The sequence below is a fragment of the Triticum urartu genome, chromosome 6A (assembly GCF_056163025.1).
Source record: "Triticum urartu cultivar PI428250 chromosome 6A, HENAU_Tu73, whole genome shotgun sequence".
Classification (NCBI taxonomy): Eukaryota; Viridiplantae; Streptophyta; class Magnoliopsida; order Poales; family Poaceae; genus Triticum; species Triticum urartu.
In genome coordinates this window covers 438,886,768-438,958,856 of record NC_141878.1, presented here as the reverse complement: position 1 = coordinate 438,958,856, position 72,089 = coordinate 438,886,768, and the positions used below count along the sequence as shown (strand labels likewise).

The following is a 72,089-nucleotide window of genomic DNA, read 5'->3' as shown; positions in this document are numbered from 1 at the left end:
GGACTATATCCTCCATATCCATATGGCTCGAGGAGATGATCTCCACGCCATCAAGTATTTACCCCTCAAGCTCAAAGGGCCAGCTCGGCACTGGCTTAAAAGCCTCCCCGAAAGCTCCATTGGAAGCTGGGAAGAGCTCGAAGACGCCTTTCGGGCAAATTTTCAAGGGACATATGTCCGACCACCGGATACAGACGATTTAAGTCATATAACTCAACAGCCCGGAGAGTCAGCCCGAAAGCTTTGGAACAGGTTTCTTACTAAAAAGAACCAAATAGTCGACTGTCCGGACGCTGAAGCCTTGGCACCTTTAAGCACAGCATCCGAGACGAATGGCCTACCAGGCACCTCGGCCAAGAAAAGCCAAGAACAATGGCAGCATTAACAAGCCTCATGACCCACTTTTGCGCGGGCGAGGACAGCTGGTTAGCCCGGTGCAGCACTAGCGACCCAAGTACATCCGAAGTTAGAGATGGAAACGGGAAATCACGACGCAGTAAAAATAATAAGCGCCAGAATAAAGAGGACAGCCCGAAGAGCACGGCGGTAAACGCCGGGTTCAGAAGCTCTCGGCCAGGTCAGCAAAAGCCGCCCTCTAAAGGCGCCAGAGATGAACTGTCCAGCTTAAACAAAATTCTGGAGCAAATATGTCAGATCCATAGCACCCCCGATAAACCTGCAAATCATACCCACAGAGAATGTTGGGTCTTCAAGCAGTCCGTCAAGCTCAACGCCGAACGTAAGGGGCAGGATACACCAAGTGAAGACGAGGATGAGCCTCGCAAGCAAAACACTGGGGAACAGAAGAAATTTCCACCAGAGGTCAAAACAGTAAACGTGTTACACGTGATACAGGGGAGAAGCAAAGCAGCACTCCCAGACAAACATGCCCAAGGGCCTATCACCGCGGAGTTCTGCCACTGGTCGTCTCAACCGATCACCTTCGACCATCAGGATTACTCAGCAAGTATCCGGAATGCAGGGTGGGCTGCCTTGGTATTAGATCCAATAATTGATGGATACCACTTCACACGAGTCCTGATGGATGGCAGCAGCAGCTTAAACCTGATATATCAGGACACAATCTGCAAAATGGGGATAGACCCAACGAAAATTTGCCACAACAACACTACCGTTAGAGGAGTAACGACAGGCCCAGGGGCTCATTGCACGGGCTCCCTGCTACCAGAGGTTATATTCGGCTTCCCCGATAACTTCCGTAGCGAAAATTTAACCTTCCACATTGCTCCGTTCCAAAGTGGCTATCAAGCACTACTTGGACGCGAAGCTTTCGCTCGCTTTAATTCAATACCGCACTACGCTTCCCTCACACTTAAGATGCCCGGTCCACGTGGCATCATTACAGTAAATGGAAATATTGAGCGATCCCTGCGCGCCGAAGAGAGTGCGGCTGCCTTGGCAGCCGCACACTAAAATGGCCTCACCAACTAAAGCATTCGATAGGTCGTCAAGACCACGGACACGGTTAGACGAGTCCGGCGCAGCTATATGAAATTCATATAGGTTTGATGACCACACCCCTGTTACAAATACAAGGGGCTCAACGCGCGCAGACAAGTGGCAATTTTTACTCATCTTGAACTGTAGATGGTTTCTTTAAACCCACCTTTTTGCATGACAACTTTTCACCTAAGTTCCTCTCTTTTACAAATGACAATCGTGCTACACCCGTCCAGGATACGGCACAACGGAGACACAGGCACAGACGTGCAGCAGGGACCCATTCAAAGGATTCTTTTTAGATTAAGACCCTGCGTCAACCTTTTTTACTGTCTCTTGTTGATACACATCCCTCGGATTCTCAGTACAATTGAGAAGGATGCTGACGTCTTGGCATGTGGCCACGTCAGAACAACGCACGTACCCGGACACTAGGGGCTTCTAACAAAGGGCACTGTTTAGGCCCGGTTTACACCATAAAGACCGAATACCTTAGGGAGTGTTCAGCGTCGCGAGTTTGGCCTTATATGCATCAGCTCTGAATCGTGTCTTGGGTCAAATGTTGGGTTTGCCCGGCTCCTGTGTTTTGCTGCCTTATGTTCCACTCTATCGGCTAAGGCGGCACCAGGAGAACTACTGCGATTGTGCCCTGGTTCATCCGGACGAGCACCTCAGTAGAGAAAGCCGAAAACTGACTGTCATGATATAGCGCGAGACTGGTCAACCACTCGATGACCTGTCGGAATCCTAGAATTCCTCCGCCTTAACGAAGGGCCGTTTCCCGGCCGGGCATGTACGCACCCCGAACTCGGGTGAGTGCGGCGCCACCAGGGGCTATATAGTAGCCCCACTGTCAAACTCCTATGGCTAAGTGAAAGTGTTAAAGCATTATAGTCCGGTTGCCTAGTTCGCTGCACTCTCACCTCCTTAGTAGGACCAAGACATTGGATTAAGTGTGAATACGCGTCTTCTGCGAACACCCCCGCTTTATATGCGTGGGGGCTGAAGCCGACGACTGCAATCTTTCAGGTTATATACATGTATACATAAAACGGCCGCACAGGAGGCATCACAATACTTTCGGGCAAAAGTATAAATACAGCCTTGATAAAATTAATAAAACATTGTTTTTACAATGGGAATACATGTCACTCAAACATAATATTCTTCGAGCACTGGGCCTCTATCAAATGAGCACCCTCAAGAACTTCTTCAAAATAGTGCTCGGCAGCCACTCGGCCTATGGCCGAACCCTGCGCCGCAACAGTGGTAGCATCCATTTCCGCCCGGTATGCTTTGACATGGGCAATGGCCATTCGCGAGCCTTCTATGCACGCCGACCTCTTCATCGCATTAATGCGCAGCACCGCACCAAGGAACTGCTGCACTAAGCTGAAATAGCTGTTCGGCTTCGGTTTTTCCGGCCACAAATGATCTACAACAGACCTCATGGCAAGTCCGGACAATCAATTGAGTTTGGCCCATTCGGCAAGCTGATCAGTTTGTGGAAGCGGATGCTCTGGAACGTTAAACTGCGACCAGAATAGATTGTCCACTTCATGATCTGTTTGATCCCGGAAGTATTCGGCCGCATCGACAGCACTCGCCATCAAATCCAGATATGCGTCTGCCGAACTCCACAGCCGATCCAGAGGGGTGTGCCGCGGATCTCCGAACTTCCTCCGCAGCAAAAAGGGCTTCCCAGCCACAATATCACTGGCTTCACGCAGCTCCTCCTTCTTCGCTCTCATGGCAGAGCGGGTGTCTTTGGTCGCCATCGTGGCCTTTTCGAGGTCCATCGCCTTCGTTCAGTTTTCTTCTTCAAGGACCTGACAACGGTCGGCGGTATCTTTTAACTCTATAGCCATCTTGGCCATTTTCTCTTTACTCTCGCAATGCGCGGCCTTCTCGGCTCTTAACTCTTCGGCCACCTTCAAAGCAGCCGCATTACTACTCCTTGCTTGTTCTTTGGCACGGGCAAGTTCCGCCCGAAGGGTCTCCACGGTGGCAGCTCCATCTACAGTCACAACATATTAAAGATACTGGCATCACGCTGCTCTTACTATGTGACATTCTCTAGAAAATATCACTTACCCTGTGCCTCGTCAAGCCGCTTGTTAACAAGCTCGATGTCGGCATCCGCCGCATCCGGTTGCCGCTTTAGTTCGGCAAACTCATGAGTCCGGCTAGCCACCGGAGCTTCCACCACCTGCACATAAAGGCGGTATGGTTATTACCTAGGACTATGATCCTCTATTTGCCACCGTTCTCGGTGACAACCAGAGTCTCAGGGGCTACTATCTACACCGAGCACACCTAAAAATGCGCGGTACCATCACAAAGGTATATCATTTTACGTACCTCAAAGCCCGTTAGTAGACTCATAAAGGCGTCGTGCAACCCGCTTTCGGTGGACGAGATCCTTTCCATCACTGTACCCATTAATGTATGGTGTTCTTCCGAGATGGTCGCTCGCTTCAGCCGATCCCTCAGTGCGTCCGACCGCATACCAGACGGCGCCGGACTCTTTTGTCTGCCCTCTTCAAGAGCTGGATGCTGGGGACTTCGGGGGACTATGGGATTATCTTCTGGCCTCATCGGATCCAGAAAGGCCCTCCGTGACGATACTTCAAGGTCGCCCGCTTCTTGAGCGGGGGAGTCCCGGGGAGGCATTTCGCTCTCCATCATCTCCGGAAGAAGGTCCCCTGAAGACGAGCTCTGTTGAGAAGGGCTAAGATCCGAACTGCATGATAAATGCTTCGGTTATTTTCCTCGGAAGTAAGGTAGAATATCTCTACTATTAAGTAAATTTTGATCACTTACGACCTGTTAGAGGGCTGATCCCCGTACGAACTTTGTGCGGCAAAAGCACCCTCCGAGACGGGATCCTCTGGTGGAGTTTTCTTCTCACGTTTGGAAACCTTAGTTTTCGGATCATCAGAGGTAGTCCTCTTCCTCCCCCGGGGCGAAGGAATATCAGACTCCTTCTCTTGGCTATCCTCCCTCACGGAGGCACTCATTCCCTCGGTTGGAACAGATAGCGGTGGAGGCCTGCTTTGGCCCTCTTTATTCCCCCCTTCATCTTCCTTTGCGGGCACCAGGCAAGGTGCTGGCTCGAGCATCTTTTCCAGAACCAGATTGTCCAAGCCTTCGGGAAGGGGAGCCGAACACAGGATCATCTTCGCCTTTGCTATCCAGTCCTGGTCAAAGAGCGATCCTTTAGAATGATGTCCTGATAAAAGAAAGACAGTGTGTCCGGCCAGAGGGTTACTTACTTGGTCCGCGGTGCGGTTGCTGCTCAGGCCCACATCCTCGGAGGTGTTCGGACACTCTATCTGGGGTCCGAAGAACGACTTGTACATCTCCTCATGCGTCGGGCCGAGGAAATTCTGAATAGCGCGCGGTCCTTTTGGGTTGAATTCCCATAAATGGAAAGGCCAGCGTTTGCAAGGCTGGACTTGACGAACCAGCATGACTTGCACTACCATAACCAAACTAAAATCTCCCTCGAAGAGATCCCGGATGCAGCTCTACAGTATGGGCACATCCTTGGCTGGACCCCAGCTTAGCCCTCTGCTGATCCATGACATCAGTTGTGGTGGAGGGCCCGAGTGAAAGGCGGGGGGAGCTACCCACTTGGCACTTCGGGGAGCGGTGATGTAGAACCACTCCCTTTGCCATAATCCGGACACCTCTGGAAAGGAACCTTTTGGCCATGGAGCTCCAGCAATCTTGCTTATTAATGCACCTCCGCACGCTGCATATTGCCCCTCGACCGTCTTCGGCTTCACATCAAAGGTCTTGAGCCATAGGCCGAAGTGAGGGGTAATATGGAGGAAGGCCTCACATACGACAATAAATGCCGAGATGTGGAGAAAGGAATCTGGGGCTATATCGTGGAAATCAAGCCCGTAATAGAACATCAAACCCCTTACGAAGGGATCCAGAGTGAGGCCTAGTCCTCGGAGGAAGTGGGAGATGAACACGACGTCCTCGTTGGGTTCGGGAGAAGGGACGACCTGCCCTCGGGCGGGCAGCCGATGCGAGACTTCGGCGGTCAAGTATCTTGCCTCCCTCAACTTCTTGATATCCTCTTCCGTGAGGGAGGAGGGCATCCACCGGCCCTGGAGGCTAGATCCGGACATGACTGAAGGTCCGAAGCACCTGACCTGGGCTTTGGGTGTTGGAACTCGAGGCGGGGGAAGGATTCGATTGAGCACGGGAGGAAAAAAGTAAAAACCTTGACCCTTTATAAAGAGGGTGAATATCAAGCGTCCTCCTCGTGGCCGTTTGGGACTTGCCTAAAATCTAGGAGTCCTAGGCACGGTTGGGTTACCCACGCCCATATTGATGAGAATCCCGTAATAAGGGGGACACAATCTCTGCTTTGACAAGACGTGTCAAAAAACTGCCTCGCGTTATGTGCGGGGCTAGTTGAAGGAAACGGTTCAAATAATCACCGGGCCATGGCATAATGTCATGTTACCAAAACAAGTCGGCAGATTAGATTTGTGAAAATATTATTCTCTCTACGGTGGTATGTGGAACTTATTTTGCAAGGTCGGACACTATCCTTGTATTCTAATTTTTCCGTGGTGTATTCGGAGGAGGAACCCGCCTTGCAATACCGAAGACAATACTGCACGCCGGACTCATCGTCATTGAAGCCTGGTTCAGGGGCTACTGAGGGAGTCCTGGATTAGGGGGTCTCCGGACAGCCGGACTATATCCTTTGGCCGGACTGTTAGATTATGAAGATACAAGATTGAAGACTTCGTCTCGTGTCCGGATGGGACTCTACTTGGCGTGGAAGGCAAGCTAGGCAATACGGATATGTATATCTCCTCCTTTGTAACCGACCTTGCGTAACCCTAGCCCTTTCCGGTGTCTATATAAACTGGAGGGTTTTAGTCCGTAGGACAACAGACAATCATACCATAGGCTAGCTTCTAGGGTTTAGCCTCTCCGATCTCGTGGTAGATCAACTCTTGTAATACTCATATCATCAAGAATAAATCAAGAAGGACGTAGGGTTTTACCTCCATCAAGAGGGCCCGAACCTGGGTAAAACATCGTGTCCCCTGCCTCCTGTTACCATCCGCCTTAGATGCACAGTTCGGGACCCCCTACCCGAGATCCGCCGGTTTTGACACCGACAAGGAGGCTTTTAGTCCAAGTTTTGACCCTAGGGCTCAACATATAAATAGAGGGGCAGGGCTAGCACCCAAGACATATCAAGATTCACCAAGCCATGTGCCGGCAACCCCATCCCCTCTAGTTTATCCTCCGTCTTGTTTCTGTAGTGCTTGGCGAAGCCCTGCGGAGATTGTTCTTCATCACCAACCGTCACCACGTCGTCGTGCTGCCAGAACTCATCTACTACTTCGCCCCTCTTGCTGGATCGAGAAGGCGAGGACCTCACCGAGCTGAACGTGTGTTGAATGCGGAGGTACCGTACGCTCGGTACTTGATAGGAACGGATCGTGAAGGTGTACGACTACATCAACCGCGTTGATAAACGCTTCCGCTTAGCGATCTTCAAGGGTATGAAGATGCTCTCCCCCTCTCGTAGCTATGCTTCTCCATGGATAGATCTTGCGTGTGCATAGAATTTTTTTGTTTTCCATGCTATGTTTTCCCAACAGTCGCCGGCTTATCTGACGCGCCAGTCGCCCGTAATCAACACACATATGCCAAGTAACATTCTTCTTTAGAACAAGTACTAGATTGGCCAGCCACTCAGGATGGAATACTTCCATGATGAGCCCGGCAACTAGGAGCCGAGCCACTTCTTCTCCAATAGCCTTTCGTCTCTCCTCGTTAAAATGATGGAGGTATTGCCGGAGTGGTTTCATCTTGGGATCAACATTAAGGTGGTGCTCAGTGAATTCTCTCGTTACACCAGGCATGTCAGATGGTTTTCATGCAAAGATGTCCCGATTCTCAGGGATGAATTCGATGAGCGTGCCTTCCTATTTGAGATCCATGCCTGTCCCAATGGTGAACTACTGAGATGAGTCGCCAGGGATGAATTCAACCTGCTTCATGTCTTCGGCCGCCTTAAACTTGAGAGGCGGGTCAGATTCCGTGGTGGGCTTCTTCAGGGAGGTCATGTCGGCCGGGTCAACGTTGGACGTATAAAACTTCAACTCCTCCCCAACGCATGTCGATTCAGCATAAGCTGCGTCCCCTTCTTCACACTCACGGCCAATTTTACTGTTACCATCAACCATGATGGCGCCCTTGGGCCCAGGCATCTTGAGCTTGAGGGCTCTTGATCTTAACTACCTCAAACGTCAAGAGTTCTGATCTGTGACTGTATTCATCATGAAACGCCACTTCCAGCTTAATCCGCCCAATAGGATAAGCAGAATTCCTAGGAACGATCCCATGGAAGACTATGGAAGATGACGAGAGTTGTTTCTCTGGTAAATTTATGCGTTTGGAAGTGTCATAATATAAGATGTTGATGCTGCTTCCTCCATCCATGAGTACTTTAGTAATCTTATAACCGCCGACTTGTGGCACCACCACCAGAGCTAGGCAACCCGGATTTTCGACCCAGAGGTCATCTTTAATATCAATGGTCATAATTACAACGAGGTATACTACCTAACTGATGGTATATATCCTCATTAGTCAACTCTTGTGCGGACAATACCCAATCCGCAAGGAGATAAGAGACAGAGATTTTCCCAAATGCAAGAGAGTGGTAGGAAGGATGTGGAGCATACTTTTGGTGTGCTTCAATCTTGATGGGGTATCGTTCGATACCCTGCATTGCCATGGAGCACCGAAAAGTTTTGGGAGGTGATGATCACTTGTGTGATCATGCACAACATGATCATGGAGGATGAGCGTGATGACAACATTTACGACTAAGGGTTTGATTTTCAGGGTGAAAATGTTGAGCTTGAGCACCAAGAACCGGCAACGTATGAACAGTTTGTCCAATTTTATCATGAAATGCGTGATTGGCATACTCATATGCAGCTCCAGGATGACTTGGTTAAGCACATGTGGACTCACATTGACAACCTGTAGATGTATTGGTTTACTTATTGTTCATCTATTCAAGACAATTTTGATTGGGTTGTAAAACTATTTGATTGTGTTCTTATTTGGATGTGAAACTATTTGATTGTGTTTTTATTTGCACGTGAAACTATTTGCTTGTAAAACTATTTGGTCAAAGTCAAACTTTATAAAGTTTGACCAACTTTGTTGAAAAAAATATCAAGATCTACTATACTAAAACTATATGGTGTGAAAATTAATTTCATGATGCATCTAACAATATTTGTTTCATGTTATGAGTCCTGATGTTCTTTTCTATAAACTTAGTCAAAGTTGATTAAGTTTCACTTTGACTAAATTTTATATGCAGACTAAAAAGAAACGAAGGAAGTACATACACGCGTATGCCCATCGTTTCCGAAAACTGAAATGTCGTATAATTTTAACACAGTAGTCGTTGGGCAATGCCAAGTTTGATTTCGAAGTTGCGAACTTGTGGCTTGCGTATCATGCAACCGCCTAGCCTCTCGCCTCCTCCCGCTCCGGGAGTGGCGACCACCATACCGGCTTCCCCCACTCCGGGAACGCCGTCCAGCTCTTCTCCTTCGACCGCTATGCAACGCTGGGGCCCGCCCGACGCGGTGGACAGTGTTGCGGCTACGCTCTGGGCCATCCATGGTGAGGCCTCGTCCGCTTCGCTGTGCTCCAGATCCACTGGTCGATCCTCTGGATCGTCGGAGGCTGCATCTGGGGGCGGTGCTGGATCTGAGATTGGGGAATCCAGCGCTACCGGCGCTCTGCGCGGGCATTCACTCGCTGCGCCGGCCTCGACCGCGCGCCTCAGGTCTATCATCTGCGCCCCCCTCCGCTTTCACTTCCTGCGCCGGCCTCGACCCGCCTTCCATCGGTGATCTGCGTGCCACCCAACCTTCTCATTAACTCGCAGGCACCGGCTGGCTGCCAGAGAGTGGGTGGTGAGGGTGCCAACGGGTGGGAGGTCGTTTCTTCCCCGAAATGGCACTTGGTTTCTTCGAGGCGCCGGCGGCGTGCACCGTCCGTACCGGTTCCGGGGCGTCATGGTTATGGTCGCGGCCTCGCCTCCTCGGCGCGCGGGCAGGCCGTAGAGCGCCGCGCTGCCTTCTTAAGGAGGTTTCGGGGCTGCTGCCTGAGATGTCTCGCTCCAAACCACCGTGACCCAAGCCACCGCACCGCTACGTGCAGAGATCCAGTCCGGTGCGCGGACTGCTGGCAGTTCGGTCACCGTGCCTGTGCTCCCTCCTGCAAAGCTGCCCGCCGCTCGCCGCGCCCTCCCCGCTCCGCTCCCACACCGCCCCAGCTCAAAGCTCCGCCATCACCACCCCCTTGTTGCGAGCTACCTCCGCCTCCGCCCCTTCCTCCGCCGCCGCCCTTATCTTCTGCGGCTCTCCACCAACCTCCACCCCCTGCGGCTGACAGATCGATCCAGCAGGCGCATGCCCACCCACCCGCTGTAGTTGCCAGGCCGGTCCGTCGAGCTGTCCGCGCTGCCTCCGGCATGGCCTATCACCCCGGGGAAGCCTCGCAGCGCCCCGGCGCTGGCACCACGTTCACCACCAGCATGCAGGCCATGGAGGATGCGGCGCGCAACCTGCGCACGTCCGCCGTCCTGGTCACCATGTCCGAGGCCAGGCACGACATCAACCCCCAGCTGGTGGCCAAGGCACTTGAGCGCGACCTCAACATCCCTTGGGACCAGATGCACGTCTCCAAGCACTATCCCGAGGACTTCCTCGTGCGATTCGGCCACGCTCGCCACAGGGACACCGCAGTGGACGCCGGTGTGGCCACCTGCAGGGGCGTAGCGCTCACGCTCGCGCCCTGGTCGCCGGCTGCACGTGGGCACCAGCGTGTCGGCCGTTTCTACTGTCGGCTCGCGATCGAAGGCATCCCGGTGCAGGCCTGGCGCAAGGAGGCGGTTCAGGATGCGATTGGCCTCTCCTGCAAGGTGGACCGGCTCGAGCGCCAGACCACGTCCCTCTCAAACACCTCTCTGGCCTATGCATGGGTGTGGGCGTGGTCAGCCGACGACATTCCGACGGCCAATGGCTTCTCCATCATCAACAGGCCGGCGGAGGGGCGCGGTGGCCAAGTGCCGCCGGAGGGCTGTCCGAGAGAGGAGGCCCCGCACGGGCCGCAGTTCCCGGTGCTCATCCACCTCGACGAGACGCTGGACTTCACACCGGTGTCGGAGCGCCCGCCGGGTGCCAATACCGAATGGCCGCTCCGCGATCGGTTCCGCTGGGTCAAGGGCACAGAAGATGGCCGTGCGGGCGACGATCGTCGCCGTTCCGCACCGCATGGGGTTGTGATGCGGCCCCGCCCGAGAGATGACGACGAGGAGCCGGAAGGAGGTGGCCGCAGACATGCCAGGTCACGTTCCACGTGGCGCGGTGGGCTGCTTGGGTGCCGTTCTGACGGAACGGCTCGAGAGGCTCCTCGGCGCCAGTTTGGCAGGGCTGTAGGCCGCTACGGTCGCCGTCGCAGCGCCTCGCCCCGTGACGAGCGATCTGCCAGCAGCGGCAGCCTTTCCCCTGTCGATTCCGGCAGGCGTAGCCGGTCGCGCTCCAGGGAGAGGCTGCATGTGGGGGTGCAGGAATCTGCTCTTCGTTCCCCGCGCTCCTGCCTGCCCCAAGGCGTGGCTCTGGAGGAGCTGCTCTCGCTCCCAGTCCTGCAGGGCGTTCCTGCAGGGCCTGACATCTATCCTCTGGGCGCGCTGCCTGGGATGTCGGTTTTCTCTGCCGAGCCGGACATGGCTCCATTCCAGGACGAGGTGGATGAGGCATGGGCAACGCTCACGCGCGCTGACCCCTTCCTGCTGGAGCTGGAGGCGCTATCGAGCTGGCAGCCATGTCAGGAGCTGGGCCCCTTGCTTCCCGCCGAGGGGGGCTGGCCCGTGCCTGCGCCCTCGGAGGAGATGGAGGTGGGATGGGCCTTGGCCTTGGTCCCGGCCCAGGCTGACCAGGGGTCTCTAGCCCAGGAGGGGCTGGGCCTCAACGAGGGCCTTGCCTTGGTCCCAGCCCAGTCGCAGCCCCTTTCCAAGCCGGGGCTGGATCTGTGTGAGGAGCTGGCGCGCAACCCATGGCCCAGCCTGGGATACCTGGTGCCGGAGCCAACGGAGGAGACGGCCCCGGTAGAATCTCAGGAGCTCCGCTGGCCTACCCCCCAGGCTCATGGCCGGCACGAGCGCCTCATGACGGCGGAGCAGCTGGCCAAGCAACTGCAAGGGATGGAAGTTGATGCCACGACTACGTTCCTCAACAAAGTCTTCAAGATGCTACTGCCCTCCATCATGGGAGCGCCGCCATGCGTGCCGCAGTAGGAAGAGGTCGAGGCACCGCCGGAGCCTCGCATGGTCCCTACCCCGACCTCGCAGCGCAGGGTCAGCGCCAGGATCGCCAAGGCTGCCAGCGGGATGACACAAGAGCAGAAGGCCCAGGCTCGCCTCGCCAAGCAACTCAAGTTCATTGATGAGCCGGGGCAGTTCAACGTTCAGGTCAGGGAACGCTACGTGGATCGCTTCAAGGAGCCGCTTGGCAACCTCACTGCCTCGCTGGCAAAGGCAGCCGGGGTGAGGACCAAAGCGCGAATCAACCTGCCGGATGAAGACCTCCAGGGCCTTGCCGGAGAGGAGTCGGCGAGGCTGGCATAACCGCCTCCACCGTTGTTCGGGACCTAGCTGTTTCTCATGTTAGTTCAGAACAATGCTTGTCCCTGTGTTAGTTGCTACCGCGCCGTCAGTAGACCGCGTCGTATGCCTAGTGTTAGCTTGTTGCGACCTCGCCGGGCGCCTGTGTTGTTCCTCCGGCCTTACCTGTTCGTGAATCGGTGCTGCTCGCGGTTCGAGTATGCTAATGAAGAGGGTCCCGTTATGTGTTTTAATGAGTAGTTTCTCTCTTCTTAACTGGAACGTGCGCGGGCTAAACGACCGTGCGCGGCGATGGGGTGTGCGGAGCTCAGTGGAGCAGACTAGATGCTCCTTTTTATGCCTTCAGGAGACAAAGCGCGAGGTCTTCTCAGCAGACATGCTCATGGAGACCGTTGGGCCTGGGTTGAAGGGATCGGCGCTTTTGCCAGCAGTGGGAACAAGAGGAGGCGCTCTTCTGGCCTGGGACGAGGAGCGTTTCGACGTTCAGCTTATCGACACTTCAGCCTTTGCAATCACAATGCTGATAAAGCCCAAGACCGGGGAAGAGCCGTGGTGGCTATCAATGGTCTATGGGCCAGTGGATGACGCCCTAAAACCAATATTCCTCGTCGATCTAGCTAGAATCCGCGGGATGATAGATGGACCGTGGCTTCTCATTGGAGACTTTAATCTCATATATGAAGCGCGGGACAAAAGCAACAATAACCTGAACCTGAACCTGATGGCGCAATTCAAAGCCGCGCTGAACTCCAGTGATCTGCTTGAGCTGAAGCTATCGGGGCGGCGTTTTACCTGGTCGAACGAGCAGCGGGAGCCGACTCTGGTGCGTCTTGATCGCGCATTCTGCACCCCGGATTGGAACGCGTGGTTTGGTTCTGCTAGGCTGCAGGCGCTGGCAACGGCGATGTCCGACCATTGCCCTCTCCTGATGACTTGCGACGGGGTGGCACCTAGGGGGCGCGATTTCGCTTTGAGGCCTTCTGGCCGCATATGGAAGGATTCCAGGAGACAGTTTCGCACGCTTGGGCGCAGCCCTGCCGTGCCACCGGGGCGGTGGCGAAGATCGATGAGAAGTTAAGAAGAACGGCAAAAGCGCTTCGCTTGTGGCACAAGCATCACATAGGGGATACCAAGCTTCAACTCCTGATGGCGCAGGATACTGTGGCCTTGCTAGATTTAGCGCAGGAGAATCGACAGCTCGAGCCAGACGAGCTTCTGCTGCGGAAGGAACTAAAGTCCAGAATCCTCGGGTTAGTGGTCATTGAACGCATTAAAGCTAAACAAAGGGCTAGGGTTAGATATCTCAGAGCAGGGGATGCGAACACAAAATATTTCCACATCAAGGCGAACTCGAGAAGGAGGAAAAACTTCATTGCTGCGCTCTCGTCGGGTGGGACAATTGCCACGGAGCAGAAGCACAAGGAGGAATTGGCTGCGCTCTTCTTCCAGGGGCTGCTCGGAACCGCAGCGCAAACTGGTCCGTCCTTAAACTGGGACGAACTTGGCCTCCCGCGTGAAGATCTGCACGAGCTGGAGGAGCCCTTCTCCACAGCGGAAATCAGGGCTGCCATCGGCGACTTGCCGGCTGACCGAGCACCTGGCCCGGACGGGTTCTCGGGCGCCTTTTTTAAAGCAGCCCTCAACACAATACTTCCGGATCTGTTCTTGGCGTTTCAGCAGTTACATCGAGTCAACGGGACAGGGTTGCACCTCATGAATGCAGCTCACATCGTCCTGCTACCGAAGAACGCCACACCGACGACAATGTCTGACTATAGGCCCATCAGTCTGCTCCATGGAGTCATGAAGATCTTCGCCAAAGTGCTTGCTTCACGGTTGGCCAGGCGGATTGACAAGCTCATCTCTCCGGTGCAAAGTGCGTTCATCAAGGGTCGATGCATTCAAGACAATTTTCTCTTTGTGCAAGGAATGGCCAGGCATTTCCACCGCACCAACAGACCAATGCTGCTCGTCAAACTGGACATTGCGAAGGCCTTCGATATGGTGTCATGGGCTTACCTGCTGGAGATGTTGAGAGCCCGCGGCTTCGGGCAGAGATGGTGTGACTGGATAGCAATGTTCCTCTCCTCGGCGTCGTCGAGAGTGCTCATTAATGGCATGACGGGGAGGGTGATTCGGCACCGGAGGGGGTTAAGGCAAGGGGATCCTCTGTCCCCCCTCCTGTTTGTGCTTGCAATGGAGCCGCTCCAGCGCCTCATTGACAATGCGGTGAATTCCGGTATCCTCTCCAGGTTAAGTGGTCGTATCCCCGCCTTTCGCACTTCTCTGTACGCAGACGACGCCGCCCTTTTCATCAACCCTGTGCATGAGGAGGTGATGGCGCTCAAGGCAATCCTGGTGAAGTTCGGTGAGGCGACGGGATTGCAGGTCAATTTCCTCAAGAGCTCGGTCATGCCAATTCATGGGGAGAGATTCGACTGCGAGCAGGTCGTTGGGTCTCTAGGGGCTCCGTGCTTGCCGTTCCCCTGCAAATTCCTCGGCCTGCTACTCTCGTTGCGCAAGCTGCGCAAGGTGGACTTTCAGCCCCTGCTAGACAAGCTTCGGGCACGGCTGGCCTTCTGGAAGATCATGATGTTCGCGGCTGCGGGAAGGCTGGTGTTGCTCAACGCGGTCCTGTCGGCGTTTATAGTCTATTGGATGTCGATCCACGCCCTGCCTGCATGGGTGCGCAAGCAGATTGATAAGATCAGGAGGGCATGGCTATGGCGCGGACAGGAAGACTGCCATGGGGGGCATTGCAAGATTGCATGGAGTAACATCTGTCGGCCTAAAGACTTGGGTGGCCTAGGTATCCTCGACCTGGAGCGCTTTGGCGTGGCTCTCCGCCTTCGCTGGCTATGGCTACAGCGGACGGCGCTCGACAGGCCGTGGATCGGGTTGTCGGTGCCCTGTGGCCCGACGGACCACGCGATGTTCGCCGCGGCGACCAAGGTGCGCCTGGGGGATGGGAACCTCACGTCATTTTGGTTTGATAGTTGGATGAATGGCGAGGCGCCATGCTCGGTTGCTCCGGAGATCCTTCTGCTCTCACGGCGTAAATCGAGGACCGTCAGATCGGCGCTCCTCCGAAACTCCTGGGTTCGGGACGTGCAGGGCCGCATCCCGGCGAGGTTGCTGCCAGTGTTCGTTACGCTCTGGACCAAGGTAGCAGCGGCCAGCCAGCTCAGTTCGGGCCAAGATGAGTTCACATGGAAGCTAACGGAGTCTGGGGCATTCACAACGGCGTTCGCGTATCAGTTGCAGTTTCTGGGATCCACGTGCTCACCGATTATGGAGACGGTTTGGAGGGCTTGGGCTCCGGCCAAGATCAAGTTCTTCGCTTGGCTCATGTCCTACAACCGGCTGCTCACTGCGGACCGGCTCATGGCCAGGCAATGGCCGAACTCCTACTTCTGCCAGTTGTGTCGTCGTAACCTCGAGACAACTGGCCATCTCTTCGTGGAATGCCCTTGGGCGCGAGCCCTCTGGGAGGCGGCAGCAGATCGTTTCGCGCTGCCATCGCTCCAACCCTCTCTCTGGCGACAAGAGGGCAACCTGGCGGATTGGCTTTCAGGCCTCGGAGGGTCACCGCCGCATGCAAAGTGTGCAAGATCGATCGCTCTGTTGGTGGCCTGGGCCATCTGGCTCGAGCGAAATCGTAGAGTTTTCAGAGATATTGACAGATCGGTGCGGCAAACCCTTGATCTTCTTAGCGAGGAGCTGCTTGTTTGGCAGCTAGCCGGCGGGAGACACCTCATGTCGCGAGAGTAGTCTGGTTTCTGCCTTTCCCTTTTATTTCCTTTTATTTTTATTTTTCTTTTGCGAGCTCGCTCGTGTTTGTACAGTTGGCGCTCTTCCGCCGTTTTCCTCTCATAATGCAATCGCAGCTCACCTGCGTTTCGTCATAGTGCAGTGCTCCACTGTGAAAAAGCAGAAATCCATGGACAGTAGTACGTAGCAGAATCTGCATTAATCCAGGGGCCGGCCCTCGGGTGCGCAGTAAATCCATCGACAGCGCAGTAAACCAGTAGTAATGGGCAACAAGTAGGATAGGATCTGGCTAGTGGGTTCACAGTGCCATGTGGCCGCACAACGGCATGTAAATGTACTGTACTTACCTTTTGCAGCGCAGTAAGCAAGCACGTCCGCTGAAAGTCGAATTCCCATTGGCCGTTGCTCTTGTCTGCTCCACAACTTGGACATCTCCCTTTGGGATTTCATACAGTACCATAAGCGCACTTGCCCTGGGATCCCATTGGAAATGCTTTGTTAATGAAATAGGCCATTACACTACACGAGGAAAAGGTCCCGCCACTTGGTGCCGGTTCGCCGGTAGGACGCCACGCTCCGTGCATCCGATCTAGTAGTAGTGCGTGCGTGCCCACTGCTGACAGATGGAAATACCTGTCGAAAAATTAAGGGACCTCCCTCGCTGCACCTCTCAACAGTCCAATCAGGAATTCGAGAATGTTTTCTTAATTGTTTGTGAAAAACACACCTGCCGATAAATGCAGGGGAGGAGGAGGAGTAGTGCATGACGATAGGAGTGCGCAGGACTGCACAGAAGCGTCACACATCTCAAAGCGGCCTGAGCCTTTCTTTACGCGCAATGATTAGTGGAGCCCCACTCAACTGACAGCTCGCGTATATAACAACGGACTCCAGTGCCCGTTCTTTGACCCGGCCCCTCTCGCGCGCGCAGGCATCTCCCGAGCGCGGCCAGAGAGAAAAATACGCACTCCCACCTAGCAACAATAGCGACGGGAAGAGAGCCTTCTCGATCTATTCCAGTAGCTAGCTATCTCCATCAACGACGCTCCTCGGGCACGCACGGTGTGTGTGTGGTGTGTTGCCGCGGCGCGCGGAATGTTGCCCGGGTGCGGGCTGTTGGATTGCCTCCGCCGCGGCGAGCGCGACACGCATGACGCCGGCCGGACGGACTCCCGCGTCTCGGCCGACCCGGGTGGCGGGTCGGCGTCGTCGGCCGGGAAGAGCGGGCGGGCGAGGCGGCTCGAGTGGGCCGAGGTCGAGTCGGTCACGGGCGGCTTCTCGTCCCGCGTGATCGGCCAGGGCGGCTTCAGCACCGTGTACCTGGCGTCGCTCACCTCCTCCCGCCTCGGCGCCGTCAAGGTGCAGCGGAGCAGCGAGCGCCTCCACCGCGTCTTCCGCCAGGAGCTCGACGTGCTCCTGTCCGTGCGCCATCCCCACATCGTCCGCCTCCTCGGCTACTGCGACGAACGAGGTACACACCCACCACGATCGGTGTCCGTTTCTTGGTCAACCCATCCACATTTCTACGAACGAGGCAATGGAGTTCTGGCTGGAGCGCTGATCTTGATTCTTTCCCGCGTGCAGAGGAGGGCGTCTTGGTGTTCGAGTACGCCCCCAACGGCGACCTGCACGAGAGGCTCCACCGGAGCGGCCAGAAGCGGGCGGCGCTGCCGTGGGCGCGGCGGATGGCCGCCGCGTTCCAGGTGGCGATGGCGCTGGAGTACCTCCACGAGAGCCAGGACCCCGCGGTCATCCACGGCGACGTCAAGGCGTCCAACGTCCTGCTCGACGCCAACATGGACGTCAAGCTCTGCGACTTCGGCTTCGCGCACGTCGGCTTCTCCGCCGCGGTCCTCCCGGCCGCGGCCAGGGCGTCAGCGCGCCACGTCATGGGCTCCCCGGGGTACGTGGACCCGCACTTCCTCCGCTCCGGCGTGGCCACCAAGAAGAGCGACGTGTACAGCTTCGGGGTGCTGCTGCTGGAGCTGGTGACCGGGCGGGAGGCCATCTGCGCGGACACGGGGTGCCGGCTCACGGTCGCCGTGGCGCCCGTGGTCAGCGAGGGGAAGGTGGCCGACGTGGTGGACAGGAGGTTGGGAGACGCGTACGATCGCGAGGAGGCCGTGACCGTGGCGGCGCTCGCGCTGCAGTGCATCAACGTCAGCTCCGGGCTCCGGCCGTCCATGACGGACGTGGTGCGCGTTCTCCAGGAGAAGACGTCGGCGTTGATCTCCGCCGTTGGACCTAAGCCGGCCAGCAAGATGGTGGTTTCGTAAAGGTTTAGTACGTACGTAGGGTGTAAATGCTTAGGTAGGGCACACAACCTTTTCTCACTTTGTTATTTATTGTATAAGTGGATCAGTTAGTAGTTGAACAATCGAGTCCCGTACAATTTTTGTGATGTCATGGATGGGGTTGCAGGCAGGTAGTGGCTCGTTAATCTAATCCGCCTGTAGATCTTACGCAGTTGTTTTTGAGATAATATACATGGAGTACGCGCTTAAGCTAATACAAACACGCATGTGATCTTCCGGGTACTTTGAGACGAGTTTACTGCTGAGGAAATCAAAGCCGATCTTCAACGGATCCCGCCATTCGCTGCGCTTAGCGAATGCATGTGATCCACCATGGTCAGAAATGTTGTTTACTCATCTTTGGAGCTTTGGATGCACGTCCATGCATGCACTCCCCTCGTCCCCCGCTGATCTAAGAGCATCTACGGCCACGATGGTCAAATCCAGTCCCTCAAACGCCTGCAGACGCGTCTGGGTGCGTCTGTGGACATTGATTGGGCACGCCTTATTTGTTGGCTTGTACACCCGCGTCCTTCATATCTGAAACTTCAAAATCATACAAAGCATGCAACACTAGGAAAAAAAGATCATCACATGCAATCCATTAGATCACCATTTCATCGCAGGACAAAAGGAGCATAGTTAGTTGGAGCTCAATGGCGAACAATGCAAATTCATACTAAAAACTAATTAAAATATAAGCACAAGGGTGAAGGGTGGAGGAAATCACCATTTCCAAGCCGAAATCTTCCCCTTCCGGTCATTGGCGCGGCTGTGCCCCTCCTTCACGTTGGCGTCGGTGTGAGGAGGCACGTTTTCGTCGAAGCTGGAGGTGGAGCCGTCCATTATATCCGAGTCGGGGCTGCACCTCATGCCCTACAGCCTGCGGAGCAGGCAGTCCTGCTCCTTCGCATGGCGGGCCGCCTTCGCCTTCGTCGCCGCCTCCTTGGTTGCCTCGCGCTCCGACAACTCGATGGCGAGTCGGAGCGCCTTGTCATTTTTACGGCGGAGGCGCCACGCATCCGTCTCCACCATCGTGAGAGAGCGGCGGAGGACAGACACGAGGAGCGCTGCCTCGGGATCGACTAGCGCGCTCGCGCGTGGACATCGACTCGGACGCCGCTGCCCTCTGCCTAGCCCGCCGCCGCTCGCGCCGGGCTGTTGTGCCTCCGACTCGGGCATCCGAGTGTGCACCGGCCCCGGCGCAGGTATGAGGACCCGGCGGTGGCCGGGTACCACCTCTGGAGCAGAGGGTGGTGGTGGTGGTGGACGGCGTACCTGGAGGGTGTAGCAGAGTGGCCGGAGCTACGTGTTGTGCGGGATGGGCCGGAGACGTCGCCGACGCTGTGTCGACGGGCGTCAGGCAGAAACGAAGTGGATCCGCCGCTGCCAGATCTGCCTTGGACGACGATCGAACACCTCAATGTGATGCGGAGGGCGACCTTCTCCACTTCGTTGGGCTCCGCTTCACACAGAAGGCTAGCCCAGTCGTCGTCGGAGCCGGAGTCCCCACCGGAGGCAGCGCTCCTTCGGCCGCCAACCATCAGATGCGTTTGGAGGCACAACACAACAAATTTCCCTCACATCTCTTTGTTTTTTTTCTTGTTGCTCATGAACCTTGAACTTGTGGTTGATGGTATGCTTTATAATATAAAATGAAGGAAAACCCTTCTTCGTTAATCGGATGCGTTTGGAGGGGATCGAAAGTGGAGCGGACGGAGATGAGAGGGAAGTGGAGTTCGGGTTGACTGCGGTCTAGGGTTTTCCTGATGGGGATATTTGTGGGGCAGGCGTGGGGTAGGCTGGGCCAAGCCGACGTGACGAGCACGCCCGGGCGTCCCATATCCACCTCATATTTGGGCTAGATATAAGTGGTGTCGGACTGACGTTTAAGACCCGTTTGAGGCTCTCGGATGGGTTAATTTTTTGTGACCGGTCAGTCCGTCCGGATGTTTGAGACGGATTTAGAACGCCCGATTGTATATGCTCTAATGACATGTATCATCTCGCTGTTTGACGCCATGTCACCACTTCATTCGTCGTGACCAAGTGGTCAACTTGGTAAGCTATCAACAAAAATATTGCAATCACTTCATTCGTCGTGGCAGCAGAGTCATTTCGTGTTTCTCCACGGTGGTTCAGTTTATTATTTCTTGTGTCTGAAGGTGGAGGGGCCCCCGAGTATGTATTTTGTTGCACTAGGCCTATTTTTTGTGTCTGAAGTAAAAAAAGATCTGGTGCGGCTGGCCCATCGTTAAGTAGTTGCGGCTATCGATGGAGCGCCAGATTACGATCGCCATAACTCACGCATCGACTGTGGGGATCCAGGAACCTACGCATGCAGCACCATCACGCACGCAGCAGCGATTGCCTTCCCCCCCCCTCACGCCCAGATCATCATGGCAGATGAACCAGGAGAGCTCCCTCAAGGATCGGACGAGGCTCGGATCTAACGAACGCGGTGCGCGCCGGATCGGAGATCAGCGGCGGACCGGTGCTGTTGTTTGTAGTTTATAGAGGTGAGTATTGCCGGCCGGTCTACATCTAACACTGTTGGTATAATTAATCTTTCTGGTTCTGCAGTTTAATATTGATATTCATGTGGTGGTATAGATCTTAAAGGATCAAGCGAAGAACAAGGTTCTGGATGCTGGCGGTTGATTTATATATGAACTGAGCAATGACGGCACAATTGGGTAATTAACTCTTAATTTAGTCATTTGCACAAGCCGCTAGGTGGGAGTAACTTAATTTGCACTATCTCGCAACACTATAGATTTAATTTTTAAGGATATGAAGGTATTTAATTTGTGAAGATATGAAGGAATATTTTCTATATCACTCGTATGAATTTTCCTCATCTATCAAATTTCTCAGATACTCCTATTTGTAGTAATAGTCTTACCATATAGTCATTTTAAGAAGTCAAATTGTGAACCCAACTATGCATTTTGGATGCAAATTGTTTTAAGATTTTTCGTACAATAGTATACTCCTGCGGTGGTTGTATAGTTCAAGCATGACATTAAACAAGACATTGCAACACACATTGTTGTCTACTTTCTCCATAGCGCATTATTTCGATGCTTATGTTAAGGGCCTCCAGTTTTTATTTCGCCCCGGGCCTCCTGAAATGTCAGGACCGGCCCTGTCTGCTTGGATGATTTCAAGCAGGAGTGTGAGCAAATGAGCAACGCAGGCGCACGAGTGTGCGCGCGGCTCTCATGCCGTGGATGTGTGGATTATAAAAGGGAAGAGGCGTGTAAAGCGCCGAGGCACGAAAATGACCAAGTCACACGAAAATTCGTGGATCGGTTGCTGCGGTTGACGGACACCCTAACCGACAGCCTAATGACGGCCTGGATCGGAATTAACAACGGTTGCACAAGTTATCCACGATTGAAGCCTTCGATCGAGAACAACTACGGGAAGGCGTACTAAATGTGCCGTGCGTAACAGTTCACAAACTGCCCTGGTCGATCGGTCACCTGCTGGAGAGGCGAGTTAGGTCGCATTCATACTTAAAGTGCTGGTTGCAACGCATGATGGAGATGCGTATGCGTTGCATCAACTTTGGTGAGGAGTTCAATGTGAGGGTATGTGCAACTAACTCTTGGCTAATCAGCTTGCTTTTGCGATACGAAAGATCAATTCCGCCGTTTGTTTTCACGTGCTAATCAGTTTGTGATTTTATAATTCGAAGCACGAGAAATATACCGAGTGAAGCGAACGTGTGGCTGGTGTGTTCTGCACCCTACGATTCACAGCGGGAGCGCTGCTAATGCTGATGCGTCCATGCATTCACACAGACGCCACGCTCTAGCCGTCGTCGCGCACTGTTGAGTATTATGTTGAGTATTATGTTTAGTTAGAAAATACTACCTTCGTGCTGGTTTTTTTCAAAAAGAAGGAATACCTCCGGCCTTTGCACCTCTGGATGTACACGGCCATCTTCATTCTGATTTATTGATCCTCATTATATTGTGTGCTAAATTTTAATCATAAATTTAATTAACAAAATATTAATATATGTCATAAAAAATCATTCATGTATCATTGAAAACTATGTTCAAATATCAATCCAACGATTGCATCGACCCACGCTCCACCGTCCATCAAGGCATAGCGACATGGCTCGCGGTCCCCACCGTCGCTTTGAGGTCTTCCCATTGTCGCCCCGATCCACCAGCTGCCGCCGCGTCGCCCCTTCGGGCCATAGCGTCGTGGCCAGTGATCCACTCCGCCATCCCAGCGTGTCGACTTTACGTGGTATGAGCTGCGCCGCATGTCCACCCCCTTCGTCTTCGTTCAGTGCCAACTTGTCGCCAGCGTCGCCGTTATCTTTCCCGACCACTTCGTCTACTCCGACCACCGTTCGCGACATCTGCCCCTCGCCGCTTGGCACCAAAACCATCGTTGAGTTCTTCTCTGCTAGCCCCTCCGACTCCTTGACATGGCGTACAGTTCGTGCAGGTCCCTCGTCTACGCATGCTCGGTGCTGGCAACACCGACGCGTGCTTTCGTGCACGACATGTCCCCGGGCCTGGCAAGCCTGGAGCGGCGCTTCGTCAACTTCGTCTTCGTCTGTCTACGCATGTCTGGTGCTGACAACACCTATGCGTGCCTTCGTCCATGATGTGTCCTCGGGCTTAACAAACCCAGTGTGACGCGTCGTCAACAACGTCTTCTTCCCGACGCACTACTACTTCGACATCACTACGCCCATGACTAACTCGGCACCTCCTTACGTCCGCGGCTCCACGGCGACTTCCTCGACACCGGCTACCCGACTCGACATCGACCACGGCGTACTACACGCGACTACCTCGACCACGGCTACACCACCCACGCTCTCAGCTACCTCGACAAATGTCATAAAGGGCTACCGCCTTGCTTGAGCAGCCACGTCGGTTTCCACCACAGCCACGCCTTCGGCGATGCATCGACCGTTATAACTGTGGGGGGTGTCCGTCGGCTTGCCTTCGAATTCTTCTCCAGTCTCACCGTCTGTGTTGCTACCGTTGTGACCGCGGGGGATGTTGAGTATTATGTTTCGTTAGGAAATACAAGATAGACTAGGATTTGTTTTGACTTGTCTTGTACTCCAAATTGATCATTGTAGTCCTATATATATACACAAGGCTCAAGCAGTAAACATCAATCACACCAACGCTGGTCGCGCCTGGTAGCGGTTTTTTAATAAGAGAGAGAAAGGTCTTCAAGAAATTAATTTATGGTTTGCCTAAACTGAAAGAGTCTTGGACATTATACAGCGCAGCAGTTGGGCATACCGTGACACGGACATGTGCCGTCTAGTACACCGCGTGGCGCGTTTGTACATCCTGCCTTCTGCGAGGCCAGCCAGACCGGAACTTGTAGTATAGGGTACTCGACGACAGCTGGGTTTCTGAACGGCAAAGCGGTTGAAATTCAGCATATTTCTCGCTCACAAGTCGCAAAACCACATGCAGATCAGATCGCTTCGCGCACAAAAGTCTCCCTTCTCGCTGTTCGTCCGTGCCGAGTTAGCGCGAAAACAAATGCTCGCAACGTGATCTGGGAGCAGGCATTATGCCTGGCGCTAGTAGCAGCATTTGGGCTAGCTGTTGTTGCTTGGTGCGGCCTGAAACCCTCATTTTTCTACGGTTGGCCCCTGGACATGGCGCATGTGAGATTTGGGAGCTATCGATCACTTGTGTTCTTGGTCAGTTTAAGGAGCAGCTGCTAGCGTGCTGCATTATTGGAAATATTGTTGAATGCTCAAGGGGCCGGGCTGCCCGGATCCAGTCTCAACTTGTTTATTTGTACCCATAAGAAATGGTAGATCAAAACTCTGCTGTTAAACGTGGTTTAGCCGGCATCGGTATTGTGGCGGTGGCATATGTCATAGTTCTGGAGGACGTTTTCGCGAATCAAAATTTTCCAGTAGCTATATGGAGTATTATTTGACATCAAATCATTGAGTAATCTTAACTCAACATAATTGAGCAACAGCAAACTGGGCCTTACTTAGTAAGAAGTTCTAGTTTAGTTTCAAAGGTTTCTCGTTCTTCTAGGCAAACACCTAAGGGTGTTCTCCTGAATCGTAGTATTAAATTGTCAAATCTTCGAGGAATCACAACACTCAACGGAAAACAGGTTACACACTCACACAATCCAATTTTGCAATCGAACACAAATATATAGGGTACGTAGCATTTATGTGGTTTGCAGTCCATTTGCTTTTGTTCATCTAGCGCAGCTTCTCTTGGCTATTTGCTCGTGGTCTCTTTCTCCGAGTTGTTTCTTCCATCATCTCCTCAGGCCGAGCAGTCCAAGGAGTAGAAGTATGTAGTTCGTGTTGAAAACATGTCTCAACATCCTGATTTTACTGTCGTCCCATGGCGGGTATCTGAACATGAACTCGATTAGGAAGCTTCTCTTGAACACTGCCTTTTTGTTACTGAAAAGCTCAAAGCTGTATTTGCCATGGTACTGTCCGAACCCGCTTTGCCCAACGCCACCGAACGGGAGGCCTTCTACTGCGTACTGCAACAACATACTAGTCAAGATTAGGTCAATCTCAACAGTAAAAAGAATGAGAACACTTCAAAGATTTATGCTGCGAAAACGCGTGTAGTTTGGAGGAATGAGGTGGATAAGTTTGCATGCCTGCACAATTGCGTCGTTGAATGTGATACTTCCAGATGATGTTTCATCTATAATCCGGTGTTTTAGCTTCTCGTTTTTGGTGAAAGCATAGATTGCCAATGGTTTTGGCATTGATGTGACAAACTTAATAGTATCTTCGATCTTCTTTACCTGAAAGCCCACATGTACATACACCATCAACTTAGTATTCCCTTCGTTCACTTTTGTAAGACCTTTTAGACATTTAAGACATCATCTAAAACAGTTCAATTTCAGCTGTCCTAAACGACTTACAAAAGTGAACAGAGGGAGTATTATAATCTGTCACATAATATTTGTCCATTCGGCATACCGTGATGATAGGGAGCAGTGGGCCGAATATCTCCTCAGTCATGATGTCAGAATCGAGTGGAGGGTTTAACAGTATGGTGGGTTCAATTGTCCTGCGCCATAGGCATAGTGGCATGAGGCACCAATTTTATCCATTTATTTTGTACATGATATATCCATAAGAAGGATGTGGACAAATGGAGGTGAACTTACAAGGTCTTTTCGTTTACTGATCCCCCGTGCACCACTGAACATGCCACCCTATCATCATCCAAAAAGTTGCTTAACCTCCGGAAGTGCCTTGCGTTCAAGATCCTGGCCATGCACTCTGGTGTAGTGGTAAATCTCTTGACCGTTGATTTCAGTAGCTCAATCTTCAAAGAGACAAAAATTACTGCATGCTCAAGAAGCAGTCGGAAGATATATGTAGTGTATATGCCATGAGCTTGTATAGTATTGTAGTTAACTGGATATTAGAGTGGACCATACCAGAATAGGAGCAAATTTCTCCTCTACCAGGATGTAGTCAATGGCAACACATGCTTGGCCGGCACATACTGACCATTTCGCTCCCGCTATTCGATTCACTGCAATCTGTATAACCCGCACATGGGGTATATAGTTAGTTCGTCATTCATTGTGACTTGTTGCAATTAAAAACATGACAAATCCCTAAGAATTACCTGCCTATCTCTCTTACTATCGAGCTGATCAACAATGCACGGACATTTCGACCCAAGTTCAAGCGCAACAGGGGTCAAGTGCTTTGCTGCTTTCGTCAAAATAAGACGCCCTACATTGGCGCTTCCTGAATAACACAAAGATCATATACATACACGTAAGAACAATAATTTGGTGGGATCTTGTCTATAATGACTGCTTTTGTGAAGAAGCAAGGTGAATTTTCAAGTTTGTTGTTACCGGTGAAAAGAACTTTGTCCCATCTGTGTTCCATGAGTTGTTCTCCAACTTCCGGTCCACCTAAGATGACCTTCACAGCCTTAGGATCGAGGTACCTTGGTATATTGGCAGCAAGGAATGCGGCGGTGGACGGAGCAAGCTCGGAGGGCTTTACAACCACAACATTGCCAGCTGCTAGTGCGCCAGAGATTGGCTCCAAAGCCAAACCTGCATTACAACACAACAACATACTCACATTATGTAACTATCCCTTTGCTCAAAATGGAGACAAGGTAAGGACTAATTGTGCAAAGCATGTACCCAAGAGTGTGACATACACGCTTCAAGTTTCAACCATGATCGTTAACATCACATGAATATAGTTAGATTCTCCATGAGTAAACATCAATGCGGTGTTATATTTCGGGCAGATTCTTGATGACATGGACTTGAATTCCGCATACATTCCAACGGAGAAACTATTTTGCTTCCCACAACTATTGTTAGTAAAAATAATCGACATCTCTTTGATTTAATGAATACCGGGAACACATCACCACTTAAAGCATTCATAAAAACAATGAAAGGAAAAAAAATGCATGTTGTCGTGACTACTCAAGTCATATATGACTGGATTTATGCCCAATTGAGTTTGATTACACCATGGAAAAATGGATCATTTCCAAAAAAAATGTGTGGAAGGAGTATTTCCTTTGTGATAAGGACATCGACACTACGGTTACACCCACTTTCCTATAACTATGCTTGCTAGAGTACCTAAATACAAAAACCACATAAGAGAAATTGCACACCACAACTCATGTACCAAGTACTTCCGTTTCTAGGAATTATTCATATTTTTCATGAATTGGTGTTATGACAACATGTATGCCATATCCTTATGTTTGGCACTATCGTACATTCCTTAGGAGTACTAATGGCTTACTAAAGAGTTTCATAATCTCCAGGATCCCGCCAACCGCGAAGACGCACCGTCGGCTGTGGATACAAGCTTGCAGCATGAGCCGTGTCAGGCAGGAGAACAACGGGAACCCGGCGGTGAAGAACCCGTCCCTGGTTGTGCAGATGCAGGTGCGTGGTGTCAGCGGGCCCATTAACCCATAACCCCCCGCGTCGCCCCCGCTCGGGCGACTCGGGCGGGACGCAACCCTAGCCGCCGGGGCTCCCCGTCCTTCTTCCCCTTCCTCCGCCGCCGCCGGCCTATGGCCCGGGGGCTGACGGCAGTGGCGGGGGCCTTCCCTCTCTCCGGCGCCATGGGGGCGGTGCGGAGCCCTGCGGTGTGTGGAGGCACGGCCGATCTGGCCTTGGTGGCGCGGCGAGCCTGCCTTCCGGCGGCGGCGCGGTGGCCGCCTCGGCCTAGGGCGGATGGTGGCGGGTGCGGCGGCTGGCCCTACTTCGGGCAGCGGCGGCGGCCGGGTCGGCGGCAATGGACCATCCAACCTCGGTTCGGCAGTGGCGGCATGAAGGGCCTGGTAGTTGGGTCAGCGCCATGTGTGGTTTGCCCTCCGGACAAATCTGATCTGGCCGGTGCGATCTGCTCAATGTGCGGCGGCTCAGATCGGCGGCGACCCGTGCACACGATGCTTGATGGAGGTTCCTTGAGCGGATCCGGGTGAAAACCTAGTTCTCGGCTTGATGCCAAGACCGGCGTTGGCGGCACTCTTTTGTGTCATTACCTTCTTGAAGGCATCGCCGTGGAGAAGCTTCAGACTTCTATCCGCTACCTCCGGGGGAAACCCTAAATCAGTAGATCAGATGACGGCGGCGCGTTGGTGTCGTTTCCTCCTTGGGGGCGACATTCTTGGAGGCGTACATGGGTTCGAGGGACCAGTGGGCAGCTTGGTGGAGCGGTGCTTCATCCTGCACATTGATGACGGCGGATCTCGGCGGCGTGGTGCAGTGGAGACTTGGCGCCCGATGCGCGGTGCTGGACTCGCGCAGGAGGGGGTTGCTGTCTGGCGTCATGGTGGCGTCGATGGCAGAGTGGCCTGACAAGGTAGAAGCCTCAATATCTGCTCTGAAGACGGACCGGTGGAAGATGGCGGCGACGACACATGTGAGTGTGTCTGACCAGTTCATGCCCCAGACCCAGTATGTGGCTCGGTTGGGGCTTCTGGCTTTTGATGATAGGCTTAGGTGAGTGGACTGGGTATTTGGCCCAGCTAGCGCCCCTTCATCATATGGATAGGAATAGTGGCATATGATGCCAAGATGGCGGATTCAGGCATATTGTTGTAATACTTTGTAAGGTCCTCGAGAATAATCAATAAAGTGGCCGCATGCATCTCCCGGATGCAGAGGCCGGGGGTCATCTTCCTTTTCTTAAAAAAAAATAACTTTTCGTTGTATTTGAGTAGTTCCATTGCCATATTAATGTAAGTTTTAATTTCTCTAGAAAAATGCGACTTTCAGGTTAGATGCAATGTTGTGTTAAAAAATGGTTAAATGCAATGCATGGTGTGAGGTCTGGACTGAGGATCAATAGACATCTTGAGTAGTAGTCAGGTTGTGAAATAAATTACCATGATGGCTCTAGTTAAAGAGGAAACCACAAAATACATTGTAACGCATGTTTACATTTTTCATACACATTGTACAATTTTCATATACATCAAGAGCATTTTGTTATACACTTTAAACATTTTTAAATATATGTTGATGCCTATTTTTTCATACATTTTCGGTACACATAAAACATTTTTATAGATGTTTAACATTTTTCCAAATATCTTTTTTTGAAAAAATCAATTCCTTGTTAAACATTTTTCACATATATGTTGAACTATTTTTCAAATGATACAAAACATTTTTTAAACTATGTGAACATTTCTCACATTGTATAAATTTGTTTAAATGGCTGAAAAATATTTTTGAAAAGCGTGAATATTTTTCAAAATGTATCATACAATATTTTGAATGGCAAAAAACATTTTTCCTGAATTACACGAACAATTATTTTACAGTATACAATTTTGTCTAAAAATATCACATACATTATTTTAGAGACATGAACATTCTTTAAATGCCACTAACATTTATTTTATTGCTATCAATATTTTTGAGATTTACGCTAACAAAAAATTACACTGTGTTAACATTTTTTCAGATTCACAGTGAACATTTCTATAAAGTTTAAGTACATTAAGAGTTTTGAAATATATGTATTTTTTTCCAAAGTAGAAAAAAATAGAAAGCAAAAAAACTCAATGAAGAAAGCACACAGAAACTACGTGTACGTACATGATTATGGACTGGCCCATATAGAGCGTCCTTGAGGAGAGACTAGCTTATGTCTTGCTGCGGACGAGACACAACCGTGCCCTGCTATGATGATCCTCCATTTCTTAGAGGGGGGCGCAGCCTATCCAACTATGCACCGACATGCTACACGGTACTTCAACTTTATTTCTTTTATTGGTCTATATATATACATATAGTAGTAATCCAATGGTATTTTTTATTTGCACCAGTATAGCCTAAATTGAAATGAACATAAATGAGATTCGTACTCAGTCAGAGAATGCTACCCATGTTGATGTAGCTACTTAGATGTGTATTGCAGTAAAGTCCCCAACTTTGGGTTTAACGACTAATATCCGTAGTGCACTTCCCCGCAAAAAATAAATATAGTCATGGTGCACACGTCGCAATTAGGAAACGAGAAAGAAAAGACAGCGCTTGTGTGGCTAGAGCAAAGAAGTCGGCGTCACCTAGTGGCAAATTCCAGCAGGAGAAGACGAGCACGACGCCGAGCGGCTCGGGCACCACCAGCGCGGTCGCCGGGAAAGAAACCAGCGGCGCCTGGGTCTACAATCAAAACAACAAGTCATGGCCTCTACAATCAAAACCAGCAGCCTGCTTACTTACTGATCAGGTTTTTCAGCGGCACCATGTGACACATGTGATAAGTAATCCAAACTTTTTTTAAAAAAATCAGCGGCTGTGGCGGGAGCTTGCCTTCTCGGGGGCCGCCCATCCCTCGAGGTTTCTTAGCGTGTGATTGACGGACTTGACAAGAGCCCCGATCTGAAGACGGTGAAAGACAGAGGAAATTTACCAAATGGACGCAAGACAACCAACTTCACACAGACGCACTGAAACTGAAACTGAAACTCATGGCCAGCATGCCATGGATACAGACAGATTGCACCTGTACGGCTGTACGTACCTCGTCCCTGTAGGATTCGGCGCGGTGCTTGCCGAGGTCGTCGTGGAGCGCGTCGAAGATGTCCTCCTCCTTCTCCTCCAGGAGCCGGAGGAGCCCCTTGAGCTGCGCCCGCCTCCAGGCGAGGTCCTTGGTCCGGCCGCTCTCGTACGCCTCCTGCAGGCCGTTCAGCAGGCCGCCGAAGCCATGCTGGGGATTCTCGTGCAGGCTTCCCATGGAGACGAGAGGCGGGTGAGGTATATGGCTCACGAAGTGCACGCTCGCCGGTTGATGGCCGCGGTGTCGAGATGCTCTTAGGTTGTGGAATGAAGCGCGCCCCGGACGTTGTGTTAAATAGCGTGGAGTAAGCCCCAACTAAATAGAAAACGAAAAATGCCTGTACGCCTGACCGTGTGGTTGAAATGTGGCGGGCCGTTCATCAATGCGGTGGTTTATTGTCACCGTAGGCACAGTTGGATTTGCGGGGGCTGTGCGTGACAAGGTGGCCGTTAGCTTGCCTGTCCAAATTAGACATAACGTGTGCATTACTGCTGTACTAAATTGTTGTGGTGATCGTTGGTTTACTGACGTCCACCGTAGTCTGTAGCACAACTTCAATATGGTTGAAGCTCCTTTGCCCCAACCTCCACCATTGGCATGCCTCAGTTGTCAAGAGGGCCAAAGGTAAGCCTCACTCGCATTTTCTCCTTGCATGCATTTCTTCCTGCAAATCGTGATCTCACGGGGGCTCCTTCCTTTGGCCATTTCCAGCGCTAAGTTCGTATGGCATTATGGCTGCAGTGTATGGTGTTTGGCTTGGCTAGCCGCTTTTGTCTAATTTAGTCAGTCAACTTTGATCAATCTTTTTTTTCTCGGTCGAACTATTGCAATTTAATTCTACTTTTGATCCAATCACGAACGAAAGTTGGACAGTCAACTTTCAATACAGTTTTTTTTTTCTTCCACAACCTCAGGCTAAGCACGATGACCGCTTGATGACCTAGTGGTGGATTCTACAACTAGTGGCGGAGCGTCGAGCAAAATCAAGGGCGGGCCAAACGGGATCACAAACAAGATATAGCCACGGAGATTAGCGGGAATCGAAAGAGACATTCCGAGACCACTGAACGACCACTGTCGACGTTCAAACTTATCGGACAGCCTATTGGGAGGTTTGTGCTAGCCCCGCGTCGTCCCCGTCTCAGGCGACTCGGGCGGCTCTTCAAACCCTAGCCGCCAGGGTCACCACCACCTCCCTCCCTTCCTTCCGCCGCCGTCGGAGGACGCCGCTGGGCTAAGCCCGGGGGCCGACGGCGGTGGCGGAGGCTCTCTTCCCTGGATCGCGTTGGAGGGGGTGGGGCGGGACCTCCACGCGCGTGACGGCGGCGCGGTTGCTTGGTGGCGAGCCGGCGGCGGCAGCGTGAAGAGGGCGCCGTGGAGGTCCGGGCTGGCCAGATCAGGATCCTGGGGCGGCGGCCCTAGACGGCGGCGGCGGGTGAAGCTCGGGCTTCCCGCGGCGGCATGCATGGCGTGGTGCAGTCCATATCCACGGCGGATCTGCGTCGGTGATCTCGTGGTTTTGTCACGGATTGGTTCCAATCAGAGAAGGTGATGAGCGTGCGGGATCCATCTCGGCGGCTCTCGCGGTTTGGCGAGGTGGGGTGGGAGTCCTCCTCCCAGGCTCCAGTGGTGGCACATTCAGGCAGTGGCCGGTGTGCCAGGGCTCCTACGGTGGCACTGCTGTTGCGGGTGGTCGCCGGATCTAGGCGGCTAGATCTGGGGCTTTGAAGGCGGTCGAGACAGTGCACAGGTTGTCGGGTGCATTTCTTGGGACGGATCCGAGTGAAAACTTGGTCTTCCATCGTTGGCCGGAGCCGGTGATGACGATGCCCTTATCATCGTTTCCTTCATGAAGGCATCATCGAGGTACAAAATCTCAAACCCACCCAATACCTCCGGGGGAAACCCTATATCAGTTGATCGGATGACGGCGGCATTCATGTGTCGTTACTCTCTTGGGGGCGGCATTCTTGAGATGCACTCGGGCTCGAGGGACCAGCGGATGGCTTCCTCGGTGGAGCGGTGTTTCTTTCTACATATTCATGGCCGCGGCTCTTGGCGGCATGGAGCAGCGGAAGCTTGGCGTCAGATGTGTGGTGATGGACGCTGCCTGGCGTCATGGTGGCGTCGGCGGCAGCTAGACCGGGCAAGGTAGATGCAGCAGTACAGCTCTGAAGATGGATTGGTGGCAGGTGGCTGCGGTGGCCTCATACTCGGCAGGCGTCCTGGTTGAGGAGCACACCGGACTGGTGGGTGTCCATACCCGGCAGGTGTCTTGGTTGGGACCTCAGGTCTTAGATGTTAGGTTTGGCTGCGATGTCTGTTTGGTATTAGGCCTAAACTATCAGCGCCCCTTCATCAACTGGATAGGAGTAGTGACAGATGTTGCTTAGATGGTGGCTTTGATCTTAATGTTGTATGACTTTATACGGTCTTGTGTTAATAATTAATAAAATGGATGTATGCATCGTCCAGATACAGAGGCCGGGGTAATTCCTTTTTTTCTAAAAAAAGTCAAACGACCACTATCACTGTCGAAACGAGCCGCTCTCACCGATTCCCTACCTGAGCCAGCTCGACCTTATAAATGACAAACTATAAGTCTTTGTACACGTGCCTTTAAGGATCAACGTCATGAAGCAACAGTCGTCGTCGTTGAATCCTTGCATATATCTGAAGCACCTAGCATCAAATCTCGTTACATGACGAGAATTTCAAACCTGACCGCCCTATAGAGACGATAGGAATTTGCGCCGGAAGGTGGCTTGACAAAATAGGACGAGATGACAAGGACATGACTTTCGAGTTCCTACGCCCCTCACGTGTACGAGAGAGTAGCTCGTTCTAGCGTTGCTCTTACTTAGTTACCGTGCCCATTCCGTTGGTGGCCTTTTAAAGCTGCAACATGGCTAGGACGAGCAACAATTTATCACCTGCAACGCGCGAAAGCCCGACGGAGCAATGTATCTTCTCGTTCTGATGGTTCTGTGCCATGTACATACGACAATAATCTTGGACAGAAGAATACGACGACATGCAAGGTTGTTCCTTCACGCATGCACATCCATAAGCAGACCATAATCGTGGTTCAAATGAACTCAACCCAACGCTAATGTGTCGGTTCTAGCATGGGCCGTATTACATCGCAGACACGTCGTACTAGCATCGATTGACCGTTTTCCATCCATCTGCCATGCATTAAACCAACTGTTATGATGTTGCGCTACTTAATTTGGATGGTACGAGTAATTGCTAGCCACTCGTTCAAAAATTTAGATGTTAGTTGTTACGTATTTTTGTTTGTTGCGATGAGATGTGTAGGTTGCTTCCTTTTTTCATGAAAAACATGCAAGTTCTTTTCAATGTCGGCATGCCCTGTCCCTAACACTTATTCAGTGCTGAGATCGAAGTATGCAACGAGGACTTCTAAAGACTAGTAAACATGTACGTCAATGCACGTCTTGACTAATATAAATGACTTAAAATATTGTGTGATCTTAAACCAATTTTCATCGGTAGATTATGCAATAGTATTGAAATTCGGCTTATCACATAAACAGAAGTATCTATACTCATTTCATAATGCAATGAACTTGTGTTACAAAAAAAAGGAAAGACCTTTACCCTAAAAAGATAATCCAGAAGACTTGTTGAATAATCTCAAAATCAAGACAAACAAATGAATGAATAGATCCTCTAATTTAGGCTTAGGTAATTTAGGCTCATACTGATTCTTAAATCGTTTGACAGCAACATGAATTGTTGGCACAGAACACATTATATGAAATTGATGCTAAAAGGGGTGCTTATTTTTTTTAATAAATAAAACTAAATGCTACATAAGTTGTTATGCACTGATGATAAACTACGTGCATGAGGCTATTATTTAATTATAAGCATAAACCGGGCTTTTGAAACTTCAGAAGAAACATGAATCATGGGTTCAGGTGTCCATCCAAATAAAATTCTTAGCATTAAGAGTATTGCAGTTAGCAAGAGCACAACAAATACCATTGGTTGTGATAACAGTGAGTTTCTTTACTCATTTTCCATTCAAAGTTCCGCATCCTTCATAGAATGCCGCTCTCTTTAAGCGGGCACAAATTTGATGATGCTCTGCTAAAGGAGTCTATGGAAAGCAAGAGCTAGATTAGCATATATATGACATATGAATTGAAGAGCGTAAAACAGAAAATCTCATCTAAGTCGATTATAAATCCTATCACTACTTTTAGTGAATTCTCTAAGCACTAATTGAAGGTCAATTCCATTTTATCTAAAATATGTAAATTTGCTAAGCTGGATACTATATAGAAATATTGTAGGACAAACTTTGATGCTCCTAAAATCGTTTATGACCAACCATAGTGACCCTGAAATATGGGGTTCAGAGCTGTCCAGACCTACCGCAATGATGTAAACATTTGGAAATATAATTGCCATTTATTAAAAAAGTACCATTTCTTCTTTATGGAGTGGACACACATAGTAGTTCAAAGTTCATACTTCAGAACCTTCAAACTTGACTGATATAATGTAACTGGAAATCAACAAGCTTATCAAACAACTAACGATTGGTAGGATAACATCCAGAGAAACATATATTGACTTAATCTCATAGAAATTCAGAGAAGCATGTACTTAATTAAGCCTCACGGGAAAGGATGCCGCTTGGTGGCGAAGGCCTCAAAGTGGCGGCGACAGCGGCGAGTGAATTATGATTATGAGTAGAATAAATCAACATAAACCATATGGTAGGAACTTATGGAGCAAATGAGTAATGGGATAGAATGAACGTGGAAATCTCTATGATAACAAGTTCACCCAATGCGGCATGTATCTGTTTCAAGAATTTTTGCTTGTGTCTCCCTGCCCGTCTCCCTCCCGCGAGATCCAATCTCCCTCCCGGGTCGCTCCTCCCCCGAGCGGCTCCGGAGGCACTCCGCCCTAGAACTTTCCCCTCCCCTATCTTGGCTCCTCCGGCCACCGCTACTGCCGGCACTGGCGGCGCCCAACCCATCGAAGACAGAGGGCTGGAGAGGCGCCGCGATCAGCGCTCCATGGGCGGAGGTGGGGCGCTTGCTGGTGGTGCAGGGCGGCGCGACAGTTATGGCCATGGCCTGAGGTCTTCCGGCAGAGTGGCGTCGTGGAGGTGCTGGTGTGTCATCGGCGGACGTGGTGCTCCAATCTGATCTGGGTCTCATGGCCTGATCTTGGCCTCCCGGCCGATCGAGGCCAATGCAGACGCGCGGGGCTGCCTCTTCTCGACGGCCAGTCCGGCAGGGAGTTGACCGGCGGCGTGGGGGCTTGCTGGTCTTGCATCTACAGGCGGTTTGGACTTGCTGATATTCAAGCGCCAAGTCGTTGATCTGCTTCATGTCGGCCTCCCCAGTCTAGACGTCGACGAGTTCCGGCCTTCCCCTCGGAGCATGGCGCCACTGGATATCTAGATTGGATTTTCCGGTCGTGCGCGCCCTTATCTTCGCCAATGAGGCTTCATGAGGGCGTGGCACGAAGCTTCGCATTCTTTTGGTGCCATAGGACATGTCTAAATACAGATTTCTATGGTATTGATAGAGGTGGAGAAAGTCACGGCGGCTGCGTCAGAGGTTTGAAATGGCGGAGAGGTGTTTTGGTTGCGATGAAGACCGATGGCACATGTTCTTCCTGTGTAGGTGTTTGGTGACTTGCAGCTGCAACCTTGGCAAGAGGGGTGGCAACACTGGTGGACTACATTTTTGATGGTGCTCCTCGAGTGTCGAGGCTTGATTTTCAGGGTGAAAACTCAAGGTCTGACCTTAACATAGGGTGACACAGAACTAGCTTCAATTCATCAATATAATGTAGGCATGTATTCCGAATATAGTCATACATGCTTATGGAAAAGAACTTGCATGACATCTTTTGTCCTATTGGAAACTAAGGGATATTAAGGCCTCCTTTTAATAGAGTACCAGACCAAAGCATTAGCACTTAGTGAATACATGAACTCCTCAAACTACGGTCATCACCGGGAAGTGTCCTGACTTTTGTCACTCCGGGGTTGCCGGATCATAACACGTAGTAGGTGACTATAACTTGCAATATCGGACCAAGAACATAAATATATTCATGAAAACATAATAGGTTCAGATCAGAAATAATGGCACTCGGGCCCTAGTGACAAGCATTAGGCATAGCAAAGTCATAGCAACTTCAATCTTAGAACATAGTGGATACTAGGGATCAAACCCTAACAAAACTAACTCGATTACATGGTAAATCTCATCCAATCCATCACGGTCCAGCAAGCCTACGATGGGATTACTCACGCACGGCGGTGAGCATCATGAAATTGGTGATGGAGGATGGTTGATGATGACAATGGCAACAGATTCCCCTCTCCGGAGCCCTGAACGGACTCCAGATCTGCCCTCCCGAGGAAGATCAGGGCTTGGCGGCGGCTTCGTATCGTAAAACGCAATGAATCCTTCTCTCTGATTTTTTTCTCCCCGAACGTGAATATATGGAGTTGGAGTTGAGGTCGATGGAGGTCCAGGGGCCCCACAAGGTTAGAGGGCCCACCCCACGCCCCCACCCTCATGGCCAGGGTGTGGGCCCCCTTCGGTTGATTCTTTCACCAATATTTTTTATTAATTCCAAAAATCATCTCCGTGAAGGTTCAGGTCATTCCGAGAACTTCTATTTCTGCACAAAAATAACGCCATGGCAATTCTTTTGAAAACAGCGTCAGTCCGGGTTTGTTCCATTCAAATCATGCAAGTTAGAGTCCAAAACAAGGGCAAAAAAGTTTGGAAAAGTAGATACGATGGAGACGTATCAGTGACTAGTAGTGTTGATTGCATCTTGTAGTTGATTACTATATGGTTTATTTGGTGGAAGATTATATGTTCAGATCCAATATTCTATTTAATGACCCTCTGATCTTGAGCATGATTATCATTTGGGAGTAGTTACTTTTGTTCTTGAGGTCACGGGAGAAATCGTTACAAGTAATCTTGTGAATTTTATAAGTGTTGGATATTTTGATGGTATGTATATTGTGATTCCCTTAGTGGTGTCATGTGAACGTTGACTACATGACACTTCACCATATTTGGGTCTAAGGGAATGCATTGTGGAGTAGTTATTAGATGATGGGTTGCGAGAGTGACAGAAGCTTAAACCCTAGTTTATGCGCTATTCCGTAAGGGACTGATTTGGATCCAATAGTTTAATGCTATCGTTAGAATTTATTCTTAATACTTTTCTTGTAGTTGCGGATGCTTGCGAGGGGGTTAATCATAAGTAGGAGGTTTGCTCAAGTATGAACAGCACCTAAGCACCGGTCCACCCACATATCAAATTATCAAAGTAGCGAAAACAAATCAAACCAACATGATGAAAGTGACTAGATGAAATTCCCGTGTATCCTCAAGAACGTTTTGCTTAACATAAGAGACCATTTTGGCCTGTCCTTTGTCTCAAAAGGATTGGGCTACCTTGCTGCACCTTTTGTTACTACTATCGTTACTTGCTCGTTACAAATTATCTTGCTATCAAACTACTTCTTACTTATAATTTCAGTGCTTGCAGAGAATACCTTGCTGAAAACCACTTGTCATTTCCTTCTTCTCCTCGTTGGGTTCGGCACTCTTACTTATCGAAAGGACTATGATTGATCCCCTATACTTGTGGGTCATCATCTTCGCGTGTAAATATATGCCTAATATTATCTTCCTTCCATGCGTGGGTCTCCGGGTCGATGAGGTCAGCTACCCAACGGATTCGGGAGCTTGTCGGATTTGTGCTTATTTTCATGTTTCCCCTCGGGAGTTGGGATCCAATTGTCTCTCCAAATACGGACACTATTGCTATCGTAGATGCGCTAGATACATCCTTTTTTAAGGAGTTCCAAACCATGCATGATGCCCTGCCAACCCGGCGACGCATTGTGAATAAACGTTGTGTCTAGCAGATCAACCCCATGGTAGTATTTCGCCTTGAGTACTCTCGCGCACAAGCCGTCGGGATGTGCAATAAGTCGCCAAGCTTGCCTAGCAAGGAGATCCTGGTTAAAAACTCTAAGGTCTTTGAATCCCATACCTCATTGGCTTTTTTGGTTTGTAAGTTTCTCCCAGCTCGACCAGTGAATATGTCGGTGATCTTTATCATCTCCCCACCAAAAGTCTCTGGTCATGTGCATAAGCTCCTTCACAGAGGGTTGCTGAGAACTTGAAAATGCTCATTGCAAAGGTGGGTATCGCTTGAACCACTGATTTAATTAGTGTCTCCTTGGATCCACTAGAAGAATATTGTTCAGTCCAATCATTCATTCTTTTCCTCACTTTATCTTTTGTTGCTTGAATTTCCCTTTTACCATATGTCCTTCTGGAACAGGCAAACCCAGGTATTTCTCCTCAAAGCTCACTGTCTCTACCTTCAGGATATTTATTACTTCATGTCCACCTTCTTGTGAACATTTGTTTCCAAGGAGCAGGGAGCATTTAGATGGACTTATTAGCTCTGTCCAGTGGCTCTCTCATAATTGTTCAGAATGTTCTTCACCTTATTGGCTTGATCATTGTTTTCTTTAAAAAATAACAGGTTGTCATTCGCGAATAAAGGTGTGAAATACCAGGGCTTTGTCAACAATTTTTCAGCTCATGTATTTCACCAGCTTCCACCTTACTATGTATTAGACGTGAGAGCCCACCAGCAACAAAGAGAAAAATATAAGGGGAAAGTGGATCTCCTTGTTTCAAATAACATGTAGGAGTGAAGCTCTGCAACAGGTTCCCGTTGAAGCGAACGGAATATTTCACTATTTTGACACAAGTCATGATCCATTGTATCCATTTATCAGCAAAACCCAATCCTCTTGTCGCCCCTTTGAGGTATTTCCAGTCAACTCTGTCATAGGCCTTTACGAGGTCTAATTTGTATGCACAATATTTTCCTTTTGCGTCAGAACTTTTTTGGATGCTATGGATACATTCAAATGCAATCAGAGCGTTATCCGTAATCATTCGCCCTGGGATGAAGGTACTTTGCGTTGGGGCTATGAAATCATGGAGCAGAGGTCTCAATCTATTATCCAAACATTTTGAAACAATTTTGTACACTAAATTGCATAGGCTGATAGATCTATAGTCTTTTAGGGAGCTCGGGTTTTCCTTCTTCGACATTAACACTATAATTGTATTATTAAATCCTTCTGGCATGACGCCCGTACTAAAGAACTCTTTTACTGCCTTGACGACCTCATTTTTCAGAGTACCCCAATGCCTTTGATAAAACCTAGCAGGGAACCCATCCGCACCTGGAGCCTTCGCAGGACCTATTTGGAACAGTGCATTACTGATCTCCTCATCGGAAAATTCAGTACACAACATTTCATTTACCATTTATGTGATTAACGACTCGATTTTATCTAAAATAATTTCAGGTTGTACTCCCTAATTGTCTGTGTATAAATTCTGAAAAAGGATGTAGCAAGCGCCTCCATCTCCTGAATGTTATCCGTCATTGTAGCATCATCCTTCTCAAGTTGACTAATTTTATTTTTATTTTTCCTCCAGGACGCCTTGCGCTAAAAAAGTCTGTATTTCTATCACCATCACGAAGATAATCCATCCTTGATCTTTGTTTCTAGAATAGCTCTTCCTTCTCTATCAGACTATCTAGCTCCTTTTCTAGCCTTTTTATATATTATCTAGTGATTCACCTTCCCGGCGACATGGATGACCTTCATCCACGCGATATGGATGGTCTTCCATTTGAGGGATCGTTCGAGGGAGGCTTGTGGGATCGTCATCAATGGTTCGAGGGACTCCAAATACAATCTACACCGACTCGTCTACTTCCGCTGCACTCCGATGTCAGTAGCAATTGTTGGTCCAAACACTATATGCATCTTCATATTGTTTCTGGCTGTTCGTAGGGCATTTTTTTGTTTTCTACTAAGTTTCTCAACACATTGTACTCAGTACGCCCCATTTAGCCAATACAATAAGACCAGTAGTAGGGTTCTGATACGTCTCCAACGTATCTATAATTCTTTATTGTTCCATGCTATTATATTATCAATCTTGGATGTTTTATATGCATTATTATACTATTTTATATCATTTTTTGGAACTAACCTAATAACCTAGTGCCAATTGTCAGTTGCTGTTTTTTTCTTGTTTTTGCCTTTACAGAAAATCAATACCAAACGGACTCCAAATGGAACGAAACTTTTTGACGATTTTTTTGGACCACAAGACACCCTAGAAACTTCGGGAGGAGGCCAGAGGGGCCACGAGATGGCCATAAGCTCGTAGAGTGCACCCCCGGGCTTGTGGGCCCCTCGTAGCCCCTCTAACCCTAATTTTTCATCTATAAATACCCAAATAGTCCCCATAGACCAGAGGGGACACCAAAAAAACTTTTCCGCCACCGCAAGTTTCTGTTCTCGCGAGATCCCATCTGGAGGCCTTTTTTCAGTGCTATGCCGAAGGGGGATTCGACCACGGAGGGCCTCTACATCAACCTTGCTGCCCTTCCAATGATGTGTGAGTAGTTTACTACAGACCTACGGGTCCATAGCTACTAGCCATATGGCTTCTTCTCTCTCTCTTTGATCTTCAATACAATCTTCTCCTCAATGTTTTTGGAGATCTATTAGATGTAAGCTTCTTTTGTGGTGCGTTTGTTGAGATCCGATGAATTGTGGGTTTATGATCAGATTATTTATGAATATTATTTGAGTCTTCTCTGAACTCTTTTATGCATGATTAAGATAGCTTTGTATTTCTCTCCGATCTATTGATTTGGTTTGGCCAACTAGATTGATTTTTCTTACAATGGGAGAGGTGCTTTATAATGGGTTCAATCTTGCGGTGCTTATTCCCAGTGACATCTAGGAACATGACATGTATTTGTATTGTTGCCATTAAGGATTAAAAGATGGGTTTTGTTCATATTGATTGGATCTATCCCTCTACATCATGTCATCTTGCTTAAGGCGTTATTCCGTTCTTGTTAACTTAATACACTAGATGCATGCTGGATAGCAGTCGATATGGAGTAATAGTAGTAGACGCAGGCAGGAATCGGTCTACTTGTCACAGACGTGATGCCTATATTCATGATCATTGCCTTAGATATCGTCATAACTATGCACTTTTCTATCAATTGCTCAACAGTAATTTGTTTACCCACCGTATGCTTTCTTTCAAGAGAGAACCCTCTAGTGAAAACTATGGCCATTGGGTTTATTTTTATCATATTATTTTCAGATCTATAAGATCAAAAACACAAAAATACCTTGCTACAATTTATTTAGCTTTATCTTATTTTACACTTTTACTTATCTTTCATATCTATCACCATAGATCTTATCCTTGCAAGTAACTATGAAGGGATTGGCAACCCCTTTATCGCGTTGGGTGCAAGTATTTGTTTGTTTATGTAGGTGCAACCATTGGTGACTTGTGTGTTCCTCCATTGGATTGATACCTTGGTTCTCAACTGAGGGAAATACTTATCTCTACTTTGTTGCATCACCTTTTCCTCTTTAATGGAAAACCCAATGCAAATTTAAGAAGTAGCAGGTTCTACCTGTGGAGCGAGGGCCTAAACCTGGGTACTCTTGCTTCGTGTTTAGCCTCTGAACTTTCTAGCTAGTCGCGGTACCCTATTGAAGGGTCCGCTGAAATCCACACTAACATATCCTATACCATTAAATAGGTGATCCTCATGATCTTACTTGAATGGCTACAATGTTTTGGTGGCTATAGTACATGGTTGTCCATGATGGGTCGGCCCAGCAGGTAGTGCGCCTGTGCGATGCGTGGTCTGTTTGATGCAACGCGCGTCACATAGTGACAATGTCCCGGGTAAGAGGCCTCTCACCACGTCGACTTCTGATCTTGTGGGCTGGCTGAGGTCCCCTTAGCAGTTTCGTCCTGAGCCACTTTGGCATCCCATGGTGTATACACGAAGATCCAGAAGACTCGATGTACACGACAAGACGTTGGATTCGTGGAGAGGAATCGACCACCAGTGTGTAGCCGACCAGGATCTTGTACCCTAGGACCCCCGATATCTTATATAAACTGAGGGGTCAGAGTCGTAGATATAACATACAATGTCCTAGTAGTTTACCCACACTTCAACACAATAAACACAAGCATGACGTAAGGTATTATCTCTTCGCCCCGAATAAACCCTGTATCTTTGTTATCATTGCTCCTAGACGCCTAGGTTGGAATCCCCTACCACGAGGTTGAAGGAAATATGCCCTAGAGGGAATAATAAAGTTATTATTTATATTTCCTTACATCATGATAAATGTTTATTATTCATGCTAGAATTGTATTAACCAGAAACTTGATACATGTGTGAATACATAGACAATCATAGTGTCCCTAGTATGCCTCTACTTGACTAGCTCGTTAATCAAAGATGGTTAAGTTTCCTAGCCATAGACATGTGTTGTCATTTCATGAACGGGATCACATCATTAGAGAATGATGTGATGGACAAGACCCATCTGTTAGCTTAGCACACTATGATCGTTTAGTTTGTTGCTATTACTTTCTTCATGACTTATACATGTTCCTATGACTATGATATTATGCAACTCCCGAATACCGGAGGAACACTTAGTGTGATATCAAACGTCACAACGTAACTGGGTGATTATAAAGATTCTCTACATGTTTCTCTGATGATGTTTGTTGAGTTTGCATAGATCGAGATTAGGATTTGTCACTCCGTGTATCGGAGAGGTATCTCTGGGCCCTCTCGGTAATGCACATCACTATAAGCCTTGCAAGCAATGTGACTAATGAGTTAGTTGCGGGATGATGCATTACAGAACGAGTAAAGAGACTTTCCGGTAACGAGATTGAACTAGGTATTGAGATATCACGATCGAATCTCGGGCAAGTAACATACCAATGACAAAGGGAACACCGTATGTTGTTATGCGGTTTGACCGATAAAGATCTTCGTAGAATATGTAGGAACCAATATGAGCATCCAGGTTCCGCTATTGGTTATTGACCGAAGATGAGTCTCGGTCATGTCTACATAGTTCTCGAACCCGTAGGGTCTGCACGCTTAACATTCGATGACGATCAGTATTATGAGTTTATGTGTTTTGATATACCGAAGGTAGTTAGGAGTCCCGAATGTGATCACAGACATGACGAGGAGTCTCTAAATGGTTGAGACGTAAAGATTTATATATTGGACGATGTTATTCGGACACCGGATGAGTTTCGGGGTCACCGGATAAATATCGGAGTGTCGGGGGGGTTATCGGAAACCCCGGAGGAACTAATGGGCCAACATGGGCCTTGTGAGAGAGAGAGGAGAGGGCCCTAGGGATGCCCCCCTTGAGGAGTCCGAATTGGACTAGGAGGGGGCGGCGCCCCCTCCCTTTCCTTCTCCCTCTCTCCCTCTCCTTCCTTTCCCCTCTCTTCCCTTGTTGGAAACCTACTAGGAATAGGATTCCTGTTCCTAGTAGGAACCCTACTTGAGGCGCGCCCCATGAGGGCCGGCCGGCCTCCCCCTTGCTCCTTTATATACGGGGGCAGGGGGCACCCTAGAACACACAAGTTGACAGTTGTCTTAGCCGTGTGCGGTGCCCCCCTCCACAAATTTCCACCTCGTTCATATCGTTGTAGTGCTTAGGCGAAGCCCTGTGTCCGTAACTTCATCATCACTGTCATGACGCCGTCGTGCTGACGAAGCTCTCCCTCGGCCTTAACTGGATCAAGAGTACGAGGGATGTCATCGAGCTAAACATGTGCAGATCGCGAAGGTGCCTGATATCTACTACATAACCTTCTTCTTGTAGACGTTGTTGGGCCTCCAAGTGCAGAGGTTTGTAGGACAGTAGCAAATTTCCCTCAAGTGGATGACCTAAGGTTTATCAATCCGTGGGAGGCGTAGGACGAACATGGTCTCTCTCAAGCAACCCTGCAACCAAATAACAAAGAGTCTCTTGTGTCCCCAACACACCCAATACAATGGTAAATTGTATAGGTGCACTAGTTCGGCGAAGAGATGGTGATACAAGTGGTATATGGATAGTAGATAATGGTTTTTGTAATTTGAAAATATAAAAAAAGCAAGATAACTAATGATAAAAGTGAGCATAAACGGTATTGCAATGCTAGGAAACAAGGCCTAGGGTTCATACTTTCACTAGTGCAAGTTCTCTCAACAATAATAACATAATTGGATCACATAACTATCCCTCAACATGCAACAAAGAGTCACTCCAAAGCCACTAATAGCGGAGAACAAACGAAGAGATTATGGTAGGGTACGAAACCACCTCAAAGTTATTCTTTCCAATCAATCTGTTGGGCTATTCCTATAAGTGCCACAAACAGCCCTAGAGTTCGTACTAGAATAACACCTTAAGACACAAATAAACCAAAACCCTAATGTCACCTATATACTCCAATGTCACCTCAAGTATCCATGGGTATGATTATATGATATGCATCACACAATCTTAGATTCATCTATTCAACCAACACAAAGAACTTCAAAGAGTGCCCCAAAGTTTCTACCGGAGAGTCAAGACGAAAACATGTGCCAACCCCTATGCATAGGTTCATGGGCGGAACCCGCAAGTTTATCACCAAAACATACATCAAGTGGATCAATAGAATACCCCATTGTCACCACAGGTATCCCACGCAAGACATACATCAAGTGTTCTCAAATCCTTAAAGACTCAATCCGATAAATAACTTTAAAGGGAAAACTCAATCCATTACAAGAGAGTAGAGGGGGGGGGGGAGAAAACATCATAAGATCCAACTATAATAGCAAAGCTCGCGATACATCAAGATCGTACCACCTCAAGAACACGAGAGAGAGAGAGATCAAACACATAGCTACTGGTACATACCCTCAGCCCTGAGGGAGAACTACTCCCCCCTCGTCATGGAGAGCACCGGGATGATGAACATAGCCACCGGAGAGGGATTCCCCCTCTGGTAGGGTGCCGGAACGGGTCTAGATTGGTTTTCGGTGGCTACAGAGGCTTCTGGCGGCGGAACTCCCGATCTATTGCGCTCCCCAAAGTTTTTAGGGTATATGGGTATATATGGGAGGAAGAAGTACGTCGGTGGACCTCCGGGCTGTCCACGAGGCAGGGGGCGCGCCCAGGGGGGTGGGCGCGCCCTCCACCCTCGTGGGCAGCCTGAGACTCTCCTGGTCCAACTCCAATACTCCGTGGGCTTCTTCTGGTCCAAAAATAAGTTCCGTGAAGTTTCAGGTCAATTGGACTCCGTTTGATTTTCCTTTTCTGCGATACTCTAAAACAAGGCAAAAACAGAAACTGGCACTGGGCTCTGGCCTCTAGGTTAATAGGTTAGTCCCATAAAATAATATAAAAGTGTCTAATAAAGCCCATAAACATCCAAAACAGATAATATAATAGCATGGAACAATCAAAAATTATAGATACGTTGGAGATGTATCAACATCCCCAAGCTTAATTCCTGCTCGTCCTCGAGTAGGTAAATGATAAAATAGAATTTTTGATGTGGAATGCTACCTAACATATTTCTCTAAGTAATTCTCTTCATTTTGGCATGAATGTTCAGATCCATAAGATTCAAGACAAAAGTTTAATATTGACATAAAAATAATAATACTTCAAGCATACTAACTAAGCAGTTATGTCTCTTCAAAACAACATGGCCAAAGAAAGTTATCCCTACAAAATCATATAGTCTGGCTATGCTCCATCTTCACCACACAACGTATTTAAATCATGCACAACCCCGATGACAAGCCAAGCAATTGTTTCATACTTTTGATGTTCTCAAACTTTTTCAATCTTCACGCAATACATGAGCGTGAGCCATGGACATAGCACTATAGGTGGAATAGAATGGTGGTTGTGGAGAAGACAAAAAGGAGAAGATAGTCTCACATCAACTAGGCGTATCAACGGGCTATGGAGATGCCCATCAATAGATATCAATGTGAGTGAGTAGGGATTGCCATGCAACGGATGCACTAGAGCTATAAATGTATGAAAGCTCAACAAAAGAAACTAGTGGGTGTGTGTAACGCCCGGATAATTAAGCTACAGTGATCCTCTGCTAGTGATGCCACGTGACCTCGTTTATAGTTGCTAATCTCCAGTTAGTTCGAAACCGATTCAAATCCAAATTCAAAATTAGGCAAACAACAAAAGTGAAAATACAAAAGAGAAAAACTAAAACCTAAAGCTAACAGAAAAAAATGTGGAAGACCCCCCTCCCTGGGCCGTGGCCCAACTGGACCAGCCCACTGGCCCAGACCGGCCCCCACTCCCCCATAACCCCACTAAACCGAAACCCTAACCCCCCACTCGCTCCACTCCCTCCCCCGATTCCCCTGGATCGGGATCGATCCCCACTCTCCCCTCACCCTCGCTCCTCTCGCTCCCCCCGAACCAGATCGGGACGCAACGCCCCCCCCTTTGCTAGACCCCGCCGCCCCTGGCGCCCGTCGCCACCACCGCTCCGCCATCGCCAAGCCGCCTCCTTGCCGGAGAGGGGACGGATCCCGGGGGCCCTGCCGCGGATCCGGCCTCCCTCGCCACCCGTCCACGACCACGCTGACGCGGGACCCTGCTCGGAGCTACCTCGCCCCCGCCGCACGAGGACCGCGTCGCCGGTCTGCTTCCTCGACGCCGTCGTCTCCGCCCTCTTCCTCATCCCCCACTGCCTAGCCCCTACGCGCCCCTCCCTGTGAGCACCTCTCCTCCTCCTCCTCCCCGCGCTGTGCCTGAACGGCGCTCCGGCACGCGCCTAGCTCCGACCCAGCCCGGTGTGTCAACGGGCGCGCTCGCGCCCGCCCCCGTCCGCACACACGCCCCGTTCCGGCCATGGACTCGCGGTGACCACCGCACCCGTGGCGCTCTTGCCTGCGTCGACGAGCCCCTGCTCGGGTCGTCCTAGTCCGGCCGCACCGCCCACGGCCTCGGCAAGCCCCGGCCCTCCTCTTGCCGTGCTGCCGCGGCTCTGCCGCCCCCCCAACCGTGCTGCTGGCCCACGCCGCGGCCAACCCCTCTCCGTCGACGCTCCGGCCGCCGCGGCCGACGACTCCCCTGGCCAGTGCCCTGCTGCGTTGGGTTAGGGGCTCGGCCCGCTAACGGGCGCCCCGTAGCCTCCTGCACCCGCGCGCCCATGCGCCCACACCCGTTAAGGCCCCCTGGGGCCACTGACATGGGGGCCCCAGCCCCAGAACGTTTTGTTAAAAAAAATAGGAATTAAAAATAATATGTAAAATAAATAAAATAAATAATTAGATAATAATAATTTAATTAATTAATTAATTAAGGAATTAATTAATTTAATTAATCATAATTAGATTAACCTAACTAACTAATTAGTTTAATTACACAGTAGTTAGTTTAGTTAAACACTTATTAGGCTAAACAGTCAATGACCAGTGGGTCCCACACATCAGTTGACCAGTCAACACCTCTGTTGACTGCTGACGTCATGATGACGTCAGCAAGCACTGTTCTGGATAATGTTGTATTAAAATAATTAAATAAATCCTGAAAATGATTTAAATCTTTTAAAATTAATAGAAAATAAACCGCAGCTCAGATGGAAAAACTTTGTACATAAAAGTTGCTCAGAACGACGAGACGAATTTGAATACGCAGCCCGTTTATCCGCCACGCATCCCTAGCATAGCGAACATGCAACTTTCCCCCTCTGTTTCATCTGTGCGAAAACGCGAAACACCGGGGATACTTTCCCGGATGTTTCCCCCCTTCACCGGTATCACCTCATACCGCGATAGGGCACCCCTAGCACTGCTACTTGTCATGTCATGCATCGCTATGCATCTGTTTGCTTAAATATTTATTGTTTCTCCCCCCTCTTCTCTCGCTAGACACCGAGACCGACGCCGCTGCTACCTAGTACGACTACGGAGTTGACGATCCCTCTCTCTTGCCAGAGCAACCAGGCAAGCCCCCCCTTTGATCACCAGATATCGCCTACTCTTCTCTATACTGCTTGCATTAGAGTAGGGTAGCATGTTACTGCTTCCCGTTAATCCTATACTGATGCATAGCTTGTCCTTGCTACTACTGTTGTTACCTTTACCTGCAATCCTAATGCTTAGTATAGGATGCTAGTTTATCATCAGTGGCCCTACATCCTTGTCCATCTGCCATGCTATACTATCGGACCGTGATCACTCGGGAGTTGATCACGGGTATATACTATATACTTTATACATGATACATGTGGTGACTAAAGACGGGTCGGCTTGAGGAGCACCCGCGAGTGGATCTTTGAGGCAGAGCGACAGGGCAGGTTCCGACCACCTAGGAGAGAGGTGGGCCTGGCCCTGGTCGACGTTCGCGGATACTTAACACGCTTAACGAGATCTAGATATTTAATCTGAGTCTGGCCATTTGGTCTATACGCACTAACCATCTACGCGGGAGTAGTTATGGGTATCCCGGTGTCGTGGTATCAGCCGAAGCCTTCGTGACGTCAGCGACTGAGTGGCGCGCGCCGGATTGGACTGGAACGCCACTAGGCTAGGTCTGCTTTCGGCCGCGTACGCAACATGCAGGTGTGCTAAGGGCGATGGGCCCAGACCCCTGTGCGCATAGGTTTAGACCGGCGTGCTGACCTCTCTGTTGTGCCTAGGTGGGGCTGCGACGTGTTGATCTTTCGCGGCCGGGCATGACCCCGAAAAGTGTGTCCGGCCAAATGGGATCGAGCGTGTTGGGGTATGTGGTGCACCCCTGCAGGGAAGTTAATCTATTCGAATAGCCGTGATCTTCGGTTACAGGACGACTTGGAGTTGTACCTTGACCTTATGACAACTAGAACCGGATACTTAATAAAACACACCCTTCCAAGTGCCAGATACAACCGGTGATCGCTCTCTCACAGGGCGACGAGGGGAGGATCATCGGTTAGGATTATGCTATGCGATGATACTTGGAGGACTTCAGTCTACTCTCTTCTGCATGCTGCAAGATGGAGGTGTCCAGAAGCGTAGTCTTCGACAGGATTAGCTATCCCCCCCTCTTATTCTGGCTTTCTGCAGTTCAGTCCACCGACATGGCCCTTTTCACATTTACCCCTGCATATGTAGTGTAGCTCCTTGCTTGCGAGTACTTTGGATGAGTACTCACGGTTGCTTTCTCCCTCTTTTCCCCTATCCCTTCTACCTGGTTGTCGCAACCAGATGTTGGAGCCCAGGAGCCAGACGCCACCATCAACGACGACTCCTACTACACCGGAGGTGCCTACTACTACGTGCTGCCCGCTGACGACGACCAGGAGTAGTTAGGAGGATCCCAGGCAGGAGGCCTGCACCTCTTTCGATCTGTATCCCAGTTTGTGCTAGCCTTCTTAAGGCAAACTTGTTTAACTTATGTCTGTACTCAGATATTGTTGCTTCCGCTGACTCGTCTATGATCGAGCTCTTGTATTCGAGCCCTCGAGGCCCCTGGCTTGTAATATGATGCTTGTATGACTTATTTTGTTTGTAGAGTTGTGTTGTGATATCTTCCCATGAGTCCCTGATCTTGATCGTACACGTTTGCGTGTATGTTTAGTGTATGATTAAATCGGGGGCGTCACAAGTTGGTATCAGAGCCGACTGCCTGTAGGAATTCCCCTTCCACACTCCTTGGCCGAAGTCGAGTCTAGACATTGCAAAAACTTTTACTAACTTGGCTGTGTGCCTTACGGGCCCACGTCGCCATCGGGTGATACTAGGATCTTTTACTCCTCGACCTTTACTCTGGGACTCTGAACTCTCTTCTACTTGGGTTAAACGAATTTACCAACTCTGACACTAGGATCCCGTTACGACATTCACCCCAAAGTTGGATAAGCCCTAGTTATTCTTTAGAGTAGTATCTGAACATTATCCACATTGTCATTTGACTCCTGTGAAAACATCTTTGTTTTCAGATGGAACCCACGAGGCAGGTCGTGCGTCACACGACGGCCATTGGTGCCTCGGGATCACCTGCCGTGCTAGCTGAGATGATGACCTATCTGGGTTATCGCTGGCACCCCGAGTACACCGTCTCCGAGGAGTATCAGGACTTTAACCAGGAGCAGTACCGTGCCGTCGTCCACCTCTACTCTCGGGAGTATGACTCCGCTACTGTGCTGCACACCGCTTATGGTGTTGGTGTGACCATCGATATGGCAGTTCACGATGCTGCCTATGCTTCTCTAACATGCCTTCGTAGGGAGTACCGGGAGTTGAACACCTCCCCCTTCAGGCACATTGCTATCGCATCCGATGTTGGTGCGGAGGGTTACTACACTGCTGCCTACTCCACTGTTACCCGAGAGCCCTTCTACCATCAGAACCTGGTTCTGCATGCTGATGGGCTGGACCGAGCTAACCGAGCTCTTCGCCACGAGTTGTACACCACTCGTCAGCACCTCTACCGTGCTCTGACGATGATGCACCCCTTCGTCGGATCTGGGGAGCTGTCGCGTTCTGCTATCTACCCAGCCAGGACCGTGATGCCCCAGGGTGTCGGTTGGCCAGAGGTGGGAGGCTACTCTCCCACACTTGGTCCTCTTCTGCCACTTGAGCGTCAGGTTCTGCACCAGAGTACCCGCGGACCCCAGGTTGCCGACGTGGTGTACCCGATGCCACACTACTAGCTTTCAGGCTACAGCTACCTCCGCAGTACCGCGTGGGACTGATGTAGACTTGCTTGTTAGTGTTAGATGCATTCGCCGCGAGCCTGCGTGCCGCCTATGATGTCTTAGTCTATGTACCAAACTCTGTGTAACGAACTCCATGCATGATCTCTTTTGTAAGATATGCCGACTACTTTGTAGTATCTATCGTGCTGCTTTCATTGTGCATGTTTCATCATGAATGATTCTCGTCTTTGCACATTTCTCAATACTGAACTACCCCTGTTATATATTAGCAGGATGTTTAGACCAGGTGGTCGTGGTCGTGGTCGTGGTGGCAACGCCCCACCACCGCCTGAGTACATGACTGGTATGATCCAACAGCTTGAGATGAATCGCCAGTTCATGGAGAATATGATGGCTCAGTTTCCTCGCCCCAATATGAACCAGCAGCCAACCCCAGTAACTCTGCAGGATTTCATGCGCCTGAACCCAACTGTGTACCGCAGCTCAACTCAGCCTCTGGATGCTGATGACTGGCTCCGTGACATCACCTATGAGATGGAGTCTGCTGATGTAGCCCCTGCCAGCTATGTCACCTTTGCTTCCTTCTTCCTGAAAGGACCCGCAGCTCAATGGTGGGATAGCCACAGGCGTACTCTGCCAGCTGGAACAATCATCACCTGGCCAGACTTCCAAGCTGCCTTCCGTGCTCGCTTCATTCCTCAGGGAGTTATGGACCGGAAGAAGCGTGAGTTCCGCAACCTCTCCCAAGGCAACAAAACTGTGGAAGCTTATCAACGGGAGTTTCTGGACTTGTCCCGCTATGCTGAAGAGGACATTGCAACTGATGCACGCAGACAGGAGAAGTTCCGGGATGGCCTTCAAGCTGACATCAAACTCGCACTTCTAGTGCATGACTTTGCTGATTTCGCCACTCTGGTGAACAAAGCCATCAATGTCGAAACTGGTCTGCAGGAATACCAGAGCTCTCACAAGCGCAGCCGTGACACGGGCTCATCTTCGGGCCCGTCCTCGCAGAAGCGCAAGATATGGATTCCCAACAGCATGTACCAGCCGAATGCACCTGCCCCAAGGCAGTCCTATGCTGCACCTTGTCTGCCTACGACTCCAACTAGGCAGCCAAGGCTTCCAGCTCCACCACCCCAAGCTCCTGTTCCTACTCCTGAGAATGGTTTGTGCTTCAGGTGTGGACAACCAGGGCACCGTGCTAGGGAATGCAACCAGAAACAGAATCAACTGGCCCTTCCAGCAACTGGCCGTGGAAACAACCAGCCCCGCAACAACAATGCCAAGACTTATGGTCACATTCATGCCAACCATGTTGATCTGAACGAAGCCCAAGACCAGCCTGCTACCGTGATGGGTACACTCCTCGTAAACTCAGTACCTGCATCTGTTTTATTCGATTCAGGGGCATCGCATTCATTCATGTCAGAAGATTTTGCATACAAGCATGACGTTAAATGTGAGGAGATGAACACTTCGGTATTGGTAAAAACCCCCGTGGGACAATGTCAAACCTCACTGGTTGGCATCGATGTCCCCGTGGAAATCGAAGGGCTGGAATTCTATGCCTCTCCCATTATCCTGAAGTCGTCTAACATCGACCTCATTCTGGGAATGGATTGGTTGAAAGCGCATACTGCTTCTGTAGTTTGCGCCACTAAGGTCGTCCATCTGCTACACCCTTCTGACGAAATAATAGCTTACCAAGCTCATCTAGTTCAGAACGCCGAGGCACGACTTTATGCCTTGAATGCGTTGAACGCTGCACCACTCGAGGGCATTGAAAACATTCCCGTCGTTCGTGAATTCCAAGATGTCTTCCCAGAAGAACTTCCAGGGATTCCCCCTGCTAGAGCTGTCAAATTCATCATCGACTTGAAACCCGGCACCACCCCTATAGCTAAACGACCCTATAAGATGCCGCCGCATGAACTCATTGAGCTTAAGGAGGAAATCGACAAATCTCTTGTCAAAGGTTTCATTCGCCCAAGTTGCTCTCCTTGGGGAGCACCTTCTCTCTTTGTTAAGAAAAGGGATGGGACAAACCGATTAGTCCAAGACTACCGTCCTATAAACCAAGCTACCATTCAGAATAAATATCCTCTTCCTCGAATCAATGATCTTTATGATCAACTGGCTGGCTCATCAGTGTTCTCCAAACTCGACTTGAGGTTGGGTTACCACCAGATCTGTGTTCGTGAAGAGGACATCCCAAAAACCGCCTTCGTGACTCGGTATGGATCATACGAGTACACCGTCATGTCATTCGGCTTAACGAATGCTCCAGCCACCTTCTCTCGTCTGATGAATTATATATTCATGGATTACCTCGACAAGTTCGTCGTGGTTTATTTGGACGATATCCTTGTATTTTCCAAGAACAAGGAGGAACATGCTGAACATCTTCGTCTTGTGCTGGAGAAGCTTCGAGAACATCAACTGTATGCTAAGTATTCCAAGTGTGAATTCTGGCTCCCCGAAGTAACCTATCTTGGGCATGTCATCTCCAAGGATGGTATTGCCGTCAACCCTGAACGAGTTCAGGCTATTCTCGATTGGACTCCTCCGAAGAACGTCAAGCAAGTCTGAAGTTTTCTCAGTCTCGCCAGCTATTGCCGTCGATTCGTCGAGAACTTCTCCAAGATTGCCAGGCCCCTAACTAATCTGTTGCATAAGGGTGTCAAGTTCGACTGGACAGACAAGTGTCAGGAAAGTTTCCAGGCGCTCAAAGACAAGTTGACTTCTGCCCCCGTACTTGCTCCACCTGATACTAAGAAGGACTTCGTCATTTACTACGACGCTTCCCGTCAAGGATTAGGCTGTGTCCTAATGCAAGAGCACAGAGTGATTGCTTATGCCTCTCGTCAACTGCGCCCTCACGAAGAAAACTACCCGGTTCACGACCTCGAGCTTGCTGCTGTCATTCATGCACTGAAGCAGTGGCGACATTACCTTCTCGGTAATCGTTGCGAGATCTTCACCGACCATCAAAGTCTGAAGTATCTGTTTACTCAGCCAGATTTGAACCTACGCCAGCAAAGATGGATGGAGACTGTTGCAGACTTTGACGTGGGTATATCCTATACCCCCGGCAAGGCTAATGTAATGGCTGATGCCTTGAGCCGCAAGTCTTACTGCAACCACCTCCAGGTCCACAAAGTTCAGCCCTCGCTTGCCGAAGAATTTAGAAGGCTGAACCTCCATATTGTTCCTCCGGGATCACTCGCTCCCCCTCCCGAAGATTTCCCCAAACGGAACCTCCATGTTGTTTCCAAGGGTTCTCTCAATACCCTGGTTGCGAAACCAGATCTTGTGGACACCATCAAATGGATACAGAAATGTGACGATGAAGTCCTCAAGATTAAGCGCGACCTAAAAAAAGGAAAGCCCTCATTCTTCACGATCGCCGACGATGGCGCCTTGTATTTCAAAGGCCGCCTAGTGGTACCATGTTCGAAGAAAAACCTGGATAAGACTAAAAGGGTTATGCAAGAAGCCCATGATACGCCTCTGTCCATCCATCCTGGTAGTACAAAGATGTACCAGGATATTCGTCAAAGATTCTGGTGGTCTAATATGAAGCAGGACATTGCTCGTTATGTTGCTGAGTGTGATGTTTGTCGCCGAATCAAAGCAGAGCATCAAAGGCCTGCTGGAACTCTACAACCTATCTCTATTCCTGAATGGAAATGGGACCATGTTGAGATGGACTTCGTCACTGGATTTCCCAAATCGCAGAAAGGTAATGATGCTATTCTTGTCGTCATTGACCGGCTTTCCAAAGTTGCCCATTTCCTGGCGGTCAAAGAGACAATCACTGCTAGTCAGCTTGCTACTCTCTACATGGCCAGAATTGTTTCACTTCACGGTATCCCACTGGTTATCAGTTCAGACCGTGGCAGCATATTCACTTCAAGGTTTTGGGCGAGTTTCCAAGAAGCTATGGGGACTCATCTGTTGTTCAGTACTGCGTTCCATCCTCAGTCGCAAGGACAGGTTGAACGTGTCAACCAAGTTCTCGAAGACATGCTTCGAGCTTGTGTAATCTCATTCGGCAAGAAATGGGAGGAATCTCTTCCATATGTCGAGTTCTCTTATAATAATAGCTATCAAGCTAGTCTGAAGATGTCCCCCTTCGAAGTGCTATATGGACGAAAGTGTCGAACCCCTCTGAACTGGTCAGAAACTGGGGAGCGTCCACTCTTCGGTCCGGATATTATCCAACAGGCCGAAGAACAAGTTCGCATTATTCGCGAGAATCTCAAGACTGCTCAGTCACGTCAGAAAAGTCAGTATGACCGTCATCACCAAGACATGGTCTATCAACCTGGCGAAAAGGCTTATCTTCGAGTTACACCAATGAAGGGTGCTCACCGCTTCGGGATCAAGGGCAAGCTAGCTCCTCGCTATATCGGTCCCTTCACTATTCTCGAAAGGCGTGGAAAAGTGGCATATCAACTGGAGCTTCCGCCGAACCTTTCTCAGGTTCACGATGTGTTCCATGTGTCACAACTCCGCCGTTGCTTCAAGGATCCAATCCGAGCGGTGGATCATGAAGTGCTCGAATTGCAACAGGACCTCTCTTATAAAGAGCATCCGGTCCACATTCTTGACCAAGCTGAACGCCGCACACGTCAGAAGGCGATCAAATTCCTCAAAGTCCAGTGGTCGAATCACTCTGAGGACGAAGCCACCTGGGAACGCGAGGATCGTCTTCGCGATGAATACCCTGCACTGTTTCCTCCTACCTCCTAAATCTCGGGACGAGATTTCTTGTAGTGGAGGAGAATTGTAACGCCCGGATAATTAAGCTACAGTGATCCTCTGCTAGTGATGCCACGTGACCTCGTTTATAGTTGCTAATCTCCAGTTAGTTCGAAACCGATTCAAATCCAAATTCAAAATTAGGCAAACAACAAAAGTGAAAATACAAAAGAGAAAAACTAAAACCTAAAGCTAACAGAAAAAAAAGTGGAAGACCCCCCTCCCTGGGCCGTGGCCCAACTGGACCAGCCCACTGGCCCAGACCGCCCCCCACTCCCCCATAACCCCACTAAACCGAAACCCTAACCCCCCACTCGCTCCACTCCCTCCCACGATTCCCCTGGATCGGGATCGATCCCCACTCTCCCCTCACCCTCGCTCCTCTCGCTCCCCCCCGAACCAGATCGGGACGCAACGCCCCCCCTTTGCTAGACCCCGCCGCCCCTGGCGCCCGTCGCCACCACCGCTCCGCCATCGCCAAGCTGCCTCCTTGCCGGAGAGGGGACGGATCCCGGGGGCCCTGCCGCGGATCCGGCCTCCCTCGCCACCCGTCCACGACCACGCTGACGTGGGACCCTGCTCGGAGCTACCTCGCCCCCGCCGCACGAGGACCGCGTCGCCGGACTGCTTCCTCGACGCTGTCGTCTCCGCCCTCTTCCTCATCCCCCACTGCCTAGCCCCTACGCGCCCCTCCCCGTGAGCACCTCTCCTCTTCCTCCACGCGCTGTGCCTGAACGGCGCCCCGGCACGCGCCTAGCTCCGACCCAGCCCGGTGTGTCAACGGGCGCGCTCGCGCCCGCCCCCGTCCGCAGACACGCCCCATTCCGGCCATGGACTCGCGGTGACCACCGCACCCGTGGCGCTCTTGCCTGCGTCGACGAGCCCCTGCTCGGGTCGTCCTGGTCCGGCCGCACCGCCCACGGCCTCGGCAAGCCCCGGCCCTCCTCTTGCCGTGCTGCCGCGGCTCTGCCGCCCCCCAACCGCGCTGCTGGCCCGCGCCACGGCCAACCCCTCTCCGTCAACGCCCCGGCTCTGGCTGCTCCGGCCGTCGCGGCCGACGACTCCCCTGGCCAGTGCCCTGCTGCGTTGGGTCAGGGGCTCGGCCCGCTAACGGGCGCCCCGTAGCCTCCTGCACCCGCGCGCCCATGCGCCCACACCCGTTAAGGCCCCCTGGGGCCACTGACATGGGGGCCCCAGCCCCAGAACGTTTTGTTAAAAAATAGGAATTAAAAATAATATGTAAAATAAATAAAATAAATAAATAGATAATAATAATTTAATTAATTAATTAATTAAGGAATTAATTAAGTTAATTAATCGTAATTAGATTAACCTAACTAACTAATTAGTTTAATTAAATAGTAGTTAGTTTAGTTAAACACTTATTAGGCTAAACAGTCAATGACCAGTGGGTCCCACACGTCAGTTGACCAGTCAACACCTCTGTTGACTGCTGACGTCATGCTGACGTCAGCAAGCACTGTTCTGGATAATGTTGTATTAAAATAATTAAATAAATCCTGAAAATGATTTAAATCTTTTAAAATTAATAGAAAATAAACCGCAGCTCAGATGGAAAAACTTTGTACATGAAAGTTGCTCAGAACGACGAGACGAATTTGAATACGCAGCCCGTTTATCCGCCACGCATCCCTAGCATAGCGAACACGCAACTTTCCCCCTCTGTTTCATTTGTGCGAAAACGCGAAACACCGGGGATACTTTCCCGGATGTTTCCCCCCTTCACCGGTATCACCTCATACCGCGATAGGGCACCCCTAGCACCGCTACTTGTCATGTCATGCATCGCTATGCATCTGTTTGCTTAAATATTTATTGTTTCTCCCCCCTCTTCTCTCGCTAGACACCGAGACCGACGCCGCTGCTACCCAGTATGACTACGGAGTTGACGATCCCTCTCTCTTGCCAGAGCAACCAGGCAAGCCCCCCCTTTGATCACCAGATATCGCCTACTCTTCTCTATACTGCTTGCATTAGAGTAGGGTAGCATGTTACTGCTTCCCGTTAATCCTATACTGATGCATAGCCTGTCCTTGCTACTACTGTTGTTACCTTTACCTGCAATCCTAATGCTTAGTATAGGATGCTAGTTTATCATCAGTGGCCCTACATCCTTGTCCGTCTGCCATGCTATACTATCGGACCGTGATCACTCGGGAGTTGATCACGGGTATATACTATATACTTTATACATGATACATGTGGTGACTAAAGATGGGTCGGCTTGAGGAGCACCCGCGAGTGGATCTTTGAGGCGGAGCGACAGGGCAGGTTCCGACCACCTAGGAGAGAGGTGGGCCTGGCCCTGGTCGACGTTCGCGGATACTTAACATGCTTAACGAGATCTGGATATTTAATCTGAGTCTGGCCATTTGGTCTATACGCACTAACCATCTACGCGGGAGTAGTTATGGGTATCCCGGCGTCGTGGTATCAGCCGAAGCCTTCGTGACGTCAGCGACTGAGTGGCGCGCGCCGGATTGGACTGGAACGCCACTAGGCTAGGTCTGCTTTCGGCCGCGTACGCAACGTGCAGGTGTGCTAAGGGCGATGGGCCCAGACCCCTGTGCGCATAGGTTTAGACCGGCGTGCTGACCTCTCTGTTGTGCCTAGGTGGGGCTGCGACGTGTTGATCTTTCGCAGCCGGGCATGACCCCGAAAAGTGTGTCCGGCCAAATGGGATCGAGCGTGTTGGGGTATGTGGTGCACCCCTGCAGGGAAGTTAATCTATTCGAATAGCCGTGATCTTCGGTAACAGGACGACTTGGAGTTGTACCTTGACCTTATGACAACTAGAACCGGATACTTAATAAAACACACCCTTCCAAGTGCCAGATACAACCGGTGATCGCTCTCTCACAGGGCGACGAGGGGAGGATCATCGGTTAGGATTATGCTATGCGATGATACTTGGAGGACTTCAGTCTACTCTCTTCTGCATGCTGCAAGATGGAGGTGTCTAGAAGCGTAGTCTTCGACATGATTAGCTATCCCCCCCTCTTATTCTGGCTTTCTGCAGTTCAGTCCACCGATATGGCCCTTTTCACATTTACCCCTGCATATGTAGTGTAGCTCCTTGCTTGCGAGTACTTTGGATGAGTACTCACGGTTGCTTTCTCCCTCTTTTCCCCTATCCCTTCTACCTGGTTGTCGCAACTAGATGTTGGAGCCCAGGAGCCAGACGCCACCATCAACGACGACTCCTACTACACCGGAGGTGCCTACTACTACGTGCTGCCCGCTGACGACGACCAGGAGTAGTTAGGAGGATCCCAGGCAGGAGGCCTGCACCTCTTTCGATCTGTATCCTAGTTTGTGCTAGCCTTCTTAAGGTAAACTTGTTTAACTTATGTCTGTACTCAGATATTGTTGCTTCCGCTGACTCGTCTATGATCGAGCTCTTGTATTCGAGCCCTCGAGGCCCCTGGCTTGTAATATGATGCTTGTATGACTTATTTTGTTTGTAGAGTTGTGTTGTGATATCTTCCCGTGAGTTCCTGATCTTGATCGTGCACGTTTGCGTGTATGTTTAGTGTACGATTAAATCGGGGGCGTCACAGTGTGCATCCAACTCGCTTGCTCACGAAGACCTAGGGCATTTTGAGGAAGCCCATTATTGGAATATACAAGCCAAGTTCTATAATGAAAGATTCCCACTAGTATATGAAAGTGACAACATAGGAGACTCTCTATCATGAAGATCATGGTGCTACTTTGAAGCACAAGTGTGGTAAAAGGATAGTAGCATTGTCCCTTCTCTCTTTTTCTCTCTTTTTTTATTTTTTTATTTGGGCCTTTTCTCTTTTTTATGGCCTCTTTTTTTTATTTGGGCTTCTTTGTCCTCTTTTATTTATTTATTTATTTTTTTCGTCCGGTGTCTCATCCCGACTTATGGGGGAATCATAGTCTCCATCATCCTTTCCTCACTGGGACAATGCTCTAATAATGATGATCATCACACTTTTATTTACTTACAACTCAAGAATTACAACTCAATACTTAGAACAAGATATGACTCTATATGAACGCCTCCGGCGGTGTACCGGGATGTGCAATGACTCATGAGTGACATGTATGAAAGAATTATGAATGGTGGCTTTGCCACAAATATAGTGTCAACTACATGATCATGCAAAGCAATATGACAATGATGGAGCGTGTCATAGTAAACGGAACGGTGGAAAGTTGCATGGCAATATGTCTCGGAATGGCTATGGAAATGCCATGATAGGTAGGTATGGTGGCTGTTTTGAGGAAGGTATATGGTGGGTATATAGTACGGGCGAAAGTTGCGCGTTACTAGAGAGGCTAGCAATGGTGGAAGGGTGAGAGTGCGTATAATCCATGGACTCAACATTAGTCATAAAGAACTCACATACTTATTGCAAAAATCTATTAGTTATTGAAACAAAGTACTACGCGCATGCTCCTAGGGGGATAGATTGGTAGGAAAAGACCATCGCTCGTCCCCGACTGCCACTCATAAGGAAGACAATCAATAAATAAATCATGTTCCGACTTCGTCACATAACGGTTCACCATACGTGCATGCTACGGGAATCACAAACTTCAACACAAGTATTTCTCAAATTCACAACTACTCAACTAGCATGACTCTAATATCACCATCTCCTTATCTCAAAACAATTATCAAGTATCAAACTTCTCTTAGTATTCAATGCACTCTGTATGAAAGTTTTTATTATATCCCTCTTGGATGCCCATCATATTAGGACTAGTTTCATAACCAAAGCAAACTACCATGCTGTTCTAAAGACTCTCAAAATAATATAATTGAAGCACAAGAGTTCATCTATTTCTTCAAAATAAAACCACCACCGTGCTCTAAAAGATATAAGTGAAGCACTAGAGAAAATGACAAACTACTCCGAAAGATATAAGTGAAGATCAATGAGTAGTCGAATAATAATGCAACTATGTGAAGACTCTCTAACACTTAAGAATTTCAGATCCTGGTATTTTATTAAAACATCAAGCAAAACAAAAGAAAATAAAATGACACTCCAAGCAAAACACATATCATGTGGTGAATAAAAATATAGCTCCAAGTAAAGTTACCGATAGACGAAGATGAAAGAGGGGATGCCTTCCGGGGAATCCCCAAGCTTAGGCTCTTAGTTGTCCTTGAATATTACCTTGGGGTTACTTGTTCATTACCAAGCTTAGACTCTTGCCACTCCTTATTCCATAGTCCATCGAATCTTTACCCAAAACTTGAAAACTTCACAACACAAAACTTAACAGAAAACTCGTAAGCTCCGTTAGCGAAAGAAAACAAAACACCACTTCAAGGTACTGTAATGAACTCATTATTTATTTATATTGGTGTTAGACCTACTTTATTCCAACTTCTCTATGGTTTATAAACTCTTTTACTAGCCATAGATTCATTAAAATAAGCAAACAACACACGAAAAACAGAATCTGTCAAAAACAGAACAGTCTGTAGTAATCTGTAACTAACGGAAACTTCTGGAACCCCAAAAATTCTAAAATAACTTTCTGGACGTGAGGAATTTTGTCTATTAATCATCTGCAAAAATAATTAACTAAATAGCACTCTCCAATAAAAAATGGCAGCAATTCTCGTGAGCGCTAAAGTTTCTATTTTTTTACAGCAAGATCAACAAGACTTTCCCCAAGTCGCCCCAACGGTTCTACTTGGCACAAACACTAATTAAAAGCATAAAACCACATCTAAACAGAGGCTATATGAATTATTTATTACTAAACAGGAACAAAAAGCAAGGAACAAAAATAAAATTGGGTTGCCTCCCAACAAGCGCTATCGTTTAACGCCCCTAGCTAGGCATGATGATTTGAATGATGCTCACATAAAGGATAAGACTTGAAACATAAAGAGAGCATCATGAAGAATATGACTAACACATTTAAGTCTAACCCACTTCCTATGCATAGGGATTTTGTGAGCAAACAACTTATGGGAACGATAATCAACTAGCATAGGAAGGCAAAACAAGCATAACTTTGAAACTTTAAGCACATAGAGAGGAAACTTGATATTATTGCAATTCCTACAAGCATATATTCCTCCCTCATAATAATTTTCAGTAGCATCATGAATGAATTCAACAATATAATGATCACATAAAGCTTTCTTTTCATGATCTACAAGCATAGAAAATTTACTACTCTCCACATAAGCAAAATTCTTCTCATGAATAGTAGTGGGAGCAAACTCAACAAAATAATTATCATGAGAGGCATAATTCAATTGAAAACTAAAATCATGATGACAAGTTTCATGGATTTCATTATTCTTTATATCATACAAGTCATCACAATAATCATCATAGTTAGCAACTTTGTTCTCATAATCAATTGGAACCTCTTCCGGAATAGTGGATTCATCACAAAATAGAGTCATGACCTCTCCAAATACACTTTAATCAATATAATCATCATAAATAGGAGGCATGCTTTCATCATAATAAATTTGCTCATCAAAACTTGGGGGACAAAAAATATCATCTTCATCAAACATAGCTTCCCCAAGCTTGTGGCTTTGCATATCATTAGCATCATGGATATTCAAGGAATTCATACTAACAACATTGCAATCATGCTCATCATTCAAATATTTAGTGCCAAACATTCTAATGCATTCTTCTTCTAGCACTCGAGCACAATTATCGAAATCCTTATTTTCATGATAGATATTAAAAAGATGAAGCATATGTGGTACCCTTAATTCAATATTTTTTTGTAGTTTTATTTTATAAAATAAACTAGTGCTAAAACAAGAAACAAAAAGATTCGATTGCAAGATCTAAAGATATACCTTCAAGCGCTAACCTCCCTGGCAACAGCGCCAGAAAAGAGCTTGATGTCTACTGCACAACCTTCTTCTTGTAGACGTTGTTGGGCCTCCAAGTGCAGAGGTTTGTAGGACAGTAGCAAATTTCCCTCAAGTGGATGACCTAAGGTTTATCAATCCATGGGAGGCGTAGGATGAAGATGGTCTCTCTCAAGCTACTCTACAACCAAATAACGAAGAGTCTCTTGTGTCCCCAACACACCCAATACAATGGTAAATTGTATAGGTGCACTTTTCGGCGAAGAGATGGTGATACAAGTGGTATATGGATAGTAGATAATGGTTTTTGTAATATGAAAATATAAAAACAGCAAGGTAACTACTAATAAAAGTGAGCATAAACGGTATTGCAATGCTAGGAAACAAGGCCTAGGGTTCATACTTTCACTAGTGCAAGTTCTCTCAACAATAATAACATAATTGGATCACATAACTATCCCTCAACATGCAACAAAGAGTCACTCCAAAGTCACTAATAGCGGAGAACAAACGAAGAGATTATGGTAGGGTACGAAACCACCTCAAATTTATTCTTTCCAATCAATCCGTTGGGCTATTCCTATAAGTGTCACAAACAGCCCTAGAGTTCGTACTAGAATAACACCTTAAGACACAAATCAACCGAAACCCTAATGTCACCTAGATACTCCAATGTCAACTCAAGTATCCATGGGTATGATTATACGATATGCATCACACAATCTCAGATTCATCTATTCAACCAACACAAAGAACTTCAAAGAGTGCCCCAAAGTTTCTACTGGAGAGTCAAGACGAAAACGTGTGCCAACCCCTATGCATAGGTTCATGGGCGGAACCCGCAAGTTGATCACCAAAACATATATCAAGTTGATCAATAGAATACCCCATTGTCACCACAGGTATCCCACGCAAGACATACATCAAGTGTTCTCAAATCCTTAAAGACTCAATCCGATAAGATAACTTCAAAGGGAAAACTCAATCCATTACAAGAGAGTAGAGGGGGGAGAAAACATCATAAGATCCAACTATAATAGCAAAGCTCGCGATACATCAAGATCGTACCACCTCAAGAACACGAGAGAGAGAGAGAGATCAAACACATAGCTACTGGTACATACCCTCAGCCCCAAGGGAGAACTACTCCCTCCTCGTCATGGAGAGCACCGGGATGATGAAGATAGCCACCGGAGAGGGATTCCCCCTCACGCAGGGTGCCGGAACGGGTCTAGACTGGTTTTCAGTGGCTACGGAGGCTTCTGGCGGCGAAACTCCCGATCTATTGCGCTCTCCGAAGTTTTTAGGGTATATGGGTATATATGGGAGGAAGAAGTACGTCGGTGGACCTCCGGGCTGTCCACGAGGCAGGGGGCGCGCCCAGGGGGTGGGCGTGCCCTCCACCCTCGTGGGCTGCCCGGGACTCTCCTGGTCCAACTCCAATACTCCGTGGGCTTCTTCTGGTCCAAAAATAAGTTCCGTGAAGTTTCAGGTCAATTGGACTCCGTTTGATTTTCCTTTTCTGCAATACTTTAAAACAAGGAAAAAACAGAAACTGGCACTGGGCTCTGGGTTAATATGTTAGTCCCAAAAAATAATATAGAAGTGTCTAATAAAGCCCATAAACATCCAAAACAGATAATATAATAGCATGGAACAATCAAAAATTATAGATACGTTGGAGACGTATCAGTGCCGTGCGTTCGGTACTTGATCGGTTGGATCACGAAGACGTTCGACTACATCAACCGCGTTACTTAACGCTTCCACTTTTGGTCTAGGAGGGTACGTGGACACACTCTCCCCTGTCGTTGTTATGCATCTCCTAGATAGATCTTGCGTGATCGTAGGAAATTTTTGAAATACTGCATTCCCCAAAAGTGGCATCCGAGCGAGGTCTATGCGTAGATGTTATATGCACGAGTAGAACACAGAGGAGTTGTGGGCGTGGGTATATACATATTGCTTGACGTCACTAGTTGTTTCTTGATTCAGCGGTATTGTTGGATGAAGCGTCCCGGACCGACATTACATGACCATGTTCATGAGACTGGTTCTTCCGTCATGCTTTGCACAAAGGTGGTTGGCGGGTGTCAGTTTCTCCAACTTTAGTTGAATCATATTCAATGACCAGGATTCTTTCCGAAGATCAAAAAGCAATCACTATACCACGTTATGGTTTTTATTCCGTAGGTAAGAACGGTTCTTGCTCAGCCCGTAGCAGCCACATAAAACTTGAAACAACAAAGTAGAGGACGTCTAACTTGTTTTTGCAGGGCATGTTGTGATGTGATATGGTCAAAACGTGATGAGATATAAATTGTTGTATGATATGATCATGTTTTGTTAAAGTTATCGGCAACTGGCAGGAGCCTTATGGTTATCTCTTTATTGCATAAGATGCAAGCGCCATATAATTGCTTTACTTTATCGCTATGCGATAGCAATAGTTGGAAATGCAATAGTTGGTGAGACGACCATGTGACGACACATTGATAAAGATCAAGATGACGGAGATCATGGTGTCATGCCGGTGACGACGGAGATCATGACGGTACTTTGGAGATGGAGATCAAAGGCACAAGATGATGATGGCCATATCATGTCACATATTTTGATTGCATGTGATGTTTATCTTTTATGCATCTTATTTTGCTTAGTACGACGGTAGCATTATAAGATGATCCCTCACTAAATTTCAAGGTATAAGTGTTCTCCCTAAGTATGCACCGTTGCGACAGTTCATCGTGCCGAGACACCATGTGATGATCGGGTGTGATAAACTCTATGTTCACATACAACGGGTGCAAGACAATTTTGCACACGCGGAATACTCGGGTTAAACATGATGAGCCTAGCATATGCAGATATGGCCTCGGAACACTGAGACCGAAAGGTCGAGCGTGAATCATATAGAAGATATGATCAACATAGTGATGTTCACCATTGAAAACTACTCCATCTCACGTGATGATCGGACATGGTTTAGTTGATATGGATCACGTGATCACTTAGATGATTAGAGGGATGTCTATCTAAGTGGGAGTTCTTAAGTAATATGATTAATTGAACTTTTAATTTATCATGAACTTAGTCCTGGTAGTTTTTGCATATCTATGTTGTAGATCAATAGCTCGCGTATAGCTCCCCTGTTTTGTTTTTGATATGTTCCTAGAGAAAAATAAGTTGAAAGATGATTATAGAAATGATGCGGACTGGGTCCGTGATCTGAGGATTATCCTCATTGCCGCACAAAAGAATTATGTCCTTGATGCACCACTAGGTGACGGACCTATTGCAGGAGCAGATGCAGACGTTATGAACGTTTGGCAAGCTCGGTATGATGACTACTTGATAGTTTAGTGCGCCATGCTTTATGGCTTAGAATCGGGACTTCAAAAACCGTTTTGGACGCCACAGAGCATATAAGATGTTCCAAGAGCTGAAATTGGTATTTCAGACTCATGCCCAAGTCGAGAGGTATGAGACCTCTGACAAGTACTTTGCCTACAAGATGGAGGAGAATAGCTCAACCAATGAGCATGTGCTCAGAATGTCTGAGTACTACAATCGCTTGAATCAAGTGGGAGTTAATCTTCCAGATAAGATAGTGATTGATAGAGTTCTCTCGTCACTATCACCAAGTTACTGGAACTTCATGATGAACTATAATATGCAAGGGATGGTGAAAACGATTCCCAAGCTCTCCATGCTGCTGAAATCGACGAAGGTAGAATTCAAGAAAGAGCATCAAGTGTTGATGGTTAATAAGACCACTAGTTTCAAGAAAAAGGGGCAAAGGAAAAGAAAGGGAACTTCAAAAAATGGCAAGCAAGTTGCCACTCCCGTGAAGAAACCCAAAGCTAGACCTAAGCCAGAAACTGAGTGCTTCTACTGCAAAGGGAATGGTCACTGGAAGCAGAACTACCCCAAATACTTGGCAGATAAGAAGGATGGCAAAGTGAACAAAGGTATATTTGATATACAAATTATTGATGTGTACTTTACTAGTGTTCATAATAGCCCATGGGTATATGATACTGGTTCAGTTGCTATGACTAGTAACTTGAAACAGGAGTTACAAAATGAATAGAAACTAGTTGAGGGCAAGGTGACGATGTGTGTTGGAAGTGATTCGAAGGTTGATAAGATCACCATCACACACTCCCTTTACCTTCGGGATTAGTGTTGAACCTAAAATAAATGTTATTTGGTGTTTGCGTTGAGCATAAATATGATTGGATCATGTTTATTGCAATACGGTTATTCATTTAAGTCAAAGAATAATTGTTGTTCTATTTACATGAATAAAACCTTCTATGGTCATACACTCAATATAAATGGTTTATTGAATCTCGATCGTAGTGATACACATATTCATAATATTGAAGCCAAAAGATGCAAAGTTCATAATGATAGTGCAACTTATATGTGGCACTGCCGTTTAGGTCAAATTGGTGTAAAGCGCATGAAGAAACTCCATGCTGATGGGCTTTTGGAATCACTTGATTATGAATCATTTGATGCTTGCGAACCATGCCTCATGGGCAAGATGACTAAGAGTCCGTTCTCTGGAACAATGGAGCAAGCAACTGACTTATTGGAAATAATACATACTGATGTATGCGATCCGATGAGTGTTGAGGCTCGCGACGGGTGTCTATGTCAAAACCGGTGGATCTCGAGTAGGGGGTCCCGAACTGTGGGTCTAAGGTCGATGGTAACAGAGGACATGATGTTTACCCAGGTTCGGGCCCTCTCTATGGAGGTAATACCCTACGTCGTGCTTGATTGATATTGATGAATACGAGTATTACAAGAGTTGATCTACCTCGAGACCGTAATGGCTAAACCCTAGAGGTCTAGCTTGTATGGCTATGATGATGAATATTCGGCCTCTCTACGGACCTAGCCCTCCGGTTTATATAGACACCGGAGGGATCTAGGGTTACACAAGGTCAGTTACAAAGAAAGGAATCTACATGTTTGGTCGCCAAGCTTGCCCTCCACGCCAAGGAGAGTCCCATATGGACACGGGTACAGTCTTCGGTCTTCGTATCTTCACAGCCCATCAGTCCGGCCCACGGCTAACAGGCCGGACGCTCGAGGACCCCTTAGTCCAGGACTCCCTCAGTAGCCCCTAAACCTGGCTTCAATGACAAGGCATTCGGTACGTAGATCTGTCTTCGGTATTGCAAGGCGGGTTCCTCCTTCCGAACTCCAAGATAGTCTTCGGACGAAATAAACATGTCCGGATCTGTAACACACAGCCGTAGAGAGTATAATATTTCACAAATCTAATCTGCTGACAACTTTAGTAACATGATGTCACATCAGTTCGGTCACTATATCGAACCATTTTGTCTGCCATCCCGTGTTTCGAGATGCGATTTCCATTGGCACGTCTTGTCAAAGCAGAGATCGTGTCCCCTTATTGCAGGATTCTCATCAATACGGGCGTGGGTAACCCAACCATGCCATTTACACAACCCTTGGGAGTAGGCGAGGTTTGAGGCGAGTGGGGAGGTGTTCAATATTCACTGCCCTTATAAAGAGATAAGAATCCCCTTTCTTCTCCCACGCCTTCTCTCTTCCTCTGCCCTTCCACTCTCGAGCTCCAATGCCCAAGTTCTCATCTTTTTCCCACTCGAGCAAGTACTCAACCATGTCCAGATCCGGAGGTCAAGGCAAGTGGATGGTCTCCTCCATCAAGGAGGAGGACATTACTGAGCTTCGGGCGGCCGGGTACCTGGCGAAGGAAATCTCCCACCGTCTTCCAGCCCAGGGGCAAGTCGTCCCCACACCGAAGCTCAATGAGATGGTGGTATTCATCCCTCATTTCCTCCGTGGGCTAGGGTTTCCACTCCACCCTTTCATCCGCGGGCTGATGTACAATTACGGGATAGACTTCCACGATCTATCCTTGAACTCCTTTCTGAACATCTCGGCGTTCATCATCGTGTGTGAGGCCTTCCTCCACATCCAACCCCACTTCGGGCTGTGGCTCAAGGTCTTCAATGTGAAGCCGAAGGTGGTGGATGGCAAGCACGCAGAGTTTGGAGGTGCCATGGTGAGCAAGCTGACTAATGTCTCCTGGCCGAAAGGCACTTTCATGGAGACTGTCAAGGAATGGCAGAAACAATGGTTCTAAATCACAGAACCCCGCGGCGCAAACTGGGCCGCCGCTGCCGAATTCAACCCCGGAGCTCCAATGCGGCTCACCTCCTGGGTTGAGAAGAGCCTGAATTGGTCATCTTTAGATGAGCTGATAGCGCTGAAAATGCGCGTTCAAAGTATGGTGGACAAGGATATCAAGCTTATCGATATAATCCAGGTGATGCTAGTTCGCCGGATTCTCCCGTGCCAAAGACAAAGCCGCCCTCTATGGGAGTTTAATCCGAAGAAGCACCATACCCTGAAGAGGCTCTTCGAAACTTCTCACGAAGACGCCTGGAAGTTGCTCTACAAGAGCAATGAGACAACGCTGGCCACGGATTCGGATCGTGGGCACGACATCAATCACCTCGCCCACGAGGTATGTTATTATTAACACATCCCCTACTTGCTTGTTTCGAGGATGATATCTAAGCTATTATTATCACTGCTTCTTCAGGACTGGATGGAGAGGGCGAAGCAGATCCGGTGTCCGGCTCCGCTGCCTGAAGAACCAGTCATCCCACGTTTAGCGAAGATGCTGGTGCCGGCGCTCTATACGGCGCCGGCGAAGAAGGCCACGGGGAAGGCCAATGGGGTCTGGAGTGGCCCCTGCCGCAAGGGCGCTTCGGACGTGACGTCCGAAGACAAGACCCGTTCCTCCGTCGCCGAAGACGACGACGATAAGGAGGAGAAGAGCGACTGTCCCTCTAATGGAGGGAGGAAGAAGAGGGCGGCCTCCACAATTCTGGAGGCGGAGGCGCCCAAGAAGGGAAAAGGCCCGCGCGCCGGGAGCTCCGCATGGGACGCTGACAGCAGTCCAGAGCGACGCCCCCGTACCAAGCCTTGGGACGCATCGTAAGTGCTAAGACTCATACATGCCCATAAATCTAACCTCTCCTCTTTGTTGTATTGACATGATTAATTATGTCATTGCAGTCCGGCCCATGACAACTCCAAGCGATCCTCATCAAGAGGCCCGTTGGACTCAAAGGAGATGGCTAGTGAGACACCGCGGGCCACTTACTCTCCCAAGGCCAAGGGAGATGACGAGGTGCTCTCCCAACGGACCTTCCCAGGCCGGGGAGAGGCTCAGGAGGCGCCAGAAGGCGAAGCCTCCGTCGTCGAACACCAGGGGAGCCAATCCCCATGAAGACTGGGGGTGAGGGCCATATTTAGTTCATCCCTCAACTGGACTCGATTCCGGGGACCGATGCGGCTTCGGAATCCGGCACGCAACCTCCTTCGAAAGAAGGGGGTATGCGTATTCCACCGGTGACCCTGTCCAACCAGGGGCACCAGATAATCTGCTGGAAGCACTGCGAGGTGCTTCCATTGTGGATGAGCACCATGTTCTTATGGGCATGGTGATTGAGAGGGTTCAGTCTGCCAAGAGCGGACTAACCGAAGCCTGCAGCAGCCTACTGACAAGTTTTGAGGTAAGTGACATAGAAAGAGAAAATCCCAATATAGACAGTAGCCCCTGAGACACTGTCCGGTGTTTGGAAAGAAAAGCCGGACAGAGGATCAATCCATTATTGCAGGAAACTAACTAAATTGTTTGTAATGAATACGCGGGCGTCACTGTTGGCCGCCGCCTCACATACTGCCGAGGTCTCCGAACTGAAGCGGAGACTGGAGCAGGCCGAGGAGGAGCTCGGCCAGGTGAGGAGGCAGCTTCAAGAAAAACAAGGTATGTGCTAACCCGTTATGTATTAAAAAATAATATGCATTTGACTGAAGTGTCATGATATGTACAGAAGCGACGACCGAGGTCGAGGCCCTGAAAACGGCCCTGGTCGAAGCCGAAGGGAAGGCTGTCAAGGAGCAGGCCGCTCGGAATAAGCTCAAGGCCCGGGTCAACGAGGTCCAATTGGAGCTCAAGGATGCGGTGAAGAAGTGCGAGGCCTTTGAGCGTGATGCATCGGTTCAAGAGACCGAACTCGCCAAGGCTCGTCAGAGTGCGGAGGCAGCCCGGAATGAGGACCAGGGCGCCCTCCAGGAGATCGAGGAGGCCAGGAAGATCATGGCGGGTAAGGCATTCAATATGCAAAGCAAGAATGTGAAGATGAAATATCGTTTACTAACCCGGATTCGGAGTTCTCCAGGGGCTTTTACTGATCTGCCACACAGTGTGGCTGATGCCGCAGAGTTCTTCTAGGCCGAAGAAGGGAGCTCGACGGAGAAGCTGTTCTGGTCGCAATATCTCGCGCCAGAACATCCGATGCTCTTCAACGATCAGCTAAAACAGCTGGTCGAGCTGCATAGGGTGGCCGAACTGGCCATGAAGGATTTAATAATCCGGTTGTGGCTAGCCAAAGCTATACCCCGCAGTTACTTCGGCCTCGTGAAGCGACTGGTGGATGCCTGTCCTTGGCTGGACGTCATCAAGCGGTCCGTCTGCATTGATGGCGTACGTCTGGCCTTCTCCTATTGCAAGGTCTGGTGGGCGAAGCTGGACGCTGTCAAATTAGCGACCGAGGGGCCGCCGGAGGGCAAGGAGCACCGCACACCCGAGCGATACTTTGGCGATGTCTTGGAGGGGTCCCGCATTGTTGCGGATCATTGTGCGAAATACACTATCTTTGAATGAATGTATTCGAGGTCCCTCTACCTTGTATGATAAAACAAAGTGATTGTGCAATATAATGTTGGTTATGTTTTTAATTTTTTACTTCTTGTGCGGTCGTGTTGTATGAAATCTGAGGGTTAACCAGTCATCGGCTTCTGCCCCCACGTAGGTAGTACGGGGGTGTTCGGGATGTAACCGAAACAATCTTGATCCAATTAGATGGTCCTTGAAGGAGTTGTTTAGCGCAACGAACCAGGCAACCAAACTATGCGACTGTAACACCCTCACTTAGCCATAGGAGTTCGACAATAAAAACATGGATGCAGCCCCTAGTTTCCGAACTAGAGTGCTATAAGCGTCTGGTCGGAAAGTACCGATCCTTTGCGTAATGTGAAAGAAATCTCCAATGATTTGCAACCTCCGAACAGCTGACCGGCTCTCGCTGCATCATGACAGTCAGTTTTCGGCTTTCTCTACTGAGGTGCTCCTTTGGATAAACCAGGGCACAATCACAGTAGTTCTCCCTTTACTACCTTAGCCGATATAGCGGAACGTAAGGTAGCAAGCACAGAAGCCGGGCAACCCAACTATTGACCAAAGACATGATTCGGAGCCAATGCATATAATGCTAAATTTGGGGTGCCAAACTATACTTATAAAAAGTGTTCGGACTTTTGTTGCCGTAGTGTGGGGTGCTATGAAGCCCCTGGCAGACATCAAAAGTACCGAAGTGTACGGGTGCTACCTGATAAACTTACC

At 49.1% G+C, this 72,089-nt stretch overlaps 2 protein-coding genes and 1 long non-coding RNA gene across 3 annotated transcripts; 2 read left to right on the top strand and 1 right to left on the bottom strand.

The window, feature by feature from the left end:
• Positions 1-16,823: 16,823 nt before the first annotated feature.
• On the top strand, positions 16,824-18,471 carry LOC125512207 (salt tolerance receptor-like cytoplasmic kinase 1). The gene is made up of 2 exons (XM_048677290.2): positions 16,824-17,405; positions 17,519-18,471. Exons 1-2 carry the CDS (start codon positions 17,030-17,032, stop codon positions 18,208-18,210), a joined length of 1,068 nt encoding a protein of 355 aa, XP_048533247.1. The 5' UTR covers positions 16,824-17,029; the 3' UTR covers positions 18,211-18,471.
• Positions 18,472-20,412: 1,941 nt separating this feature from the next.
• LOC147965590 (uncharacterized) lies at positions 20,413-21,165 on the top strand. The gene is made up of 2 exons (XR_015608446.1): positions 20,413-20,747; positions 20,842-21,165. It is a non-coding gene; the product is annotated as an uncharacterized LOC147965590 (long non-coding RNA).
• A 2,997-nt stretch (positions 21,166-24,162) lies between these two features.
• LOC125513907 (aldehyde dehydrogenase family 3 member F1) lies at positions 24,163-30,613 on the bottom strand. The gene is made up of 10 exons (XM_048679118.2): positions 30,278-30,613; positions 30,067-30,135; positions 29,820-29,916; positions 26,110-26,316; positions 25,872-25,996; positions 25,678-25,782; positions 25,402-25,562; positions 25,211-25,301; positions 24,880-25,029; positions 24,163-24,756 (listed from the first exon to the last, which is right to left on the bottom strand). Exons 1-10 carry the CDS (start codon positions 30,488-30,490, stop codon positions 24,520-24,522), a joined length of 1,455 nt encoding a protein of 484 aa, XP_048535075.1. The 5' UTR covers positions 30,491-30,613; the 3' UTR covers positions 24,163-24,519.
• Positions 30,614-72,089: the final 41,476 nt, after the last annotated feature.

Excerpts from the sequence above, each read along its gene's own strand:
- LOC125513907 (XM_048679118.2), bottom strand. The coding sequence starts at position 30,490 with ATGGGAAGCCTGCACGAGAATCCCCAGCATGGCTTCGGCGGCCTGCTG. Across the intron at positions 30,136-30,277 it reads CCGAATCCTACAGGGACGAG|ATCGGGGCTCTTGTCAAGTC; the intron begins GTACGTACAGCC and ends CACCGTCTTCAG. Across the intron at positions 25,997-26,109 it reads GGACAAAGTTCTTTTCACCG|GAAGCGCCAATGTAGGGCGT; the intron begins GTAACAACAAAC and ends TGTGTTATTCAG.
- LOC125512207 (XM_048677290.2), top strand. The coding sequence starts at position 17,030 with ATGTTGCCCGGGTGCGGGCTGTTGGATTGCCTCCGCCGCGGCGAGCGC. Across the intron at positions 17,406-17,518 it reads CGGCTACTGCGACGAACGAG|AGGAGGGCGTCTTGGTGTTC; the intron begins GTACACACCCAC and ends TCCCGCGTGCAG.